This window comes from Lissotriton vulgaris, unplaced genomic scaffold (genome assembly GCF_964263255.1).
Source record: "Lissotriton vulgaris unplaced genomic scaffold, aLisVul1.2 SCAFFOLD_2094, whole genome shotgun sequence".
NCBI lineage: Eukaryota > Metazoa > Chordata > Amphibia > Caudata > Salamandridae > Lissotriton > Lissotriton vulgaris.
Window position 1 is genome coordinate 233,250 of NW_028249198.1, and position 72,089 is coordinate 305,338.

Sequence of the window (72,089 nt, forward strand, 5' to 3'; positions counted from 1 at the left end):
TAGAAACTACCTGGTCCTGAAGAGTGCTCTGATTGATGGGTTAGGCTTAACCACTGAACAGTACAGGTTAATGTTCAGAGATACCCAGAAGACACAGACTCAGGACTGGTCTGAATTTGTTGAGTGTGCCACTAAGGCTCTGGAGGGATGGTTGCTGGGAAGCAAGGTTACAGACTATGAAGGATTGTATAATTTGCTGATGAGAGAACAAATTTTAAATAATTGTCAGAACCAGCAGTTGCATCAACATTTGGTTGACTCAGATTTGACCTCTCCCCAAGAATTGGGAAAGAGGGCAGACAAATGGGTAAGAACCAGAGTTAAGCAAAAGAACCAGAACCAGAACCAGGGTGGTGACCAGAAGAAAACAGACCAGAAGGGTGGGGAGCAGAAAGCTAAAGACCAGAAGTCTTCAACAGGGCCCCAAACTGAGACAGAGGGTGGGTCCCAAACTTCCAAGAAGAAGAAGAAAGAAGGTCAGAAGAAACCCTGGTGTAAAACTTGTAAGAACACCTCTCACTGGACAAGTGAGTGTAAAAAGGGTGGAGCCCCCAGCACTGCAGCCCCTAAGGCACCTGCACCCACTAGTACAGTTAGCAGTGTTGGTCCTCAAGCCAAGGGTTTAGTGGGAATCACTTTGGGAACTGAAGGAGATTCTGACCTAGTCAGAACCCTTACACAGGCTGTTCTGGTTTGTGAAGGGGACATAGATTTGACCCCTGACATAAGTCCCAGTAACCTGGGCAAATACAGACAGACACCTTTGATTAACAACAAAGTGGCTCAAGCTTACAGGGACACATGTGCCAGTGTCACTATGGTGACACCTAACTTTGTGGACCCTGGACAATACATGCCAGGCGATGATTACCTGGTGACCAATGCCAGCAATGTCACTACTACACATAGTGTGGCACTTGTTAACTTTTCCTGGGGAGGGGTAACTGGCCTAAAGAAAGTTGTGGTTAGTGCTGATCTCCCAGTAGAATGTTTGTTGGGCAATGACCTGGAGAACTCTCTATGGTCAGAAGTTGAGTACAGGACTCATGCAGAGATGTTAGGGATATCATCACATGTCCTTGCTGTGACCAGGTCACAGGCCAAAAAGTGCCTCTCTGAACCTCAGGTCTTGGATCCTGGAACAATGGACCAAGTACCTCCCAAGAAGAAGAACAGGAGGGTTAAGGCTGTGCCTTCCCAACTGCCTACAAGTGAGGATCAGGCTTCACAGGAAACTGATCTAGAGACCCCTGAAGGAACTGTCCCTGAAGAACTTGAACCTGATCAGGTTGAGTTTCTGGGGACAGGGGGACCTTCTAGGGCAGACTTGGGGCAGGCTCAGTTAACCTGTCCTTCTCTTGAACCCCTCAGACAGCAGGCTGCTGCTGAGGCTGCTGGGAATGCTCAAGGTGCCCATAAAGTATATTGGGACGATGGACTCCTTTATTCAGAGGTTAGAGACCCCAAGCCTGGTGCTACCAGGAGGTTGGTTATACCTCTGCAATTTAGGGGCTTCCTACTCACCTTGGCCCATGATATTCCTTTAGCAGGACACCTAGGCCAGAACAAGACTTGGGACAGGCTTGTCCCTCACTTTCACTGGCCTCACATGTCTGAAGACACCAAGGAGTTTTGTCGCTCCTGTGAAACCTGCCAAGCCAGTGGTAAAGCAGGTGGAACAACAAAGGCCCCCCTGATACCACTACCTGTGGTGGGGGTTCCCTTTGAGAGAGTGGGGATTGATATTGTTGGTCCAATGGATCCCCCTACAGCATCTGGGCACAGATTCATACTGGTGGTAGTGGATCATGCCACCAGGTACCCAGAGGCAATTCCCCTTAGGACCACAACAGCTCCTGTTGTGGCCAGGGCCTTACTTGGAGTTTTCTCCAGAGTGGGGTTTCCTAAGGAGGTAATATCAGATAGAGGTACCAACTTCATGTCTGGATATTTGACAGCTATGTGGAAGGAATGTGGTGTAAACTACAAGTTCACCACTCCTTATCACCCACAATGCAATGGGCTTGTTGAGAGATTTAACAAGACCCTAAAGGGCATGATTAAAGGATTACCTGAAAAGCTCAGGCGAAGATGGGACATCCTTCTGCCCTGCCTTTTGTTCGCTTACAGAGAGGTCCCTCAAAAGGGGGTTGGCTTCAGCCCCTTTGAATTGTTGTTTGGGCACCCTGTAAGAGGACCCCTGTGTCTTGTGAAGGAAGGATGGGAGTTACCTCTCAAAAAGCCTAAACAGGACATAGTGGACTATGTACTTGGTCTCCGCTCCAGGATGGCAGAGTACATGGAAAAGGCATCCAAAAACCTTGAGGCTAGCCAAGAATTACAAAAAGCTTGGCATGACCAAAAGGCTGTCCTTGTTGAATTTCAGCCTGGACAGAAGGTATGGGTGTTGGAGCCAGTGGCCCCAGCAGCACTCCAAGACAAATGGTCTGGACCCCATACAATTCTGGAAAAGAAGGGAGAGGTTACCTACTTGGTGGACCTAGGAACTCCCAGGAGCCCCCATAGGGTGCTCCATGTGAACAGATTGAAGGCATATGTCAGCAGGGCAGACATGGGCTTGCTCATGGCTACAGATGAGGGACAGGAGGAAGAGAGTGACCCTCTCCCAGACCTGCTCACTCAGAACCCTGAGGATGGCTCAGTTGATGGTGTGGCCTTAGGTGGCAGCCTCACTGAACATCAGCAACATGACTGCAGACAAGTTCTACAGGCATACAGGCATATGTTCTCCTTGACCCCCAGTCAGACTAACTGGTGTACCCATGTGGTGGACACTGGTGACAGTCTTCCTGTAAAGAGCAAGATTTACAGGCAACCTGACCACGTCAGGGACTGTATAAAGACTGAGGTGCAAAAGATGCTGGAATTAGGTGTCATTGAGCCTTCAGAGAGCCCCTGGGCTAGCCCAGTGGTTCTGGTCCCCAAACCTCACACCAAAGATGGCAAGAGAGAGATGAGGTTCTGTGTGGATTACAGAGGACTCAATGCTGTCACCAGGACAGATGCACACCCTATTCCAAGGGCAGATGAGCTCATTGACAAGTTGGCTTCTGCCAAATATTTGAGCACATTTGACTTAACAGCTGGCTACTGGCAAATCAGGTTAGCTGAGGAGTCTAAAGCCAAGACAGCATTTTCTACCCCTAGTGGGCATTATCAGTTTGTGGTGATGCCCTTTGGGTTGAAAAATGCACCTGCCACCTTCCAAAGGTTGGTGAACCAAGTCCTCACTGGGTTGGATGACTTTTGTGCAGCTTATCTGGACGATATTGCTGTCTTTAGCTCCACCTGGGAGGATCACCTGATCCACCTGAAGGAAGTGCTTGAGGCTCTGCAGAAGGCAGGCCTCACTATCAAGGCAACAAAGTGCCAGATAGGGCAGAGCAAGGTTGTATACCTGGGCCACCTTGTAGGTGGAGGCCAAGTTCAACCACTGGAGAGTAAGATCCAGACCATCAAGGACTGGTCCCCTCCAACTACCCAGACTCAGGTCAGAGCTTTCTTGGGCCTGACTGGGTACTACAGGAAGTTTGTTAAGAACTATGGGTCCATTGTGACTCCTCTTAATGATCTGACATCCAAGAAGATGCCCAAAAAGGTTCAGTGGACAGAAATCTGTCAAAAGGCATTTGATGACCTGAAGAAGGCCATGTGCTCTGCACCTATCCTGAAGAGTCCTGACTACTCAAGAGAGTTCATTGTCCAAACAGATGCTTCTGAGTTGGGAGTGGGAGCAGTGCTTTCACAGCTTAATGTAGATGGCCAGGACCAGCCCATTGCTTTCATTAGCAGAAGGCTGACCCCCAGAGAGAAACGTTGGTCAGCTATAGAGAGGGAGGCCTTTGCTGTGGTGTGGGCCCTGAAGAAGTTGAGACCATACTTATTTGGCACTCACTTCAAGATTCAGACCGACCATAAGCCCCTCCTATGGCTTAATCAGATGAAGGGTGAAAACCCCAAACTACTCAGGTGGTCCATTTCCCTACAGGGGATGGACTTTACAGTGGAGCACCGCCCAGGGACTGACCATGGCAACGCAGATGGTCTCTCCAGGTACTTCCACTTAGAACATGAAGACACAACTGGTCAAGGTTAGTCTAATGTCCCTGCGTTTGGGGGGGGGTTATGTAGGAGAGTAGGGTCTGCTATCCTATGGTCACCCCAAATTTTTGCTTTTTGCTTCACTGGTTTCTGACTTAATGTGGCTGTGGGCCTGCTAATCAGACCCACAGCCTGCTGTTCTCTCTCTAAATTGATGCCCATGCACTCTAGGTGCATTACGAATTGGAACTGGTTCACCTTATGAGCCCCTGTAATAGTGCACCCTAGGTGCCCAGGGCATAGGTGTATCCAAGGCCTACCAGGGGCTGCAGCACGTATTGTGCCACCCCTGGCCTGGCCTCCATCTGTGACACAACTGGCTGATCACTCAGCTGGGGTAAGTCGGTGTAACCACCTCTTACTTAGGTACAGTATGTCTGTGCCTAACCCTAAACTGGACACATATGTTCCTATCAGCCACTCCTATGGAAGGCCTCATCAATCCTGGAGGCAGAGTGCTTGGAAATATGTGAGATGGTGCTCTAGCATGAGCTGAGCCTGTCTGCAGCTGTCGGGAACCACTCCCTAAGCTGTTCCGGGATATTGCCATACCATATACTCTTAAGTGCATTATAATCCTCGCGGTTAAATGCTATCTTTGGTTTGGCTTTATCAAAACATGTCGAGTAAGGTGTCATACGAATTGGAATACTATCCCCTCGCCAGTTCTGGCGACGGGGATAGCATTCCACCCTTCTAGAGGGACACGACATGTGTGTAGCCTTAACCCCGGTTAAAGTTAAACAGAGCCTCAGCATCACAAAATGGATGCTGCCACCACAGACACAAGTCTGGCCTCCTGCTGCTGACCGAAACTCGGCAGATGGTGGCCTGGACAAAGGGTTTCCTGCCTTGGGAGGTGCGAGCACCACCCCAGACAGGATTTTGTGTATTGGGTAGGACAGGGCTGAATAGAATCAGACATGCCCGGGGCACACAAGGTGTCCCCGTGCATAGGCCAGCCCAAACCGGTTCTGGGGCCTTCCAGCCCCAGTCCTGGCGCGGAGCTGGACAAAGGAAAGGGGGTGTAACCGCCCCCCTTCCTGGTTCCTCCCAGAGGAGGGACCTAGTAGGTGATCCACCCCCTAGATTGGAATAAGAGGGGGAGCAGTGCCATTGCACAGCAGATCATCCCGAAATCAACTTAAACTAAGAAGAAGACTGGACTTCGACATTCTGCTGCACAGAAGACTGAAGAAGAATCTCCCTTGTGGCCAAGGAGTGACCACCCTGTGAACACAGGTACCAACCAGCAACTCGACGTCTGCTTTGCCGCCGCCTCCCGCCGGAGCCCGAGCCCAGAGCCCGACAAGAACCAGATTCCCAGACCTCTCAGAGCCCGATCCACAGTCCCTGCAAAGAAGGGACCCGTGGAGGCACAGAGTGACGTGGGACCGGACCTCTTGAAAGACACCCGAAAAGCTGACTGCGCAGCTTCTGAGGCATCCTCGACGTTGTGCTTTGGGGATTGAGAACCCCCACCACCGAGCAGCCCTTGCACCGAAGATCAGCCCTCCAGCATCTCCACGATCTGCGTGGGGCCCTTTTGCATTGTGCCACTCGACGCGCCATCCCGGCCACTAGCCACGCGGCCAGCGGCCATCTTGGCGACGAACCCGAAGATTTAAACAGCAGGTCTGGTTGCTCCAGACCTACCCAAGCTCCTGTGAAAAGGAGCACCCGCTCTGACCTTGCTGGTCCGAGTGAACAGCATCTTTCAACTTCTGCGTGGCTTGCATTTGCCAAGGCCTGTTTGCTCCGATCAGGTCGCCGACACCGCCAACAGCGAGAAGCCTACGTGGGACAGCTCGTGACCGACTCCTGGACGTCCTCGACCCCGGGTATCCACGTGGCTGCAGAAAGAAGCTACCCGACAACGCCTGTTTGCACCCGACATCACCTGGTTCCACTCTGGTTCCACGGCAGTCACTGGCTAGTGACTTTGAACACTGTCCCCTCTGCTTTCAGGTCTTCACATCTACAGATCCACCCTTGGATCCACCGGAACTCTTCTCATCGAGCCGCCTGCAGCATCTCCTGCTCCAAGCACCATCGACCAGCGTGACGAAACCCGACACATCTTCGACCCTGTGCACCCGCTTCCTGTGGGTGAGGTAACTCAGCTCCGCCGGTGCTCCTGCACTGGTACACATCCCAAGGGCCTGTGTTTTAAGTTTCAGCTCCGTAGGTCACTCGGAAGGTTCCTAACTTTCTAACTTTGTGCTTTTTACGCACCATAGACTTTGTATTGAGAAGTGCGTGCACTTTGAACACTGCACCCGAGTCCCGTGGGCCTTTCCCGACTTAGTTATTTCCAGTCTCGAATAGCTCCAGCGATTCCCAAGGCCCTAGGCCTCTTCACTTTCCTCCTGGTATCTCTTATACCACTTATTTAGTATATGGTTTAGGTGGCCCCTAGGGCTCATCCATATTGTGCAACTTTTGTGTATTTTAAACTGTCTTGTGATTTAACGCTTGTGCTTCTGTGCTCATAAAGAGTCCAGGGGATTTTATAGTTAATAAATCAATATATATTTTCAATATATATCTGTGTGGTGTCCCTTTCATTTGGTATTCAAGGGGGTTGTGTATGGTATAACAGCTGGCTTCACATGCCTTTCAGAGTTTAGCCTAAGACTGCTTTGTCCACGTTACCACTAGGATAACTGGTCTACAAGGTTGAATTACAACCATCATCATAAGGGTTGCTTGGCATGGTACAAAGTGATCACTAGAACTAGTGAGCATTATATACCAGGCCAACTTCTCACAAACTTACTATTATCCTTGACTGTATCTATCTACATCCCTCTAAAACCAAGCGAGAGATAACTTTGAACAACATTTTTCCCATCATGAGAGATCCTTTAGAACACTTCCCAAAAGATATGTGTCTAATAATGGGAGACTTTAATGTCAATTTAATGGAGAAAAGCCTGGATCCCTCCCCTCTAACATCACTGGATAACCAAATGTGGGCAATACCAGATATAAAATGCCAGTACCAACGGAAAGATAATCAAGGGACAAAGGTGGCCACAAGTTTAAACCAACTAGGGCTCCGCATCCAAAACGGTAGATTGGAGTCAGACTCACCTGCTGCTTATACCCATGTATCTCCCTTTAGAATGGCTACCTTGGACTACATATGGATCTCAGTCGCCCACTTCCAATTCATCCAGGAACTTGTGGTAACCCTCTCATTGGAAAGTGGTCATGCCATCTTAACATGCAAAGTTCTATCAAATCAGAGTTACCAGCCAAAATTACCTGATTGGGAAAGATTCAATATTGGAGCCAATTAGAAAATTACTCTGGACACTGGACCAACAAGAGGCAATTGAAGAGAAGGTGGTCAACTTTTTGGAAAACTTGAATCAATAGCCTAGTAGCCAGCTGTCGCCATCACGGTGGGAACATGTAGTGGAGGACCTAAAAAAAAATCTATCTGTAAAGAGTGTTAAAAACTCAAACAATTATCCTTCATCTATACCCCACCTCAGCAACACACTCCATGCTGAGTATTACAAATAAATTAAATACCTTATTGCGTAAAAGCACACATACCAGCTTGGGTTACTAATCCTTACGAAAGAAGATTTCGACCACCCGCAAAGAGTATAGGAAATTAAGGTTCAAAGATAAAAGGATAAAAGAAGAACAGCGCTGGACACTTGCCCATGAAATCATAAAATCAAAACATCAAAAGAGATTTTGGAACTGGGTAAACAAGGTTGCTAGACCATGCCAACCATCCACCGTAATGAATGTCTCCCTCACTGAATGGGAGGCCCACATTGAAACTTTCTACGTTGAACTTGACAAATATAATTGGTGTAACTACCATAGCTCCATCCCTTTCAATCCCCTCCCGGGAATGTCATCAATTACTAAGATTTCTCCATGTCAAGTTGCCCTCATTATAAAATGAATGCGTCCAGGCGGGGCCCCCGGCCCAAATGGGTTACCAACAAAGATATACTAAGCCTCGACTTACAAGTGGGCAGTGCTTTTGGCACCCCTTTTCGAGACATGTAGAATGGGTGGTTCCATTCCTGATTCTTGGCGAGGTTCTCTCCTCGTCCCTATCCACAAAAAAGGTCAGCGATCTAATCCTGATAACTACAGGATGATTGCACTCCTTGATGTTGATGAAAAGGTCTACGCAAGTGTCTTATTACAAGAACTGACCAGCTGGGTGGAAGACCATAAATTAATACCTTTCACACAAACTGGCTTTCAAAAGGGCTGCCACACTGAGGACAATCTGATTTGCTTAGCCCACATGATCGAGGTTACACTTGCAACAAAAGGAAAATCGCTGTTCCTGGGATTTATCGATTTCCAAAAGGCATTTGACAACGTTGCCCGTCCCAGGCTCTGGGAGAAATTGCTCAAACATGGCATTCCGCCGACTCTATTGAACGCTCTCATCGCTCTGTACTCAGATACTTGGGTCAAAACAAAAGGCTTCACTGGTTGGTTACAACCAACAAAATCATGACCAACCAAGACTTAAAGTAGGGTTGTATTTTGGCTCCTTTACTTTTTAATTTGTACCTCACATATTTACCGAAGTGGCTTTCCCACTCTCATGCTTTCCCTCCAAAAATCGCATCTGTTAAAATCCAGTCACTGCAATACACAGATGATATGATTCTACTTGATCAAACACACGTGGGCCTTCAACGACTTTTCGATTCCTTGGCAACATACTGTGAAACCAATGCATTGAAGATTAATGTCTCCAAAACCAAGGTGATGATAGTCTCAAGAAGCCGAGTGAAACAGTGCTCCTGGTACGTTGCTGGGAGATCTATTGAGGAAGTCACCACTTATAAATATCTTGGAGTCTGGATAGACCACAGAGGGAGCTCGGGTCCGCAAATCGAGGCAATGCAAAGTGTAGCCCGTAGCCTGGAGGGAGCCTTCTTACGAACTAAGAAAGTTCTCTATTCCCCTGAATTCACCCCGCTAGCTAGAGTGAGAGATGCCAAATTACTATCTACAATAGCCTTTGGCACCACTCCTTTTAAAGATAAAATGTTCACTTGGCTGGACAGAGTGCAATCAGCCTGGATTCGTAGAGAGTTTCACCTACCCAATTCGACCTCTCATGCCAAAATCCGCATGGAGTACCGCTTGTTCTCCCAACATTGGACCATGAAAGCAAGATTCATTGCCTACTGTGCAAAAACAAAAATGGCTCAAGCCTCCACACTAAAGAGCTGCATCTGGTCACTCTTAAATAACCCCAACACTTCTTGGAATACATTTTTTACATTCTGCTTGGATGCTTTAGAAGCCCATGAACTCGGGAGAAGGAACATGGCGGATGGCTGACACCGTCCGTGGGAGCTCTGAATCGTCTGAGTGACTACTCCGCGTATTGCAGCTAACAGAGGCATTCTTATGGTGAGCTGATGCTTGAGACTTCCCACCGCAGTGTGTGACCTACTTTTTGAAAATATTTTTCTTTTTTTTCCTTTATTTTCATCGCCGCTCCTTTGCCCCTTCACCTTCTTTCTGCACTGCTGCGATGCGATGTGAGACCCGTCCGCCTGCCTGCCTTCCTGCCTGCCTGCCCACGAGAGCAGATCCGAGCGACCGGCACTAGGACCAAGTGGAGGAGAACCTTGATGTCAGTAGCTGCCGTCAAAGAACCCACGTAACCGGCTGTGAGAGCGTCGGAACGCAGCAGCAGCAACACCTTCGACAGCGGCTGCAGCAGCACTATGATCAAGGCACAAACGCAAGATCAGGAGCAGGAACAAGCAAACTGGTTGCATGATCGCGCAAAACTCTGGTATAGAGTAAGGTTGGTGCTTGCCAGGATCAGTCACCGTGCCCCTGGAGGTTATCACGCGATAAGTTCAGTTAAGGTGGGAGGAGGTGGTGTGCTTGTGACCCCTGGAGGCAGTCTATACAACAATGTTATTCCTCCAGGTTATTTTGATCTTGGGTTTTGCTTAGGTGGAGTTGTGTCAGGGGCTCCAAGCAATTACCTGATATATATTCTTAACTCTCACTTGCGCAGGAGCAGAGATGGTTTCTGGCACGGGAACTAGATGCTAATACCCAAATCCCAAGAGACGATGCCGGCAGGTCTTAATAGAACCTTCCTACATCATCCTCCGGGAAGGAGGTGTGGATAAAATAACAAACAGAGAAGAGACTGGTCCGGAAAGTTTCTTCAGACTACTTCCCTCAGGGTGTCTGCGAGTTAGAAACCTGAAATAGGAGCACACCATTAGTTCCCTACTCTCCTTATCCTGACCCTGGAATTCTAGGATTAATATTGGTAACTCACTTTACTATTTCTGGACCTTGCTTCTCTTCTTAAGGCTTATTTATTCTTTTCTCGTCTAGTCAGTTGTCACTGCATAGGAAGACATGGACGCCGCCTCTACTTTTTTAGGATCCATCAGAATGCCGGACGGTGAAAGGACAAATCCTAAGAACTCAACCTGAGAGACATCAAATGCACATTTCTCCAGTTTCACGAACAACTTGTTCTCTTGTAATCTTCTCAAACCTCCTTTCACCTGCTCATGGTGTCTTGTCACATCGCAGGAGTAAATCAAGATATCGTCGATGTATACAATGGCGCACTGATCGATGAACTCCTTCAAAATATCATTGATAAAATGCTGAAAAGCAGCTGGAGCATTACACAGCCCATAAGGCATTACTTGGTATTCAAATAGCCCGAATCTAGTCCGAAAGGCCGTCTTCCACTCATCTCCTTCACGCATTCGGACTAGATGGTAGGCTCCTCGCAGATCTAATTTTGTATAGATTTGGGCTCCTTTGACTTGATCCAGTAAGACTGATATCAAGGGTAGAGGGTATCTGTTCTCTATTAATTGCTCTGTAATCGATGCACATTCTCAATTCCCCTTCCTTTTTTGGCACAAAAAATAGGGGCGATGAGACAGGTGACTGTGATGGTCGGATGAAGCCATTCGCTAAATATTTATCCAGGTATTCCTTTAGATGTTGGTGTTCTTTTTCTGTTAGTGCGTACACACGACTGCATGGCAGGTTTGCTCCAGGTTCTAAATCTATCTTGCAGTCATAGACTCTATATGGGGGTAAGAGTTCCGCTTCCACTTCATTAAAAACGTTCTCGAACTCCCTATACACTTCTGGAACCTGGTGTGTATCCATGGCACACATAGAATGCTCCACAAGACTCAAGGCATGGGCTGGGTTTATCTCCTCTCCGGTAGTTCTTGAAAGAAAACAATTCTCACAACAGTAGTTTGAATCCATTATAACCGTTCTGGAGTTCCAGTTAATCGTAGGGTTATGCTCTGTGAGCCATGGCAATCCAAGAATTAATTGAAACTGTGGAGCGTCTATTAAATTAAACTGAATCTGTTCTTGATGCCCATCAGTGGTAATCAGTTGCATCAGCTCTGTATGGCTCACAATAGGCCTCGATGATAGATTGGTTCCATCTACTGCTCGGACAGGTTCACTCCTCTCTTTCTTTATTGCTTGGATTCCCACCTTGTCCGCAAAACGCAAGTCACAGAAATTTCCTGTCGCTCCTGAGTCTATCATAACTGAGACTTCGGTTAGGGCCGTTGATCGGAATATCACCTTCATAGACAGAATCAAATGTGGAGCAGCCGCTTGCAAGGTATTCGCCACATGGTGTTCTTTTGGAGTCTCTTCTGTAATTGCACCCACCCGTTCAACTCCAGCTACGGGTGGTGCTGCTAGTTTTCCTTCGGCCTAAAGGTTCCTTTTGGCTTCTTCGGACAATTTCGGACAAAATGCCCACTCGAACCACAATACATGCACAGGTTATTTGTCCTTCTCTTATCCTTTTCTTCTTTTGTTAGTGGTCCTCTTATGGTTCCAATTTGCATTGGTTCAATACCCGATGCCGCCTCGGAGGTTCTTGTTCCTTCAGACCGTGCTCTGTCAAACCTAGGAACGATTGCCCGAAAATCCTTCTTCTTTTCTCCTCTTCGCGCCCCCTGACGGAAATCTATTTCAAGAACTAAATCGATGAGAGCCGATATCTCAGTTGGTCTGTTCGGAATTTGAGCTAACGTGTCTTTCAATTCGTCTCTCAGTCCACGGTAGAAAACTGCTGCTCGCTTGCTTTCTGGCCAATCCGTCTCCACCACCAACTTGTTAAACTGCGCCAGATATGCTATTAGGTCTTGATTACCTTGTCGCAAATCAAGTAATTCATTGTCCACAACCTGTGAGATTCTCCTACGGTCAAATATTCGAAGAAATTCTTGTTTGAAATTTTCAAAGTTCCTTAATAGAGGGTCTTCTCTCGTGACCAGGGGCATGGACCAGGCAGCCGCATCCCCGCTCAGATATGAGAGAATGAAGGCCACTTTAGACTGCGCGTCAGGGAAAATGGATGGACGACATAGGAAATGTAAAGAACATTGTGAAAGGAATATCTGTGCCTTCTGTGGATCCCCATTAAACCTTTCAGGAGCGGCCAAGGGTATAACTGGAGACAAGGAGTGAATGACTTGTGTAGTTGACCTATTTGTAGCTTCTAACACTGGGTTCATGGCCTCTCTCTCTAAACTGCTAGTCCGGTGTAATCTCAGGGCTAACTCAGCTATCTCTTTTCTGGCACTAACTACCTCCTGTTTTAAATTTTGATTCTCCTCTCTTACCGCTCCCAGTTCCTTGTGGATTGCATCTAAGATAGTTCCTAAAGATTGGATATCTATCCCTTCTGCCATCTCTGCTCGGGTGCAAAATGAAGCTTGGGCACTTCACTCTGTCAGGGGCTCCAAGCAATTACCTGATATATATTCTTAACTCTCACTTGCGCAGGAGCAGAGATGGTTTCTGGCATGGGAACTAGATGCTAATACCCAAATCCCAAGAGACGATGCCGGCAGGTCTTAATAGAACCTTCCTACATCATCCTCCGGGAAGGGGGTGTGGATAAAATAACAAACAGAGAAGAGACTGGTCCGGAAAGTTTCTTCAGACTACTTCCCTCAGGGTGTCTGCGAGTTAGAAACCTGAAATAGGAGCACACCATTAGTTCCCTACTCTCCTTATCCTGACCCTGGAATTCTAGGATTAATATTGGTAACTCACTTTACTATTTCTGGACCTTGCTTCTCTTCTTAAGGCTTATTTATTCTTTTCTCGTCTAGTCAGTTGTCACTGCATAGGAAGACATGGACGAATGGATTAATAATCTCCTTGTGCTACGCTATTTATTTATCTTATTATTATTATTATTATCTAGAGCATACTTACTTCACTAACTAGTCGATAGCTCTGTAATTGGGTTCTGTTGAATTGCGATGATTTGGGTAGCACTCAGCCAAGTCGAGTCTTTTTCTTATTGATAGGTTTTCAACTGTCTTGGCCAAGGACTACGGGTAAATATTGCGGTCTTGTTTCCTTCTTGACGTACTTCAAGATTGTGCAATGTTCATGTAATAGTTCTTTCTTTTTCAACTCAAAAGATACTTAGGCAATAGTCTTTCTCTCGTTTGACATTCAACGTTCACTACTGTTTGTAATCTTCAGTTTGGCCAAACACTGGTAATTGTTACTTAGCTTTCAGTTCGGTGGCGGTCTCTCGCGCTGGGTCTTTCTCTCCTCAGGAAACTACGAGCGGTCAACTTCTCCTCTCGAACGATACTTCAGGGGATTCTTCACAACTAGAATTTCGAACTCGGAATTGGGGAAAGAATTGCTACGCGCTTGAATTAATGCGCCATAACAATATTTCCTCGACACTTGCGCTAAACGCAAATGGAGTACTACAACAGGAATTTTAAGAACTAGGGATTTCAAGGAATTCACCAGAGCTACGCACACAGGTTCGTCTTCGCTATCGGTTCAGGTGAAGTGCGTAGTTTCCAGTGCTCGCGCTCCATTCGTACTCACCGCATCAGAACGAGGTTAAACGACTAGAGCGTCAACCTCACAGCAACACGGCACTGTGGCGGCCATTTTGTCCCTCCAGACTCGGACCCTATCAGACCATGAAGCATATGCAGGAGTCCTAGCATCATCTTGGGCTGATGTTGAACCACATATTTGCGAGTCCAAATGTTGGGTTCTGACAAGTTGCTAACAGAGCCCCCCTCGCTGTAACAGCTCCTGCTACTCTGCAACTGGAACTACAGAGGGTAATGTGCTCTGACAGTCTCCAACTTACCAGTACATTACCGCCGGTTCCCCCAAGAGTGTTGGGTGCTCCCCCTCCTCCATCAGTGAAAAGCAGCGAGATAGCGACAACTGCGCCCTCAGTCCCCACAGCCCCGACACTAGGGACCACTAGAAATAGATACCAGCTTAGGTCCAACTCTGAGCTGCATATGTCAGGCCTCCTGGCAGCTAGCACCCTAGAGGAACCCGGGGTTGTCGCGTCTTCACCCAAGGGGCGAAGGAGGGAGAAGAAGAGGAATCCGAAGACTGGGACTGGGGAGCCTAAGCACAGATTGCAAAAGAATCTGCCCCTCCAGGGTAAACCGACCCACTGGCTGAAATCCTACTTTAAAATCTTGGAGCAGGCTATGGACTCCAAGGGAGGCAAATCGCCCACTCCCCCTCCCCCTCTATATCACCTAAGGGCCCCATATCTGACCCTAAAAACCCGGCCCCATCTTCGAAGGGTCCCTCTCCTGTCATACAAACCCTGGCTCCAGCTACAGCCTCGCGGCCAATACCCCTTAAAAATAGATACACTGTCTTGGGTCGTGATCTGGGAACAGAAGAGGTGCACCATGCAGATGAGGAGGTCCCACATGCCACATTGGACGGCTCTGCTGGGCCCGGGCTTTCCCAATTAGAGTCCCTTTTACATGCTATGAGGGAGGATTTACTATCCAAGTTACTATCCACATTTGAAATTTCTGAGGCTAACCAGAAAAGCATACATAAACAATGCGCAAACCTGGAGGCCAAACTGGACGATGTATCAAAGCGGACCGTCGCTCTGGAAGAAGAGGTGTCCTTCCTCACAGGGGCTTCCTTACGTCACGACCGAGACTTAGAGGCCCTCAGAACCCAAAACAAAAACCTCCAAATGGATATCGAGAGACTCGAGATACATTCCAGAAGGAATCATTTGAAATTCCTAAAGATTCCGGAGGGAGCTGAGAATGGTGATGTTAAATCATTTATCTGTAAACTTCTTAGCGAGGGGGTTCTAAAGGACAGACTGGACATAGATCAGGAGGCTGAAATCCAAAGAGCCTATTGGGACCCCTTCAGGCTACACAAAGAAAGGAAAGCACCCAGGAAGATCTTGGTGAACTTTCTTACTTATACAGTAAAGGAGCTAATTCTGGGCAGAGCGCACTCTGATACAACTCTTCAGGTAGATTCCACCAAATATTTAATTCGATCCGACGTAGGGAAGGCCACCGTGCAAAGACAGTGGGAGCTGGGGAACAGAATGCCCGATCTGAGAAGTCTGGGAGCTCAGGTCCAAATGAAATTTCCGGCATTTCTGAAAGTAGTATGGAGGAACAAAACCCATAATTTCCTATCACCCCATGAAGTTGACTCATTCATTACTCTAATGAAAGAGAACCCTCAGTAGAATCTCTTAACGTAATCAGATGAAAGATAATGAATGAGGAAAAGGAGTCGGGAGAGCTGGGAGACAATGAGACAATGAGAGCAAGTCTGTCATAAGCACCAGGGTAGGAGAAGGGGGAGAAGAGGGGAAGAAAAAAAACACACACACTTTTATTGAATTGAAAATCAAACTTTATTTTTATCACTTGATAGGTCATGGGAGATAGCTTCTTGGAAAAGAAGGAAGATTTTGGCTTTACACATAGCTCTACACGTAGGTGCCTGATTTTCTTTTAAACGTCGGGAGGGGTCCCAAACCGGATCAGGGGAGCACCCAATAGGCGACAAGATCGCCAATGTAGGTATGGGAGGGGTTCCTCATGGGTGGGGTGTGGCTAGGGGGGTTGTAGGGGGAAAAAGGGGAAAAATAATATTCCTCATGTACATGTTAACGAGCAGAGCGGGTATGGAAGGGAGCAGGGCAACTTACCTTAGAACCTGTTGGCATGGTTAACCTGACTAATAAAATTAAGTTTATTAGCTGGAATGTCAACGGCCTGAGAGACAGGAGGAAACTGGCCAGGGTTAACGAATATTTATATACGTCTGGGACCCACGTGTGTCTGCTAGAGGAGACTCATTTAGAGAGACAGGAGTGTGAGTCTGGTCTGGGAAAGCGAGGGTGGGTCAGAGATACTCTATGTTCAGACCAGAGTGGCAGTACAAGAGGTGTGGCAATACTGATCAGAGCCAATGCAGGGATCAGAGTTGTTAAGTTTTAAACAGATCAGTCAGGGAGGTGGTTGGTGGCGTCCCTACAATACCAGAGCACTCCATTTGTATGTGCTGTTACTATGGCCCTAACCAAGATGCGCCAGGGGCACTCCTGAAGCTTAAAACCAGTCTTCTAGATCACCCTGGGCCTGTAATCCTGGGGGACGATTTCAACTTGATCTTCGATGAAAAGTTGGATCGCACATCCAGAGTTAAATTTACACCCCCACTGAGATCTCGGATGGAGCTTAAGAACCTAATTAAAGATTATTGCCTCATGGATGTTTGGAGAGCCAAAAACAGCACAAAAAGGGATGTTTCCTTTTACAGTCGGAGGCATGGTCATCACTCCAGGATTGACTTCTTCCTCCTAGATCAGTTGTTATTTGCCTCTGTTGACACTATCTCATATATCCCTGCTATCCTTTCAGACCATTCAACAGTGGAGCTAGTAATCAGTTTTAAACAAAAAGAATTGCAGAGGAGGTGGACTCTAGATAGAGCCTTACTATTAGAAGAAGGGATGAGGCTAGAACTGGTAACTCTGACCGAGGACTTCTTTAAAAATAATAATGGCTCAACTACCCAGCAGGTGATCTGGGAAACCTTCAAAGCTTTCCTGAGAGGCTTGCTGACTACTGGGTCAATCAGAAGGAATAAGTTGAATAAAAAGAAGAAGGAAGAGGATCTTCTTAAACTTAAATCAAAAGAACAGGAACTTCAGGCTGCTTCAGTTAACCAGACAAACCAGACAAACACCAAAGCTCAGTTGCAAAAAGAGCTAGACGTCTTGCGGGCAGATTATCAAGCAGGTCTTGGTAAGGTTCTTAAAAGCAGATGGGATGCCAGCAAGCTCCAAAATTTCTCATATGGGGAGAAATGCGGCCGCCTCCTCGCATGGAAATGACGTATGGATAGAGCTAGAAACCAGATTAATGGTCTACTCCTGCGAAGCACAGGTATAATTTCACATTAGGATGAGCCAATTAGGGAGGAGGTCGAATCCTTTTTCCAAACGCTATATACTGCTAAAGCATATCTCTCACCTCAGGCTGTAGAAAGCTGGCTTAGTAAAATACAGCTTCCTTGTCTGTCCGAAGACGATAACATCTATCTCTCCTCAGACATTAGAGAAGGCGAGATAAGAACCCAGCTTATGAAAATGGCTAAAGGGAAGGCAGCTGGGCCTGACGAACTTCCTGTGGAAGTTTATAGGATAGTCCTATATCAAATAATACCTGTTCTCACAACTCTGTTCAATAAAATCTTTAAAGAGGGGGAGAGGGCCCCAGACTCATGGGCAGAGGCCATTGTGACCTTGATCCTGAAGCCAAATAGAGAGCCTTTGAAAATCAAATCCTATAGACAGATTTCATTGTTAAATATAGACTATAAAGTTTTCGCTGGAGTACTAGCAGCTAGACTGTCCAAAGTAGTTAAAACAATTATCCATCAAGATCAGAGGGGCTTCATCCCGGATAGACAACTCAATGAATTGACATTTCAAACCATTGCAGCCATAGATGTTGCAGTCAATAAGAAGCTCCCCTTAACCTTGGCGGCGGTTGACGCCGCCAAAGCGTTCGATCAATTAGATTGGCTGTATTTATGGAAGGCTCTGGCTGGTTTTGGTTTTCCAAACAACTTCATAATGGCTATAAGATCCCTATACAGCTCACTGCGTGCAAAGATCTTAATCAATGGTTCCCTAACCAACTGGGTTCCTATTGCCCGCGGGACTAGACAGGGCTGTCCATTGTCACCTTTGTTGTTTAATTTGTATATAGAGCCTTTTGTTTGTTTGCTTAGATCTGATTTCGTGTTTAAACCCTTTAAGATTTTTGATTTAGAGTTAAAATTTGCGTTATATGCAGACGACCTGCTTATGTTTTCTCCAAACCCTGGGGACGCTCTGCCCAGATTAGTAGACCTAGCCGAAGAGTTTGGAGAGGTCTCTGGGTACTCCATTAATAGGGATAAAATGGAAATCATAGAGTGGAACCAAGATCCTGGGACTGCGGGAGCAAAGTCTAAGATGAGGTAACTGGGGGTTCTTCTGGCCCATAACATTGAAGATATAACTAAAATCAACCTAGACAGGGTCTCACGGGATGTTTGTGCCCTTTTGCAAAGATGGTCATCTCTCCCTTTAAACATCTTTGGGAGAGTAAACTTGATTAAGATGATCATCCTCCCTAAGCTCACATTTCTATTTAATGCTATCCCCTTATCATTCCACACACCATCTATTTAAAAGTTACAAGGGAAGCTTGGCTCCTTTATCTGGAATTCAAAATCGCTGAGAATATCTTGGAAAAAGTTTAGGAGATCCCTAAAAACAGGAGGACTGGCTTTCCCAGACCTACTGGTCTACTGCCACACCTTCCATTTGAAAAACTTCAGGTTACTGGCGGATAAAACTGACACATCGTCCCTAGGTTTATTATTTAAAGCGCTGCTGCAGGATGTACCACAGGGTCAGGTACACTTTTTGTTTAAGTATGGAGACCCGAAGTTTAAAAAAAAAATAAGACTTAAGATTCTGGGGACAGCTCTAAGAAATTGGGTTTTTGTTAGGCAGAGGCTGGATATTCCCTATTACGCAGCGCAGGCCCCGATCTGGGAATCTCCTGGTACGCCGGCTTGCCTTGAAGACCAACTATCCTGGCCTCTCAGGACAGCGGGGATCGAATATTGGGGGGATCTCCAGGAAGACTCACAGCTGTTAAATTGGGAGGTTCTATCAAGTCTGACTGGGGGAACTCTCACCAGATTTAAATATCTCCAGCTGTCTAGATGGTGGTTATCCAGACCTTGGAATCTCAATAAACGTAATCCCAAATTCGATTTTATATTTAGGACTGGCAGGTGGAAAGACCAAATTTCTTATTGGTACGCAGCTATGTTAGAAGCTGAGAACATCGCAGAACCGGAGTTACATAAACTGTGGGATAACGTATTAAATCTTGGGAGAGAAATCTCTGTGGGCCCGTGGACCGATTCCTTCACCACCTTGCAGGCTGTGGTAAAGCCTGCAACACTGAAGCGGAGTCATCTCTTCACTATGTATAGGGCATATATAACTCCCAAAAAATGTATGACATTTTTCAACCTAGAATATCATTGCCCCAGGTGTAGACATTTGGCTGCAGATGATGTACACATGCTCGCTGACTGCCCTGAGATAAGAAACTATTGGGGTATGGTCCAGGGTTTTCTGAAAGATTTTCTCCAACTACTGTTGGAAATTACCATCAGCACCATTCTTTTGGGTTGAGCTCTGCCTACAATGTCAACGATCCCCACACAAGGTTTATTTTTTACGTCATGCTTCTTGCTAGGCGCAAAATCTATAGAGCATGGAAAGACCCAATACCCCCCACCTTTTCAAACTGTCTCAAACATGTTATTTTTACCAGCAAATCCGACATGAAATGTGACCCCTCAAGTCTTGAAAAAATCTGGGCGCCCTTAGTGGCCTGGCAGGATAGGTGAAAGGTGAGAGGTGAAAGGTAATTTGGTCTTCCTATGATTTATCCTCGGCCCTGCTGGTTCCCTTATCTTCTTAGTAATGCAGAGTGTCAGATACGGCGCGAACAGAAGTGGATTGGGAAAGCAGTGGCAGCTTGAGGGATCAGGCATTGCTTCTCCTGAGTATGGTCTTAAACATCAGGGCCAGATAAGGTTGACCAACTCATTTGAGCTGCCCAAGTTTCCCTTCAAGAATTTCACAATGGTACATGAGGAAAACCAAAAAAAAAAAAAAGAAGCCCATGAACTTGGGCGAGCTCGCTACCCATAGGGGTTGCCACCAAAGTCCTGACTAAACAAGCAAAAATACAATTAATGGAACACGATGTAATATCTGTGAAAAAGCTATCACATGGCAACTGGGCATCAAAACTCTATGATCTAAAAACCCTACCCTACTACGTGTCATCTTCCATGAACCCATTAGTGAAACACCAGTCAATGAGACTACGTTTTGGGTTCATCCCCCACCACCACCAATTATGGAAGGAGGTACAAGTCGGACATGTCCTCCCAGTGCCGCTACTGCAACAATGGGGAAGAAAATGTAATACACGTTCCGAGTATTTGCCGAACTTTACTCCCCCTTCGAACTTATTGGCTGTGCCCCATCTGGAGAATTCTTAAGGCGCGGACCTGCCTTGAAGCCTTAGAGGAGTGCATGAAGGGGGAATCAGCACAAATGGCCGCCCGCTTTGAAAAATATATGACTAAGATTAATTCAATTCTACCGGCAAATACCACCTATGTACCTTTGCTGTGTCAGATATGAACTTGCTTTTCTTTTTCTTTTAAATTGAGAGCTGAAAGTGTCTTTTTATCTCCTTTTTTGTATGAATTGCAATGATTTTAATTAATTGTGCAAATAAATCTATCTATCTATCTATCTATCTATCTATCTATCTATCTATCTATCTATCTATCTATCTATCTATCTATCTATCTATCTATCTATCTATCTATCTATCTATCTATCTATCTATCTATCTATCTATCTATCTATCTATCTATCTATCTATCTATCTATCTATCTGTCTGTCTGTCTGTCTGTCTGTCTGTCTGTCTATCTATCTATCTATCTATCTATCTATCTATCTATCTATCTATCTATCTATCTATCTATCTATCTGTCTATCCTCTTCATGTTCTGCCAGCCTGCTATACGTGTATTGCATTTCCTCTTTTTTTACTTTTTGAAGGTGTAAATAAAAAGTGATAGTTTTCCCCATAATTCCTGCCTTCAGGGTTTCCCAAACCATCCTCGTGGAGGCCGTGCCCCTATTTACATCTAAAAATTGTTGTAGCCTGACCCTCATGTGCCCTACAAATAATGGTTCTGCTAGCAATTTCCTATCAAAGGAGCATCGCATCTTTGGCCTGCTAATGCTCTTTACAAACATTGTCTATTTTCTGATATCACTGAAGGGGTATCCTCAAACTATAGCTTCAGTGGTCCCACTCGCAGTCATAAAAAGCATAATCCAAATGGTCCATTCCTGTGGATGAGAATAAAAAGTAAAGCCTGGACCCTGAGTCCTACACTTATCCCATCTATCGACTAAATGGTGATCTTCAGCCAGGAGTTCAAGGGCCCTATAAACCCTTGGTTTCTGTCATACATACACCTGCTCATTAAAATGTTTATAACACACATTTAAATTATGTTACGGTCCCCACATAATATCAATAAAGTGGCCAAGAGGCTAATTCTATATTTAATTATTCAAAGATTATTGCCTCGTCAAAATTAGCCCCATATATTAAACACAGTGTAAACCATGTCCTGCCTATTTTGCTTTCTAAAATAATCCTACATCCTGAGCCACCTACCATTCGCCGGGGTACAATGCATGTGTGGGTCTTTATAAGAATAGCTACCCTCTAGATGTCACATTCTGTTGAGTACATGCTAACACATTTTGACCCAATTCTTTTAGCAGATCTTTTTTTCTGAAAGGGGTTGTGAGTTTCCTGAATGCAGACTATGTCAGATCACATTGTTCTTAAAGCGAGGGCAGCTCTGGCCCTTTTATTTCTATCATTTAAACTGCATTTGTTTTTTTGTGTAATTGAGCCACTTGTTTTTGATGTTGCCCTCCTCTATTCATCATTACACAGAATTTTCTTTCTGAAATCTTCAAAATTCCTAAACTTAATTATTACTGCTTCCATATAACCTATTGCACCTACACAATCATTGCTTTCTTTATCCTGCTTAAAAATGCTCAAATTCTGTGTACTACCTCCACCTTCACCCATGTAAACCCCACTCACCCCCTCAACCATAGACCTCCCTCTTCCTCCCCTTCTCTGCCACACACTCAGGGCTTTAGGACCTCGTAGTCTAGCATGATGGTGTGCAGCTCTTAGAGCCCCCCCTTTGTGTAATTATGAAAAAAGCATTCCTCATTTTAAATTTATCGAATACCGAATGTCCTCCCTTTTCTATAGCACCGGGCTACTTTATTCAATTCATATTTGTCAAAAAAGTATGACCCCAGCTTCTGTAGAGAAAAAATGCAATTTATCCCTAACCACAATTTTCAGCTGCGCTGGGTTTGGCAAAAAGGCTTGTACCCTCTTAGCTTGACATTGCTGTATCAATTTGAGCAGCCGCCACAACCATTCTACCATGACATGGAAGTAATTTGCCCTGAATAAAAACTCCTGTCCTTTTGCTGACCATTTCTGATCCGGCCGAGCCAAATCATAGAGAGCATGCCATGCAACAAACTTGCCCACGAAAACCCCTATTTGGCCTGCTCGTGGTTCTAATTTAAATGGAAACTTATGTGCCCTTTGAGTTTCTTTCTCCCAGTTCCACTGTACCAATTCTAGAAAAGCCACTCTGCATAACTCAATCAAATTTATTCAAATATCTGGCCCTTATGCCCATTCAGAAATACCCAAAATCCTTAATGTATTCCTCCTTAACCTATTTTCAAATTCTTTAAATTTCCATTGGGTGTCTTCTTCCTGGGCTTTCATCATCCAATTGTTTCTTTATGAGATGAAGCGTCATCTTCAAGTTTGGATATTCTAGTTTTAGCCGCTCCCATTGAAATCAGAAAATTCCGAACATCATTTGGATATTTGCCTAATGGTCCCCTGCATTTTATCAGAGGCACGTTGTACTTGTCGGCTCTCAGTGTTAGTCTCCTCACAATGGGATATAATACTTTCATATATTATCCCCAATGATATACCTTCTGTGGGAGCTTCACCTGTGGCTTTAGCCCCCAAACACGGAGTAGCCAAATAATCCCAAAGTAGGTCTTGCCCACCTGACTTTTCAGTTTGATTTTCAGTATTTGCTGTTTCCTTAGCTTTTTTTTCCCTTAGTGTTGGACTTGGCCCTTTTTGAAGGGTCATCCCAGAACTTTTTGCCTTCCTCCTGTATTTTGTCTGACCTGTTTTTGTTGGATTTATGACTCTGGGCCCTTTACGACTGCTGATCAGTGCTAAAGTGTATATGTTCTCCCTATTGTAAATTGATGTATGAATTAGTGATTCCATGATTGGCTTAATTGTTTTACTTGTCAGACCCTTACAGTGCACCGAGGGTGCCTAGGGCCTGTAAATCCAGATGCTGCTGGTGGGCTTGCAGCACTACTTGTGCCACCCACAGAAGCAGCCTGAAAAAGTGTGTCCAAGGTCTGCCATTGCAGAGCTGTGTGCAGTCTGGTACTGTCATGCTGACACTCCATTTCTTGTATCATTATAGCAATTGCGGTTACATTCAGGGAATTGTCTTTCTAATCGTATGCATTTCACCTATTTTAACATTGATAATTTCTACTTCCACCTGTGTCAGTCTAACGTTTAAATAAGCACAACCTTGGCATGTATATCAGGATGCATTGTGGGATATGCAGTTTAGGTTTTTAATTGGGCAATCAGTTTAAGTGGGGAGGAGTTGGGCGTAGTAGATTGTGCTTATTTAAACGTTAGACTGACACAGGTGGAAGTAGAAATTATTTGCAGCGTGCACAGCGGGCTGAGAGAGATGACGAAAAATAAGCAGGTATGTGAGGCACGGTAATAGAGAAACATCATAAAGGATTATTTCTGATTTCTGATTCTGATTGATGCTTTATTTCGATATGCACATATCATAAAAGCAGTACAAAAGATAAAGATAAAAACAGCATGTCGAAAAAAGTAAGACTGTACATTTAGTAAAAAGATAAAACACATTAGGTCAGCATAAATTAGATAAAAAGAGAATTAAATTGATATGGACAGTCTTCTAATTCTAATCAACCAAGCCCATTTTAAAAACTTAGCGACAGCACAAACAATGGGAGGGGCTGTGTTAGTTAAGAGGATCCGGAGTGCAACGGAGTGCTGACGAGTACCCAGTTCTCTACAGATGGGACCGAGCCAACGTGATCTGGGGCGACCGTAGTCCGGGCATTCAAAAAGAAAATGTGGCACCGTCTCTGGCTTGTCTTGACAAAGAGCACAGTAGCCTGATGTAGACTGGGATTTATTCCACCTCGAGCAGAAGTCGGCCAAGGGTAGGGTTCCTAACCGAAATTTAATGTACAGGGACCTATCCATAGCCACTGATATAATGTCCATGTACGGCTCATACAAGGATTATTTAAGAGTGTTGCACTCGATGTTAAAATAGGTGAAATGCATACGATTAGAAAGACAACTCCCTGAATGTAACCGCAATTGCTATAATGATACAAGAAATGGAGTGTCGAATAAGCTTTTTTAATGCCCAGTAAAAGGACCTCCCAAGAGGTGCACGATTAGGTTAGGGGTCAAGTCAAGATTCATGGTTTTAGCAAGTAAAGTATAGCATAGAGTAGCGATGCTTTCTTGGTTGTATATTTAATAGCATTGATTGATTTGAAATGTTATTGCTAGTATATAAAAGTGTCCTTTTAAAATGACCTTAAATAAGATATTGATTTTATGTATGCATAATGTATTGTTTAAAATTATCCATTTACAGCTACCCCTGACGAAGGGCTAAAATGTAGCCCGAAATGCATTGGGTCGGAAAGAAATGAAATAAAAGAGTGCTGCTCTGAACTATTATGTGTATGAAGATCTTATTTTCAAAGAAGTCCAGAAGGGCACAAGGAAATATGAGAAGTTTCTGAAATACAGGACGATGTACATGTGGATTTGATGGGTGAAACGACAAAAGCATGAAAAATAAGTGTGAAAAACGCAGTAAAAATTGAGAAGAGTTTGAATGGTTTAAAATGAAGCGGGATCTGGAATCCCTACGCGCAGTGCACCTGGAAGTGGAGCGCGTAGCAACGCGTTCCCCACATACATCACTAATTATCCAAGCCTGCCTCTGCTAGGTTGTGTATTCCATGTCTGGAGTTTGAGTGACAGGGCTGGGGGATTCCAGGAGACAGAACAGAGATATCTGCATCTACATGGGAGGGAGGAGTTGCGCCTCGGACCCGAAACGGTCAGTGCCTTCCCCCCACAGTGTTGGCTCCACCTCCTGTGGTGCGTCTGATGTCTCTGCCCTGCACTGTGAAAGGAGAGAAGGAATCATGTCAACAAAGTGCTCCAGGGCTCTGCTTTCCCTCCACAATGCTGGCTCCAACTCCTGTGGGGCGTCTGATGTTTCTGCCCTGCACTGTGAAAGGAAAGAAGGAGTCATGTCAACAGAGTGCTCCAGAACTGGTTTGGACTGGGCAATGGCCCCTCTGCCCTCAGAGGACAAAGGACTTTGGGGTATAAATATTGGAACCCTGAGCCCAAGAAATTGGATCACTTTTGGACTACAAGAAAAAACCTTTGCTGAGGAGAGGAACCCAAAGAAACTGAGGAGAGACTATCCCTAAGCTGAAGTGCTGCTTGGGGTATTGGCCTGCAGTGGTTGGCTGACTGCCAAAGGAAGGAGAAAGGAACTTTTTGTACTTTATTTTCAACTTGTGAAGGATCTCCAAGGACTTGGAAAGGAGCTTGCCTCCTGCTGAAGTCTCAGGGACAACAGACTATAACCCCCAGCTCCCCAGAGTTCTTTGGAAGTGCCTGCTGCTGTTTTGGGCCTTCTGAGGAACTGCGTGTCGCAAGAAGCTGGAAGCACGACTCAACGAGGAAGGAGAGTGTCGCCGTCGCTGCTTCTGCCATTGCATCTTGAATGTTGGTGTTGTAGCTGTCGTATTGCACCGCATTGAGAGAAGTGTCTCGCAACGAAGGAGTAGCGTGTCGCCGTCACAGCTGCTGCCATCGCATTGTGAATATCGGTGCTGTAGCTGTCGTATTGCAACGCATCAAGAAAATCACCACGCATCCACGGAGATGCGCCCCGCCATCGGCGCTGCTGCCGTCGCATCTTGGATGTAGCCGCTGTAGTTGTCGCATTGTGCGGAAGCCTCTCTGTTAGACCTGGCCTCATGGCGTGGGTTCCCTGTTCCTCAGCACCCCGTTAGCGTAGCCCTGCACCCCGATTTCCCTGCGCAGCACCCCGTTAGCGTAGCCTGCACCCAGAGTTTCCTGGTCGTCCCGCTCCCTGTGCGCCCAGACCCCGTAACCAACGACCAGTCCCGCTTGTCCCTTCCCACTCCCGGCTCCGAGTGCCTAGAACCTGCATGCCCCACAAGGCCCGGCAGCCATTTTCCCTTCCCGAGATCTCTGACTCCCTGGGCCTAGCGTGACCCCGGCCCCAGCGAAACTTAGACTCCAAGGCACGCCAGTCCCGGCTGGGGGGTAAAGGGCTCCCGAGTGAGATAAGCCAGGGAGTTTCGATGACACCTTCGGCCTCCCCTGAGAGACTGGTATCTGTCACACCTTTGGCCTCCCCCTGTGGGCCAGTTTCAATTGCACCCCTGGCCTCCCCGAGTGCTGGCTCGAGAGTCCAGACCCTGCTGGGCATCTGGGAATTCCTGGGCGCATCTCCGAAGGATCAAAGAGCCAACCGCCGGACCTCGCCAATGACCAGCCCCCAAGGAATGAGTCCTCCGCCTGCGAGGGTCCAGACATCAAAGGGCCCCTGGACTATATCAAGGCCCGTCCCACAACTAGCAGGCAGTTGTATCCTGGACAAGAAAGCCCTGCTGATCCTGATCGCGGCTGACCCTAAGGAGAACTCAACCTTTGAATTGCTGAGCCCTGCTGACGCTGTCGCGGCTCCCTCTCGTAACACGGAACTGAACCATCGGAGCCCTGCTGACGCTGTCGCGGCTCGTCCTCTCAAAGACCGAACTAAGACCTCGGAGCCCTGCTGACGCTGTCGCGGCTCATCCTCTCCAAGACCTCGGAGCCCTGCTGACACTGTCGCGGCTCGAGCTTGAACTCACATCCATCTGAGCCCTGCTGACGCTGTCGCGGCTCCTCAAGAACATCTCCGGATCGAGCCCTGATGACCTCGTCACAGCTCAAGGAGTACTCTGGTCCGGCTGGACCATCGACGCTACCATCACGACCTGAGCTGGCTCGACGTGAGTGAAGCAGCTAGTACGACCATCATCTTCCGTATCCCCCGGCTCGAGAATTGAGAGCTGTGCGCAGGGTACGCTTCGTACTGGCCTAAAGACTGAGACTGTCCCGCTTCCCTCTTCCCGAATCCCTAAAGACTTTACGATCCCTCGATCGTTTGTACATAAGAGTGCTACTTCCTTTTTACTGTTCATAAAGAACTTGTTACTGAAAACCTACGGTGTGGTGTCCGTTTGAAAGTGTGGTGTGAGCTCAGTGTGTACGATCCTAGACTCGAAGTCGTCCCCGGTGGGGACCTCACGATAAAACTCGGCAAGATCTGTGGGAGAGGTGGGTCCTAGGGTGGTCGGGTGAGCACAACCTGGCCCACTGAGATCGCCCCTTCTAACATTGGTGGCAGCATCGCGATAAGAACCTACATCTAGGGATCATACAGTACTGACACACTACCCGAACGAAGAACAACCATGAGTCTCATCCTAACGAACGACAAGACCACCTTCCAGATGGAGCTTCTGGAAGACTATACGCACCGAGAGCTGAAGCAGTTTTGCAAAGACCTTCATATCGCTACAACTGGGTTAAGCACCAAGGAGGACTTTCAAAGAGCCCTGACAGCATGTCGAGACCGGAGCCCATCTTCCCCCGCCGACAGAAGACGGTGGAGAGGGAGGGCCACTGACCGAAACCCGCACCCAAGAGGGTGAGAGAGCAGAGTCCCCGACTCGGAGTCCCAGCACGGAGAGAGGTCTGTCACCAGAGGAGATGACAGACCGGGAATGCAACCTAAACCACTAGCTTGAACTAGCACGCCTGAAGATAGAAGGAGAGCTCAAGTTGGCTGAGAAGAAGCTAGCCATCGAGCAGTTATGACTGCAAGGAGAACTGGAGGAGAAGAAACTCCAGAGAGAACACGAAGGAAAAAGACTCCAGCTGGAGCACGAGCGTGGCCTGAAGGAGATTGAACTGAAGGCCCGGAGCGACAACAACAGAACATCGGGGACCCGAGAGGCAGTTCCCCCGGTGGAGCCCAAAGTCCACATCCCCAAGGACGTGGTAAAGGAATACTACAAGAACGATGACATCCAGCAGTGGTTCAAGGCCTACGAAGTCGCCATGACCTCCCACCGAGTTCCGCGGATGGATTGGGGAGCCGGGCTGTGGGGTCGATTCCTGAGCGAAGGGAGAGACACCCTGCTCGACCTACCGTCCGCCGAGCAAACATCCTACAACCACATGAAAGAGGCCCTCCTCACAAGGTACGGGCTCACCCCAGAAATGTACCGACAACGGTTTAGAGACTGCAAGAAGATCCCCGGCACCACATGGGTGGAATATGTGAATTTCTACAGCCGGGACTAGGAAGGGTGGATCATGGGCAGCAAGGTGTCCACCTTTGAGGGACTCATTGATCTCATCGCCTACGAACATTTGTCCACGAATTGCTTTGTGGAACTGAAACAGCACCTTCTGGACAGCAAGTTGGCTGACCCCCGGAAACTGGCCGTCGAGGCAGATCGCTGGGTGAGCACTAGAGTCCCCCGTGGTCCCGGGGGAGACTATGGCCGAAATGAACAAGGATCTTCCCACCAGAGGGGAGGGGGGGGTCAGAGTAGACAGAGGGGGTCGCATGTAGGGTCCCCACGAAGCCCCCCAGAAACCAGCCCGGAACCTCTCCTCCCACAGCGAGAGCAGGGTTTCCTCCAGCCAAGCCAGGGCCCGAGTCAGCCAAGCCTGCTACCATTGCCAGCAACCAGGGCATTATGCCAATGACCCCCGATGCCCGCTATTCAAGAAGCCCGCTGCTGCGGGTCCCCCAGCGCACCAGATAGCCTCTGTGGCCCTAGAAGAAGAAGAGGGGGAGGATTTCGAGGGGGGTGACCCAGAAGCCATGATTCTAGTCTCCTTGGGTGATAGGGAAATGGTCCCTGGAGCCCCCCTACCAGACAACACTGAGAAGTACAGACAGCAGGAGACCGTCAATGGCCACCGCATAGGGGCACTCCGAGACACAGGGGCCAGCATCACTGTAGTAAAGTGTCACTTAGTCACCGAAACCCAAATTGTCCCCCACATCTCCTGCAGGGTGAACGCAGCGGACAACTCCGTCTGCACCTGCCGGATAGCTCAAGTCCCGTTCGAATGGGGGGGGGCGTCTCCAGGGAGTTACAAGTAGCGGTCCGCACCGACATACCCGTGGACTGCCTGCTCGGCAATGACCTGGAGAGCTCCCCGTGGAAGCAGGTAGAACGAAAGACCCACCTGGAGATGGTGGGCCTGCCCGAATGGACCTGTGTGAGCACCCGTTCCATAACCACCCGAGTGGCCACCCCCGAGGGGGTAATCCCTGAGAACGCCCAGCCAGTCCCCGAGGACCCCGAGGTCCCCAGATCATCTGAAACCCCGAGCTATCCCCCGGGGAGAGCCTCGTCTCCAACGCAGGTCCCCTCGGCCCTGACGTCGAACCGACCCCGAGTCTCGACGACCTTCCTGAGTTGGCCCAGTGGCGCCATGAGGGAGGACCGTCCCGAGAAGAGTTTTGCCTCGAACAGACCTCCTGTCCATCCTTGGGTGGGCCGTGGCAGCAGGCCGCTGCCCAGGCCGCCGGTGACCAGTCCGGCTCCCACCTTGTCTATTGGGAAAACTGCCTTTTGTACAGCGAACAGAAGTCTGCCGAGCTGGGGTCAGCCCGAGTGCTGGTGGTACCCCTGCACTTCCGCGGCTTCCTCCTGAACCTGGCCCATGATGTGCCCCTGGCTGGACACTTGGGACAAGACAAAACGTATCACCGGCTGGTCACGCACTTTTACTGGCCCGGCATGCTCTCCGATGTGGAGGCCCACTGTAAGTCCTGCCCCACGTGTCAGTCCAGCGGGAAGAGCGGCGGAAGGCGCAAGGCCGCCCTCCAACCCTTCCCCGTGGTCAGTACCCCCTTTGAGCGGGTTGGAATAGATATCGTGGGGCCTCTCGACCCCCGGACCTTCTTAGGCCACCGATTTATCCTAGTCCTGGTGGTCCATGCCACCCGATACCCCGAAGCCATTCCCCTCCGAACGGTGACGGCCCCCATAGTGGGACAGGCCCTCATGGGGATCTTCTCCCGGGTGGGATTCCCCCGAGAAGTAGTGAGCGACCGAGGGACAAACTTCATCTCGAAGTACATGAGTCCCTCTGGCAACAATGTGGGGTGACGTACAAGTTCACCACCCCATATCACCCCCAAGGTAACGGTCTGGTTGAGCGATTCAACCGGACCCTCAAGGGAATGATCATGGGTCTCGAAGAGCCCCTGAGGCGCAAGTGGGACGTCCTCCTTCCCTGTCTCCTCTTCGCATACCGCGAAGTCCCCCAGAAATCCTTGGGGTTTAGCCCCTTCAAACTGCTCTACCGGCACCCCGTCAGGGGGCCCCTCAGCCTGGTCAAAGAAGGGTGGGAAACGACGGAGCCAGAACCCCCTCCGAATGTGTTTCGATACATCCTGGCCCTCAGGAACCAGACTCGGAAGTTCCGAGAACTGGCCGAGGCGAACCTTGAGGCCAGTCAAGAAGAAATGAAACGTTGGTATGATCAGAATGCCACTCTGGTCGAGTGTCAGCCCGGACAGCAGGTCTGGGTGATGGCCCCAGTGGAGGCCTGTGCCCTGCAGGACAAGTGGACAGGGCCCTTCAAGGTGGTGGAGCACAAGAGCCAGGTGACCTATCTCATTGATGTGCAGTCTCCCAGGAACCCCTTGAGGGTCCTCCATGTGAACCGCCTCACACCCCACTTCGCACGGTCCGAGTTGAGTTTGCTCCTCGCCACTGACGATGGAGAGGAAGAGGAAACGGAGCCTCTCCCCGATATCCTGTGTGCAAAGGAAAAAGATGGCTCCGTAGAGGGAGTGAGTCTCTCCTCCGCCCTCACCCCTGAGCAGCGTGAGGACTGTCGCCAGTTACTGGGACAATTCTCCAACCTTTTCTCCCTCATCCCCGGCGTCACCAGCTAGTGCGTCCACGACGTGGACACCGGGGACAGCCCTCGGTACGGCACAGAGCCTACCGCGTCCCTGACAGAGTCCGGGCCTGCATCAAGGCCGAAGTCTCAAAAATGCTAGCTCTAGGAGTGGTCGAAGCCTCTGACAGCCCATGGGCCAGCCCTGTGGTCCTGGTTCCAAAGGTAGCCACCCCTGGAGCTGTTCCCGAGATGAGATTCTGCGTCGACTACCGCGGGCTCTACGCAGTCACCAGAACCGACGCGCATCCCATTCCCCAAGCAGGCGAGCTTATTGACCGCCTAGGGGATGCTCGCTTTCTCAGCACGTTCGACCTGACAAGCGGATACTGGCAGATCGCCCTCACCGAGGGGGCCAGAGAGAGATCCGCCTTCTCCACCCCGGATGGTCACTACCATTTCTGGGTGATGCCCTTCGGGATGAAAAACGCCCCCGCCATCTTCCAGAGGCTGGTTAACCAGGTACTGGCTGGGTTGGAAGAGTTCAGCGCCGTGTATCTAGACGATATCGCGGTGTTCAGCTCCCACTGGTCCGAGCACCTCCAACCCCTCTGGGAGGTGCTGACGGCCCAGCAGAGGGTCAGGGTCACCATTAAGGCAAGCAAGTGCCAAATTGGACAAGGGTCCGTAGTCTACCTGGGGCACCAGGTCGGAAGTGGCCTCGTAGCCCCCCCTCCAGCCCAAAATCGATGGGATTGTGGCCTGGGAGGCCCCCACGACCCAGACGGAAGTGCGGGCGTTCCTAGGGCTCACGGGGTACTACTGCAGGTTCATAAAAGGGTACGGCAGCATCGTAGTCCCCCTCACGGAGTTAACCTCCAAAAACCAGCCGAAGAAGTCAGCTTGACCCCCGCCTGCCAAGAGGCGTTCGAAGCATTAAAAGACGTCATGTGCACTGCCCCAGTACTACAGGCTCCCGACTACTCCCGAGAGTTCGTGGTCCAGACGGACACGTCCGAGCATGGCATCGGAGCAGTCCTGTCCCAGGTAAACGACAAAGGCCTGGATCAGCCAGTGGCATTCATTAGCCGGAGGATACCCCCTCAAGAGCAAAGGTGGAGCACCATCGAGCGGGAGGCCTTCGCGGTGGTTTGGGCCCTGAAGAAGCTGAGGCCCTACCTGTTCGGTACTCACCTCCGGGTCCAGACCGACCACCGACCCCTCCGGTGGCTAATGCAAATGAGAGGAGAGAACCCCAAACTGTTGCGCTGGTCCATCTCCCTCCAGGGGATGGATTTCACTGTTGAGCACCGGCCTGGTGTTGACCATGCCAATGCAGACGGCCTGTCCCGATTCTTCCGCCTCAGTGAAGAGAACCCCCAAGAGGATGGGTAGTTCACTCCGCTTTTCAGCTTGAGGGGACCCTTGTTGGACCTGGCCTCGTGGCGTGGTTCCCCCGTTCCTTAGCACCCCGTTAACGTAGCCCTGCACCCCGAGTTCCCTGTGCAGCACCCCGTTAGCGTAGCCTGCACCCAGAGTTCCCTGGTCGTCCCGCTCCCTGTAACCGACGACCAGTCCCGCTTGTCCCTTCCCACTCCCGGCTCCGAGTGCCTAGAACCTGCATGCCCCACAAGGCCCGGCAGCCATTTTCCCTTCCCGAGATCTCTGACTCCCTGGGCCTAGCGTGACCCCGGCCCCAGCGAAACTTAGACTCCAAGGCACGCCAGTCCCGGCTGGGGGGTAAAGGGCTCCCCGAGTGAGATAAGCCAGAGAGTTTCGATGGCACCTCCGGCCTCCTCCTGAGAGACTGGTATCTGTCACACCTTTGGCCTCCCCCTGTGGGCCAGTTTCGATTGCACCCCTGGCCTCCCCGATTGTTGGCTCCAGACCCTGCTGGGCGTCTGGGAATTCCCGGGCGCATCTCCAAAGGATCAAAGAGCCAACCGCCGGACCTCGCCAATGACCAGCCCCCCAGACCTCCGCCTGCGAGGGCCCGGACATCAAAGGGCCCCTTGACTATATCAAGGCCCATCCCACAACTAGCGGGCAGTTGTATCCTGGACAAGAAAGCCCTGCTGATCTGATCACGGCTGACCCTAAGGAGAACTCAACCTTTGAATCGCTGAGCCCTGCTGACGCTGTCGCGGCTCCCTCTCGTAACACGGAACTGAACCATCAGAGCCCTGCTGGCGCTGTCGTGGCTCTTCCTCTCAAAGACCGAACTAAGACCTCGGAGCCCTGCTGACGCTGTCGCGGCTCGTCCTCTCCAAGACCTCGGAGCCCTGCTGACGCTCTCGCCGCTCGAGCTTGAACTCGAATCCATCTGAGCCCTGCTGACGCTGTCGCCGCTCCTCAAGAACATCTCCGGATCGAGCCCTGATGACCTCGTCGCGGCTCGAGGAGTACTCTGGTCCAGCTGGACCATCGACGCTACCATCACAACCTGAGCCGGCTCGACGTGAGTGAAGCAGCTAGTACGACCATCATCTTCCGTATCCCCCGGCTCGAGGATTGAGAGCTGTGCGCAGGGTACGCTTCGTACTGGCCTAAAGACTGAGACTGTCCCGCTTCCCTCTTCCCAAATCCCTAAAGACTTTATGATCCCTCGATCGTTTGTACATAAGAGTGCTACTTCCTTTTTACTGTTCATAAAGAACTTGTTACTGAAAACCTACGGTGTGGTGTACGTTCGTAAGTGTGGTGTGAGCTCAGTGTGTACGAACCTAGACTCGAAGTCCTCCCCGGTGGGGACCTCACGATAAGACTCAGCAAGATCTGTGGGAGAGGTGGGTCCTGGGGTGGTCGGGTGAGCACAACCTGGCCCTCTGAGATCGCCCCTTCTAACACTCCTGCAACATCGGAGAAGAGTGCTGCAGCCGAGTCTGTTGCCTTCGCATCGCTGAACAAGGGAGTTGCCGCTGCAGTTGGCGTATCGAACCGAGACTTCTCGCATCCTCGGAGAAGCGTGCCGCATCTGGAAGATCTTCACGTCTTTATTTCTTTGCACCAGAACTTTGTCGTATTTCCATCGCTGCAACACTTTTGTTGTGTAGGCGCAACGCATCATAAGGTACATTGCTCAAAGTGTTGCATCTTAAGAACTGAACTGAACTAAGCTAAAACTACCATCTTAAGTATTGTTTTGTGGATTTTTGTCATTTGAGGTCTTGTGTTAAGTCTATATAAAGAATACTTATTTTTAATATACAACTGTTTGGTGTCCATCTGTAGTGTTGTCACTGGTTTACTGTATATGGTCACAAATGCTTTACAAAATGCCTCTGAGATAAGCCTGTCTGCTCATGCCAAGCTACCAAGGGGTTGAGCAGGGTTTATTTTAGGAGTGTACCCCCTTACCCTGACTAGAGGCAAGGGTCCCTATTTGTCACAAGTACCTACCTGTGCCAACTAGAGACCCCCAAATCTAACACTTAGTGTGTCAAATTCCTTCCCTGATATTTTTCAGGTCTTTAATAAATGTTTCTCCCCACCCCTAGGTTACTCTCAATGTAGTGTAGTTCCTATATTCCCAATAGGCTCTGCGCATTGGAATAATATAAACAGAAGTTTAGACGTAGGACTGAGGTCATCTAGGTCACTACTGACTATATTAAACTTAATTAGTTTTGCCAGCTAGCTCAGAGGTCACTAGAAACTTTCTCGAATGTTCAGGAAAGAGTTAATTCTCCTGATTTAGACAAGAAGGGATTAGCTTCTGACAACCGCATAAACATGACAACTTTGCTCCCTCAGAATAAAGAGTGTATCTCTTGAGCCATGTGAAAACAATAGACAACTATTTCACTCAGTCAATCGTGCATACTTAGTTTCACCAGAGTGCAGAGAAATAGAGAGACGGGTGTTTTCAATAAAAGGTATTATTTATTGAGAAGTCTTCTTTCTCATGCAAGAGAAATGAATTGCCACAATTGCAATACTTGTCATAAAGTAAAGTGCGTACAGTAAAAAAAGTATTATGAAATAATACTGTAAAAGCATTGATATGGTTTCTCAGCCATATGATACTTTAAAACAGATAAAATATATACATACATAAAAACATTGACTAACATACTCAACTGGTGCTTCTAAGATACGCCTACCCAGGTGTACCTGACCTAAGCCTAATACGTGGGAAGAAGTAAGTAAGTTGCAGTTTAAGTTAAGTTGGTTTTGGCTAAGAATCTGAACCAAGAAATCTCTTAAGGAATTAGTCAGCTACGCACCTTGGTTCTAGAATATAAGAGGTCTTGTATCTCTCTCTCAGGACTCGATCTCCCAGCAACCCGCAAGGGTGACTGGAAACACCGGAGCTGGATTTCTCGACAAGAGAAAAGACAGCGTCTCTCCCAGTGCGTCAAGGGAGGGTTGGCTTCCTTCGGCTCTCGCATCAGCTGCGCGTCGGGCAAGTAGATAGCCGCTCAGCTCCAAACCACTGTGTGTTTGCTTAAGGCAACGTTGGTATATTTATACCTGACGTAAGGGTGGACATAAGACATCACTAAGAACTAACAGTTCTTTCTGGACTCCAGGAGTTCTTGTGCAAATCAAAACAAAAGCAGGGAGAATTCCCGGGCTGCTGGAGGCTTGGTTTGCTTAAAGAACACGTTGTGCTTTCTAGGAGTCTGTGGGAGTAGCCTTGACGTATTTGGACTGCATGGGCTATGACTAGTTATGGGCATGATTCCTATGCCTTTATAGGGATATGTTTTATTATACCCACATAAGGGCATGAATCAGGGATATCTAATTAGCGTCCTAGATAGATTCACAACACCCACTCCACGTATTATGTCAATCATTACTAAATACTAAGCAATAGTAAACATATAACGATGCATGTGTTTTCCAACCCACCCCAAAATACATGAATTCCATTTGAAATGGTGTATGGTATAAACACGAAAAATTAGTATTGGTACTGTACGTTTTTTAAGCAGTGTTATCATTCAGTTAAATGCATATATCTCAGCTGAATGAATTGCGAAATTACAGTTACACATGAAATGGCTCTAAATACAGAAGAGAAGGTCGAGACCATTTCATCACATATTTATACTACTGTACATGTGCTAGAGGCTGAGGTAAAACATTGTCTCTAGTATCTCTAAAAATAGAAGCTCTGTTCTCTAAGAATAGTTCTACTTTAAGCAGAGTATCATGTGCCAAAAAAAGGTAAATATTTTGGAAGTGAAAAAAAGAATTTCGCTTTCAGGGGAAAAAATAGTTCCAAATGTTTTCAGTAGTTTTGTTTATCAAAAAGCTGAAGGCCGAATTCAGAGTTCAGGGAACGCTGTGTGCTCGTTGTTTTAAAAGGTTATTCTTTTTGTTCCAGGGAGAACATCATATCAGACAGGCTTGCGAAAAATTTGTCTACAACATCAGGTGAAAGTTCGACCAAGTTCGAAAATGCAGAAATTGTGCATATGTGAGAATGATTGCTATCATGGATGTTGGGATCAGCAATGCTCACAGAAGGTTGTACCTGTTTGGTGCTGCTTTCCTCTCGTACTTCACCGCCACCTACTCGTAGTGGTGAAGTCTCAACGAATGCTGTCATCAGAATAGGTAGCCGCTGGGGACAACACGTTGCATGAGTCGTTACCGGACCTAGCAAAGAATCGATATCCATTGGTACTGCTGATGGTAGTGTAAGACAGACGTCCAACACGCATTCTTCTCCGCATATCAGACATCGAAGCACAGGTAAGATGCAATCTTGCCAGATCGGTCTGAATGAAAGAAACCAGGTTGCACTCAGATCTCTTGGCCGGGCTAATCCGAGGACTCTAGTTATCTGGTCTCGATAGCGTATTGCTAAGATCGTTTCTTCCATTGTAGCTGGAGCTCTGTCTGTGGCTTGGCTTGCCATATCGGAGGAGAAGGATCAAAAATAAAATTCCTGGTACGAGTCCCAAAAGAAGAGGCAGGCCTCTGAAAAAGGAATGGACAAAATTCGGGAAAATGCCCAGAACTGTTTCAAAGGGTGCTAACAGTCCCGAAAAAATTGTCTTAAATACATGTGCGATGCCACTGGTATCAGACATGTTTAAGATTTGACCTAATATTTCTCCGAAATGCACGGAGCAATTTGTTGATAATAGGGAATGTATCTCTGCTGCTGTCCTTGCAACTTGCGGATCATACGTCTCTTTGGACGAGGTTAAAGGCACAGTTGTCAGTAAAAGAATGGACTTTATTCTGCTTAAAGTATCAATTCGAATAGAAGAGATATTCAAAGAAGGCCATATTTCCGCCTCCATGTCTGGATTGCTGTTTGGATACAATACTTGCATACAGCAAGTGACCATGGAACTAACGCTCATGAGATAGGCTTTTCCTGGCACCATGCCACAACAGCTGTGGTCACTTATTAGAACATAACTGCCGTTGGAAAGTTGTCTAAAAATGGCTCTATTCGTGTTGCAGGAGTGCCGTGCAGGTGACATGAAAGGTTATTTGATGAACCTTCGCAGGCTCCATGCAAGTTAATACCCTGACACAGGAGTGTACCACTTAGTGATTTTTTACAATTTTTACCACTAAGGTATACCGCTTTTTTTCCTTCACTATAACATTTGTGTGTATAAGGTAAATTCCATGTTGACTTGATGTATCCTTTACCCAACCTTTCATACAGGCCTGCTGGTATATATTTTTGGCAATAATTAAACTGGAAAGTTGTTATCGGAATTGGAATTGTTCCGTGTATTATCCATTCAATGACAGGTCTCTCTGGGGAAACATCCTTTACAACACAACTTTTACCACGCAGTGCCCTTACGACGCAACTTTTACAATGCAAACCATTACAATGCATTGTGCTGGGGGGCGCTCTAGGATAGGGAATACGTTTAATTTACTATCCAACACCTTCCCTAGTGTCCCCGGGGACTGGAGTTGGAATAGTAAATTAAACTATTCACTATCCAGCACCCCAAAGCGCTATGCGTTGTAAAGGGTTTTGATGCTGTTTGCGTGGTCCCAGTATGAAATCACGCAAGTCAGCACCTTCTTTAAGTAAAGTCAAGTGTTGCTTAATTTCAGCCAGTGTGGATTTCTGTAGCCATTCGAGGCAGAGTTTCCCTACACTGTATGTTGTAACTATCCCTGGATGTTTTCTCTGGGAGTATCTAGGGTCTGGCCTGGTCAGTTTGAACCCCTGTGTTTTGTTCAGGAATCTATCTTGACAGTTATTTGTGTCTTTGGGCCAGATCAACCATTTTTTCCAATCACAATTTGTTCTGTTTTGGTGTAAAATATGGGATACGTCTATCTCCACATCTGTAGTGCTATTACTATCAGGTACGGGCTTCGGAATAGACGGTTTGTTTAAGTCTTTTATCTTGGCTAGGCCAAGACAGGTTGTCTGTTGAATGGTGTCATTCAGGAATATTATTTGTTCTGGGATCATGCAGGCTCTAAATAATGCTTCTAGACCTTGTACCTGCTAGTCTTTTGAACCCCAGATGGTTTTTGTTTCAATGTTGTTTTTCCAAAATTCAAAACCAAATGTAGTCTTTTTTTCATAAAATGTTTCTGAATATATCAATTTAGTATTTGTCAACATTGTTTTCATTCCTGTCTTGTTTAACATTTTGAAATAAAACGTTTCTGCATCACTTGTGTTAAACCCTGAGAAGTATGGGAATTTCTCATAAAATGTTTTCGAGCTGCCTTTTGGCGGTGTTGCACAATGTTCCCATTGGTTATAATTAAAAACATTTCTAGGTTGAGCAGATTTATGCAAATAGTGATGACCATAATGATTATAACAGTACATTTCTTCATAATTTGATGAACCCTGCAAGTAATCATGTTCTGTAAATTTTGCTGACATTACTAAATCTGACATCATATTATTAATATTTTCAAAGTCCTAATCATCAGAGAAAGTACTTGGTGTCACAAAGTCACTTAAGGAAACCTTAAATTGGTGTAGATATTTCAAGAGCTCAATCGGGCCATAGATTTCATAATACGTTTTGTCCCATGCTACCCCACCGGGTATTGGATTGGCTGTGATGTTCACTGGTGACAGTTCTCTTTTCTCGATGTGAGTGGATCTGGGAGGCTTTAGAACCAAGTTGATGTTCTGACTTGCTGTGTCCATTGTACTGTATTTTCCATCAATGAATTTTCCCAAAAGTAGAACCATGATGAGCCAAAGCAGGAGGAAAAGTACACCTAACACAATCCAAAATTCAATCCATGGAGAAATCAGGTCATTTTCTTTTAGTTCGTGAAAGAGTTCAGTTACTTTGTCTTTGAAAGTTTTTGTTGCTGGCGTTTCTTCATGTTCACTTGGATCATCAGAAAAGTCATCGAAATTGATGAAGTAGCCAGATGCAGTTCTGTCAATTGTTGGAATTGCTTCCGAATTTTCATTAGTCTTTGCACTTTTCTTTGTTTCATTAGCATAGTCTGAGGCTACATCATTGTAGACAGGTGTTTCTTGACGAACTGTTGCAATTTGGGTTTCAAGAGGCACAAGTTCCATGGCTTTGTTGCATAGTCCTTTTTTATTCACTGCAGGTTTATCAAATGTGATTAGTCTCTCAGTTTGAACCTTTTGGATTGTAGCAAGATTTGGTCTTCTGCTATTTCTTGGGAGTCCACTGGGCCTACTACTTATTATTGGCTACATGATTGTGGTTTTACCAGGTCGATGGATACAACTCTGTTCTTCTTTTTACCAGCAAGGGGCAGTAGCAGTAGTACTACTGATCTTGTTCCGCAGACAGCTAAGACAGGTACTGCTTTTCTGTAAGAAGGCTCAAATTCCTTCTTCACCGCGATCTTCTCTCTTACTAGATCCCCAATCTTTGGAATCCAGACAGGTCTTGCTGGGACAGGTGGTTTCTCTTCAGTGGTTGTTGGCTTTAACTTTATATTACTCAGACTTCTTCTTGGTTCATTAAGTCCTGTAAAACAGCCAAACGGTCTTTGATATCAAAGGCTTTTTCTTTTACCACTGAAGTGTGACAATCTAAGTCCTGGATGGGCATTCTAGTGCCGAACAATAGTTCGTAAGGAGGGAAACCTTTTAAGGAATTTCTTGGCAGATTGTTAAGACTACGTTGGACACTTGTTAAATGTTTGACCCACCCATCACCCGAACCTAATACCCTCGCCGTTATAGATTGCTTTATGTCCCGGTTTTTTCTTTCCACTACCGCATTTCCCTCAGGATGGAAGGGAGAAGAGTACCGCAATGCAATGCCCATGCTGGTCATGGCCTCCTTGTAAGCTCGAGAGCTAAACGCAGGACCCTGGTCAGAATGTAGCATGCCAATTGCGTATGTGCCGATAAAGACTTGCAAAACTTTTATAACAGTTCTGGCATCAGCCGAGCGCTGGTGTCTGTATTTTAAGTGAATCTAGTCTTAATATTTATGGTATCGCATTTCCCCTGCTGGATTTTTGAGTATAGATAGCCTTACGCTTTCTAATAGAGGTGTCCTGGCAGTAGTCTGGTCCGATTCACGACTGCGATCTTGGTTGCAGTCTGGACAATCCTTTGCAAATTTGTAATTTTGCAGGCTCATCCCCGGCCACCAGTATTCTGATTGTAATTCTTTCAGAGATTTCACGATCTCTTGGTGCCTTAGACGCTGTCCCATGTGTGCTTCTTGAATCAAGTAAGCCCTCTGGTTTGTGTTTGGAATTACTCTATCCCCCACTCCAGGGACTTGAGCAAAAGGAACGGAGTTTGCATCAATTATGTAAGTATTACTGAGTGGATACTTGAGAGATAATGCTGCATAGTCACCTTTTAATGAGGCTTTTACCGCCAGCATAGTTTCTCCATCTATGTGTTATTTAGAACGCTTTTTTGTGGCTACGGAAGCCGGTTGAACCGCTGCTGCTGTGGCTTTGTTAGCCAATGAATTCCCTGCAACGTGAACGCCATCACGTTGATGACTCAGTGTGTGTATCACATGAGTCTTTTTTAGTTCTTTCTGTAAAAGAACTACTTGTTCCCAAAGTTTTTTATGCTTTATTGTGGCACCTGTAGCATCTTTGTAACCGTTTTTGATCCAAGTCTGCATGTCATTATTGTAAGACTTGACGCAGTAAAGCGAATTGCACAGTATTAGTGTGGGGAATTCACGATCTGCATTTTCGAGCGCCATCTTTAAAGATCTTATTTCAGCTCGCTGAGTTGAACAGTTTCTGAGTGATTCAGTTCTGGTAATTAATGGTCTGAATTTACCCAAGCGTCAGCGACCTTTAACAATCGCGCACGCTGCATTGTAGGATTTTTCCTCTACATCGTAGTGTTGTGCAAATCTGTCCATGTAGATTACACATGTGTATTGTTCGAGAGGCAAGTCAAGTCAAGTCAAGTCATAAAATTTATATAGCGCACTACATACCCAGAGGGTTTCAAGGCGCTTGGGGAGGGGAGGGGGATTATTTGTCAAATATCCACGTTTTAAGTTGTTTTCTGAACGCTAGGTGATTCTGGGTGAGGCGAAGGTAAGCGGGGAGTGAGTTCCATGTTTTGGCAGCCAGGTATGAGAAGGATCTGCCTCCCATGGTGGTTTTGTTGATGCGAGGGACAGTGGCGAATGCTTGGCTGGAAGATCGAAGTTGGCGGGAGGGGGTGTAGAAGGACAGTCGAGAGTTGAGGCAATCTGGTCCGATGTCGTAGAGTGATTCGAGAGAGAATTTCGGTCGGCAGAGGATATTCTTCTTCATATTCTAGATCTTCTAGTTTTTTCATTTTCGGGTCAAAATAGTGCTTCACGTCCTCTGCAGCAAGAGAATTTTCCCATTGTATCCATTTTGGATCTAGTGCCACTGCATTTTGATTGCGTGGGCTTGTTAATGCCTCGAGGGCTGATTCTGCTGTCAAAACAAATATTTTTCTGCCTTTGGCCAGGGCTCTTTCTTTCGCTACAGCAGTTTGAACCGCAGTTAGAATTTTTTCAGTAGAACTGAATTTCATTTCAGCTTGTGTGTACAAATGTGATTTGTAAGCTATTGGTACCGTTTCTCCCTCGTTAGAGGTCAGGTACGTGAATCCGCATCTTCCTGGGATGACTCGGATTACAAGGTTGCGTATGTTTTCGCGTGTTTGCAATTTTGTTTTAGTTAACATGTCTGCTTGTAATGCTCTTAAAATTTCTGTGTGTTTCTGAGTCCAATTAATTGGTTTGAAATCAGGTTTTATTAATTGATATAGAGGTTTAACCCTCTCTGCATAATTTAGAATGTATGTTCTTCCGAAATTCAGGAAACCTAGTATTGTTTGTAAGTTCTTCAGCGTTTTTGGAGCTTGGAGTACAGCACGTTTCTTTAAGAAATTGTCTGCTAGGCTTTTGCCTTCACTTGATAATTCATATCCTAAAAACAGGACAGTTAGATGGGCAATTCTTGACTTTTTAAAGTTGAGTTTGTAACCCTCAGATGCGAACCCAAGTATTATGGTGTTCACTCTTTTCAAGTGTGTCTCCAGGTCATCATCTGTGAGATAGATGTCATCGACATAAGATAATGCCTCATCATCATGGAGGTCCACAAAGCAATAATGGAGTCTACTAAAAACAAGGCGCCTGGCCCCGACGGTGTGCTGGCGGACTTTTTTTAATACTCCCGACACTTTGGTCTAAAGTTTTAACTAGAGTCTTTAGGGCAATAAATGAAGGGACCTTCCCTGATACATGAGCAACATCTATCATAGTACCCATTTTTAAAAAGGGAAACCGGGAGGATCCTGGGTGTTATCGCCCTATTTCCCTCATCGATTCTGCCTTGGGCAGAGTCTTATTAGCCAAACTGAGGGAAAATCTAGAGATGTGCGGGGGGCTCTCGAATATCCAATATGGGTTTCGAGAGAAGCGGGGCACCCTGGAACAATGTTCAAACCTGCATTTGTTGGTCTCTAAATACACGGTGGCCGGGGAGGGGTCAGTATATTTGGCCTTTATGGACCTCTCCTCGGCCTTCGACCTGGTAAACAGGTCTCAGCTATGGTCCCTTTTACTTGAGATTGGGATAGAGGCACATTTAGTAGCTCTCATTGCTAGTTTACATCAGGACCTCTCAGCTAAAATAAGGGTCTCTAGGGACGGCAGGTGCACGGACAGTTTTAGGTCTGAGAAAGGGGTGCGCCAGGGCTGCATCCTGGCCCCCCTTCTCTTTACCATCTATATAAATGGGCTGGGGAAATACCTGGAAGCAGGGATGGCCAACGTGCCGCGTATAGGAGGAGAGCAGGTTCCGGCACTCCTATACGCGGACGATGCTGTGTTAATTGCCCGTACGGGCATTGGTCTACAGGCTTTTTTGGACCGATTTGGCTCCTTTATGGAGAATCTTGACTTAAAAATTAACCTAATGAAGTCACACACCATGATTGTAGGCCGCAAAGGAAATAAGTTGCATGCAAAATCTTTTATTTGTAAGGGTGAGGTTCTTTCCAGGGTCCCTGTTTTCCCATACCTGGGGGTTCTTTTTGATCAGAGAGGTTCCTGGGTCCCCCAGATTAAGGCAAAGAGCATAAGCTTAGCTCGATCAACATCAGCCCTGTTGGCTTTTACAAAAAGACTAGGGGCCAAACCAATGGAGGCAGTGATAAAGGTATACAATAGCAAGTGCACCCCAATTGCCATGTATGAGTCTGCCTTGTGGGGATATGTAAATCTGGATAAAATCCAGAGGGTGGAAAATGGGCTCATTAGACAATTTTTATCTGTCCCCAAATCCACCCCTACTTTTACGAATCATGAGGAAATGGGTTTGACCTATATTACTGATAAACTGAAATTAGCTCCACTTCTTTTTTGGGCTAAAACATGGTTGAACCCCGAGTTAACACTCAACCATGTTATCCTCAAAGATGTAACCTCCAGGGACCAGGCCATGAGAATACCGTGGTTGAAATACATCAGAGCTGCATTTGCTATGCTTGGGAGACCGGAGCTTTTTACTGTACCAACTAACATCAGAAGGGAAGACATCAGGTGGATTAAGCAGGAACTTCTGGAGAGGGCTTACCTGGATAGAGAGGAGTTGGAACTAAGGAAACCCTCTGTAAGAGCTGACATGGTTTTAACCACTACCTCATCTCTGGAACCATACTTAAAAATTGTTACCAACCCACTCCACAGATTCTTGTTAACAAAATTTAGGATGAACTTGATTCACTATTCACTTGGTAGTTTCCCCGTGTGGACAAAACCAGAAGACGGTCCGCCCTGTGATTGTGACCAGTTTTCGAAGCAGGATACACTCCATTTTAATTTTTTTGTGGTTTGTATACCACTGAGAGGGCAAAATATTTATTACCTGTCCTGAAGGCTGCTGGCTTTACTCAAGTAAGGCCAGCGCTAATTTTCCTCCAATCACTAGCGGACATCCATACCATTTTTAGTGTTGCATGCTTCCTAACAGCTGCCTTCAGACTAAGGAACAAAAGAATTCCCCGGAGTGCTTTATTTTAATCTTATTTTAAATATGGTTTTATCAGTAACCAATTTTAATTATTTGTAAACATTAGGAAACAATGAGATTAATAATTTATTGTCATAATTGGTAATCAAATTCACTGATGTGTTTTTTAAAATGTGTTTTTTATTGTATCTTGCCTTTTATGATTTTAACAAAAATCGAATAAAGTGTATTTTGACTGACTGGCCTCATCATCATACATTTGTAGTAACTCTGTTACCCTTGCTGAGAATAATCCTGGTATCAAAAACAACAGTGGTCCTAGACCTATTAATTATACAGATTGACTTAAATCAATAGTCTCAAAAATATTTATGTAGAGCAACCACAGTCCATCTGCTCTATTGTACTAGAAAAAACTTTTTTGTACCACACAAAAACCTAAACCACCAACAAGAGATTACTTTTGATTTATTAACTTATTCATCATATACTTTTTTAAATTTTTACAGTTCATATCATACACAGATATTTCATTTCCAAATTGATAAAAACATATAGAGGTTGCCCAAGAGAAGATTTGTGCAAAAGAGGTGATCAGAAGTGTGAAAGCAAGTGAACGGAAAAGAAACAAAATTAAAGAATGTAGAAACCACTATTCACATTATTTACAAAGCAATAACAAACTTTCTGCTCAGTCATATTTGGACCCTGGCCAACTGTTTTTGGAGTTTTTTTAGAGCATTTTTTGATTAGACATATGTCTGAAAATTATTTTGCACTATATACAGTTCTTAAGTTGGTCCAAGGGTAATTAGGGATACTGTCGACGTTTCGACTCGTCTTATGCCCAACAGGTGATTTGAACCTTGGGATTGCGAGTCTTCATCAGGACTGGAGAATGAACGTGGGCAACCAAGGGATAGTAATAACCCCTTCAATTGAATGAAAAACAAGAGGAAGTGGTCCTGAATTCCAGCATTCCTATCGATACTCGTTATTGTGTGGATTCCATTGTCACCACATCTTGATGAGGATTCAAAGTTTCATACAGGCACCATGGTAAAATTACCTTAGAGAATTGGGGTAATTCGCAGATTCTAGATAGCTCCAATAGTTGAGTCAGGTAGCTTGTCAGCGCATTGGCGTGCTCAAAGTGGGGGTGCCTATTCCTCGGTTCGAAATTCTGTCTGCCGGTGATTGCAGCCGGTCAAACCTCGCCTGTTCCGTGGACGCCGTTACTGTCCCGGCGCATGCGCATGTAATCAAGCCAGGCAAGATGGAGGCTTGATTACATGCGCATGCGCTGGGACAGTAACGGCGTCCACGGAACAGGCGAGGTTTGACCGGCTGCAATCACCGGCAGACAGAATTTCGAACCGAGGAATAGGCACCCCCACTTTGAGCACGCCAATGCGCGGACAAGCTACCTGACTCAACTATTGGAGCTATCTAAAATCTGCGAATTACCCCAATTCTCTAAGGTAATTTTACCATGGTGCCTGTATGAAACTTTGAATCCTCATCAAGATGTGGTGACAATGGAATCCACACAATAACGAGTATCGATAGGAATGCTGGAATTCAGGACCACTTCCTCTTGTTTTTCATTCAATTGAAGGGGTTATTACTATCCCTTGGTTGCCCACGTTCATTCTCCAGTCCTGATGAAGACTCGCAATCCCAAGGTTCAAATCACCTGTTGGGCATAAGACGAGTCGAAACGTCGACAGTATCCCTAATTACCCTTGGACCAACTTAAGAACTGTATATAGTGCAAAATAATTTTCAGACATATGTCTAATCAAAAAATGCTCTAAAAAAACTCCAAAAACAGTTGGCCAGGGTCCAAATATGACTGAGCAGAAAGTTTGTTATTGCTTTGTAAATAATGTGAATAGTGGTTTCTACATTCTTTAATTTTGTTTCTTTTCCGTTCACTTGCTTTCACACTTCTGATCACCTCTTTTGCACAAATCTTCTCTTGGGCAACCTCTATATGTTTTTATCAATTTGGAAATGAAATATCTGTGTATGATATGAACTGTAAAAATTTAAAAAAGTATATGATGAATAAGTTAATAAATCAAAAGTAATCTCTTGTTGGTGGTTTAGGTTTTTGTGTGGTACAAAAAAGTTTTTTCTAGTACAATAGAGCAGATGGACTGTGGTTGCTCTACCTAAATATTTTTGAGACTATTGATTTAAGTCAATCTGTATAATTAATAGGTCTAGGACCACTGTTGTTTTTGATACCATTAAATGCCCAGGTCCATACCTTATGGGTTACCCCATTTTCTTAATGGAGAATAAACCTGGGCTATTCTTGAATCCCTGTTGGAGTCGACAGAATTGTTTTTGCGACCCCATTGTGGATAAAGCAGTCAAATACCTGCTTTCAGGTGCAATGTTTTGACAAAAGAAACCATTTAACATATCTAATGTTGTTTTATATTTTTTGCGCCCAATGTTATTCATTATTGCTGCACTGTGTGAGTTTTGTACTGAAAATGATTTGCAGCAGGAGTTTAGGTGTCTGGCTTGGAGACAGGAAACAAAGGATTGTTCATCTGAGAGGTGCATGTTTCAAATACCCCCTGGTATTCAAGTTGATCTAAAATCTCCCTGACTTGCTTTTTAGCTTCTTGCTCAAAGGATACTGCCTTTGTGCAGTTAGTTGATTTTTTTAATGGATTTTATGGTGAGGAGAATCCTCATCCCATCCTACATGATTTTTATATAATGCAGGAGCTTGGGCCACTGCCCATTTTCTTGCAAATGTGTATTTTTTATGAATTGGAATATGATTTGAGAAGGCAGGCATGATAATTTCTTCACCATTAGGGCACTCCCTGACAAACTCTGGTGGCCAGTCTTTCTCAGCTAACAGGATGTCATAGCATTTCAAAAGGTTATCCCAAAAGAGACCCCTTACTTTCCTAGTCTTGTCCCCCTCTATACGCAATGTTATTTCATATAATTTATGGTGTTTGCTAACTCTGGTGTCAGCAGTTTCCACTTGAATGTATTCATTCGTGTCCACTGTTATCAGAAGATTCATCAAGATCTTGCGAGCTATGGTTACTTCTGCTGCGCTGTCTAGCATTGCCTGGGCCCACTCTCCATTTTTCAGTTGTGTCCTCAGAATCCTTGGCATGTTTTATTTTAATACTAGCTACCTTCTTCTTTGGAAATTGTAATTTTCTACTGTGATGAGCAGGTTCCTTGTCTTTGGACTTGACGTGTTCTTCTTTGTGTTCTGACCGTCCTCTTCTTTCCGATTTCTGTGAGGAAGTCTGAAAAGATCGAGAGGGACGTGTATCAATATCTTGATATCTGTCAGGTTTTCTTAATTCATCCCTATCTCTAAGGTTGTATCTTTTCTCAGAGGGCTCCCTCTGGGGAGACTTGCCACCTCGTTCTGGAGATCTATCTTTCCGTTGAGGAGACCTTCCTCTGGATAGGAATCGTTTTTCTCTGGGAGTGGATTGTTTATTACCCTCCCAACTCTTTTTTGGAGTGTTGAGATTATTTTTAATAAAGGTTTTTCAGGATTTTCAATTAGTTGGGGTTTTACTGGTTTGCCACCCAAACTATCTCTACCTAGTTCTTCATAGGATTTTTCTATGATTCTGGCAAGTTCAAAAGGTTGTTCTGTTATATCTGTTTCTTTCAATTTTTGGCGGATCGCCACAAATGCTGCTTCTCCTTTTATGTTGGCTAATAATATAGCCGAGACCTGCTTGAAATCTTTCAGTAATTTCATACCCAGAGTTAAAGCAGGTTCTGGACCGTATTCATTTTGAATCTGTCTTAGTACATCTGGTATAACCGCCATGAACAGAACACCATGTGTTTTTGTGTAAATCGAAGCAAAGACCGTGCCCCAAGTGTCACAGTCCTCCAAATGTGGTACGACCCCCATTGGAAGACAGATAGTCAGAATTCTGTGTTTCTCATGAGGTGTAGTATCAGGAAATACTGCCACTATTTGAGTTATTTCTGGGCTAACCAGAATGGAATCTGTTCCCGTTTTGCGGGAATTTTGCCAATGGCTGATTGTGTATTCTGTGGTGTGATTTTATTTGTGTTCCCCTGGTGAGGGTTGATCTGTGGAATTTTCATTGCTGGTTGGACTGTTGAAGTCTGCATGACATATTGGACCAATTGTCTGTGTATCTTAATTAACAATTTTAGCTGAGCTAAGAGTTCTCGGTCTGACATCTTTTCAATGTCAGGATGTGGTGTGTAGCTGGCTAGAACCGGCCATGTGGCTCCTGGTCTACCTAGTGGACCTAGCCTGGTGATGTGATTTTGATATTTTAGGGCGCCATTAAAGTAAACCAGAGCAGGTGCTCTTGGTGATAGGTTTCATTTTCCGATGCCCCGCCCACTGACATTTACATTTATGAGTTAGCATAATGTGTCTAACTAATGATGTATTCATTTATGCATTTACGTTTATACTCTCCATTTCATTATTCATTTATGCGTGTGATGTTATTCCGTTTTCTTAGCTTAGCTTGTGTGCCACCATTTTGGAGTGCTTCCCTGCGTGCGAGTCGCACTCACTTACTGCCCCTCCCGTAGGAATAGGAAAGACCCAGATTGCAGCAGTTTTTGTTTCTTGGCTAACTGTGATCGAAACTAATAACAAAACTTCTAATCAGTACTGTTCTCATGCGCTGGAGATGCTGAGGCCTGGCTCCGCGGCCTTGGGCAGAGATAACTAAATGTTGCTATTGCAGGTGCAGATGTCTCTTGTGTGAGGCCATTGTTCACCCTCTCCGGGGTCCAGTACTTTTCCAGTATGGGTGTGTTTTTACTCTGCTGTACCATGTTATAATGTATTGCTGTGATGAGATGAGTCAGTCTTCTCTGCGCACTCCTAGGGGTGAGGTCAGACAGGGCCCTCTCATATGGGAGTTTGTGGCCTAATAAAATACTTTGTTTATTCTTCTCCACTGTCTGGCTGACTTCTTACTTGGTAATTATAGGTGAGTGCAGTAAGTCACTCGGGTGGATTTGAGTCACCCTTATCATTGGTAAGTTAGTGGGATTTAAACGTCCTCGAAAGGAGCGTATTCATCCGGAGGTTCCTCTATTTTGTAATAGTGGAAATCTATGTCACAGCGTGTGCTGCTGGAAAATGCATCCATGAATAGAATACCTCTGTCTGCCGATATTCATGGGCCTCTACCACGAATATGACTGTACCACCTCTTGGTGATAGTCCATTTTCTATAAGTTTAAGAGTTATAGTTCTTCTTACGTTTACCGGAATGATTATAGCATTCGGGTCTTCTTCTCGGAGACTAGTGTCATCCGCTAGGAGTTGAGCTGCTATTCTAGCTTTCTCCCTTTCATCGTCACTTTCCGTCATTTTTACTGACTGAAAGGTTTTGTTGCAGATTAAGTTTCAAGGGAAACAAAGATTAGGTGCACAATATTTTGGAACACTGTATCCTTCAACGTTCACTAAACCAAAAACGAATACATAGGAATCTCTTCCTACTGTTCCACCGGATATTAACCTTTTACCCACTTCAGACGTCTTTTGGAGTATTTACGGGAAATAGGGTCTGTGTGAAAAAGCATGACTGAGTTACTCTAGTGTCTTGCGTTAGATTATCGCCTTACCAAACGTTGGGCGCCATGTAGTGTAGTTCCTATATTCCCAATAGGCTCTGCGCATTGGAATAATATAAACAGCAGTTTAGACGTAGGACTGAGGTCATCTAGGTCTCTACTGACTACATTAGACTTAATTAGTTTTGCCAGCTACCTCAGAGGTAACTAGAAACGTTCTCGAATGTTCAGGAAAGAGTTAACTCTCCTGATTTAGACAAGAAGGGATTAGCTTCTGACAACCGCATAAACATGACAACTTTGCTCCCTCGGAATAAAGAGTGTATCTGTAGAGTCGTGTGAAAACAATAGACAACTATTTCACTCAGTCAATCGTGCATACTTAGTTTCACCAGAGTGCAGAGAAATAGAGAGACAGGCGTTTTCAATAAAAGGTGTTATTTATTGAGCAGTCTTCTTTCTCATGCAAGAGAAATGAATTGCCACAATTGCAATACTTGTCATAAAGTAAAGTGCGTACAGTAAAAGGAGTATTATGAAATAATACTGTAAAAGCATTGATATGGTTTCTTAGCCATATGATACTTTAAAACAGATAAAATATATACATACATAAAAACATTGACTAACGTACTCAACTGGTGCTTCTAAGATACGCCTACCCCGGTGTACCTGACCTAAGCCTAATACGTGGGAAGGAGTAAGTAAGTAACAGTTTAAGTTAAGTTGGTTTTTGCCAAGAATCTGAATCAAGAAATCTCTTAAGGGTTTAGTCAGTTCCGTACCTTGGTTCTAGAATGTAGGAGTGCTTGTATCTCTCTCTCAGGACTCGATCTCCCAGCAACCCGCAAGGGTGACTGGAAACACCGGAGCTGGATTTCTCGGCAAGAGAAAAGACAGCGTCTCTCTCAGTGCATCAAGGGAGTGTCGGCTTCCTTCGGCTCTCGCATCAGCTGGGTGCGGGCAAGTAGATTGCCGCTCTGCTCCAAACCACCGTGTGTTTGCTTAAGGCAACGTTGATATATTTATACCTGAGAGGTGCCGTGTTTGACGTAAGGGTGGAAATAAGACGTCACTAAGAAATAACAGTTTATTCTGGACTCCAGGAGTTCTGGTGCAAATCAAAACAAAATCAGGGGAAATTCCCGGGCTGCTGGAGGCTTGGTTTGCTTAAAGAACACGTTCTGCTTTCTAGGAGTCTGTGGGAGTAGCCTTGCCGTATTTGGACTGCATGGGCTATGACTAGATATGGGCATGATTCCTATGCCTTTATAGGGATATGTTTTATTATAACCACATAAGGGCATGAATCGGGGATATCTAATTAGGGTCCTAGATAGATTCACAATATCATCGCTTATTATATATCCTATGGAGCTTTTCCTGCTTCAGCAATCACTCAGTTCCAGCTCCTCTTCCTCTAATCTGCTGGAATGATCCAAGAGAGAGAAAAAATTATACCCAGATTTGGTCTCTAGTGTTGCTCCCTGTGGCGCTTGAGTCCATGTTGGAGATTGTTTTGTTTTTTAATTATTGGCAGAATTAGTGATGATTTCCCTTATTGACATATCTATGCCGGTCCCGACCTCAGAAATATAATAAAGGCTAACATCGCTTAAAGATAGCCACTTCTTAACAAACAAAGAAGTAGGCAATGTAATCAGCAGTACAGTACCCCCTTGAGGCCACTGTGCCATACCTGATGACAAGCCTCCAGAAAGGGCTTCTGTGTAATCCACAGATTTTGCATCCATAGCCTTCTCCTTGCTTTCTGGGGATCTTTTCCCATCCAAATAGTCATATTCTTCTTTTGTTGAGTAGCCCGTGTGAAGTGGTTTTGGCCAGAAATGTTGACAGAGCATTTACAATAATCCAGGACGTAGTTCGCATAGTAGTGCCATGGGTAGCTACGCAAAGTGCACTTCGCACTACGCAAACTATGCATAGCTACGCAACCTGCGTAGTACACTGTGCAAAATGCTGTTTGCACTGATTACACAGTGCCGGTTGCTTGTCCGCACTGTGCAATCATTGCAAACTTCCTCTTGCAGAGTGCAAGCGGTCATTTTCTGCCGTTCGAGTAGGTTTGTACTCGAGCAGCAGCTTTCTCAACGCAGACTGGTAGTTTCTCATCGCGAGCATACGCGACCACTCGCTATGAGAAACCTAGCCCTAGCCGTTAGGCCAACTCCTCTCCCACTTACAGCACTCAATCACTCTTCTCATCCTGTCAACCTGGCACAACACCAGTATCTCACTGTCGCCTTTATATCCAGTCTTTCCATTTCTCCATTCGCTCTCTTTTGAATTTTCCGCCCTGCTTCCCTCTCCACTCATCTTTTCAGTTCTAATTCTTGATATGGTAGGTGGGAGGAGAAGATTCGCGCCCAGGTGATCACATGACCTGTTGAACACATGATGTATAAATAGCTGGGTAGAGAGTGTGAGAGGTGGGTCCTTTAGCTGGCAGAAGTTGGGTGAACAGAATCTTTAATACCAGGTAATTACAACGGCCAAGACCCTAACAGGATGGTTTAGGACACTCAATCATTTACAAAACAATTACATTATTTTTTCCTAGTATCCGTTGGAATATAAAAACATTGGATTTTAATAATTTATATATCTTACCTTCCTCATCTGCTTTGCAAAGTTTGCCTTTATTATTGGTGTCTGAAAAAAGAAAAGTGAAAATCCATTGTACAAATCAATCAATGTAATATACAACATATATCATACAACAGACCAATAGTTTAGAGGTGAATCTTGGAAACAGTAATAGGTATTTTGTCAGAATATCTTTGTCCTGAATGCTGTGACTTTATGTGTTTGTAATTGTATCTTGTATCTTTTTCTCTTGTAAGGTCCTTGTTCAGGCTTCCTTTTCTTCTTTTACTTCTACGTTTCTCTCCTATGTGGGACCGAAGACCCTCAGAAAAGAAACAGTGTCGGTAAAGTTTCTCTTCTATGCCTTTCCTATATAATTCCTTGTGCTTTACTTTCGCCTTCCTTCTATTCGTCCTGTCTTTTTCTGTTTCTCTTTCACTTATGAGGGTTCTCTGGGTATTCTCTCACCCTGTCCTCCTTTCCCTGTTAGAACTACAACCCAAACCAGAAACGTAAACAAAAGATAAACAAACATCAGAGAAGTCCCATTCTTCTCTTGCCAAGCGTCTCTCACTTTCTGAGTAAAACACAAATGTACCAGCCACTGTGTTGGGCCACATACCATGGAGTTCCTCTCACTCCTAACTAAATTAAAGAAGGGGGGGGGGTGGGTCTATCCCACCACCCAGGTCTTCAGGAGAATTCCTGCCCGCCACCCCCTTGTTAGCCAGCTTCCTCGATTCCCACAGACAGGTTCTCACCTGACTGAACCACGCTCCCTCGTGAGCACGGCTAAAGCTGAGTGCCTCTCTAGTTCCCACTCTCCTGGGAGGCACGGTGGCTTCACAGCAAGGGTTAGCCCTGTCGGCTTTAGAGTGGTCTTCACCCAAAAGTTTTGCCTACTCAGGTCCAATTTTCTTTCAGTTAATTTTATTACACATTTTAAATATATACATTAATAAACATCCACCCTACTTCCCACAACCCACCCGACCCCACACGCTAAATAAAGTCACAGATCCACGTCTCCATTTCTTGTGGCCCTGTCTATGCAATAAATGAGGTATAAAATAAATTGTCATTTCATTCTAAAACATTACAAATCATAGATTAAATCACCATTATCAGATACATAAAGTGTCTAGTTCTATGATTGCCATGGACCACTTCAAGGGTCCCAAGGGTCCCTCTGAATAAAGGATTGACCCACCCACTCAGTTAATGGCAACCAGATTTTCAGGCCCTTCTTCAATGCCTGATTACCATTTGTTGCATAAACAGATTTTTATAAGTTGTTTATTATTTATTATTATCTATTTATAAAGCACAACATTCATCCACAAAGATATCATGGCGCTAAAGGAGAGAGGGTTACAGGGAGGGGTACCTGGGTGATTAGCCAGTCTTTAGGAAGACAATGCATCTTTTGTTTTTAGTCCTTGGGAAGAAGATGCGTTTTTAGTATTTTTCTGAACGCCATATAATTGTCAGTGAGTCGAAGTTCAAGAGGAAGTTTGCTCCAAGATGAGAAAAGGAATGACCCCCCCGTCTCTACTTCTTGTACTCCCAGTAAAATCAGTGATGGAGTTAGGGACAATTTTATCTAGAGTTTTGCATTAAATAATCTAGTAATTCTATTTTTCAAAGGAAGAAGAGATCCACATGATGCAAACATATGTACTATATCTGCGCTATATAAAAAAACCAGAGAAAGCAAGTTCCTTTGCCATCCCCCCGTTTCGCAATCCTATATGGTCTTTAAGTTGACCAGAGAAAGTTCTATAAAAATTAGAAGGATTAGAATCAGTACCAGCCGCCTTCCCTAATTGCTGGTCAAGGCAAGATAAATCTCCTCCCATTGTAATGGCCTTCTAAATATTCTTCTGCTTCTATGGACAAATAATTTAAGGGCATTGCGTTTAGAAATTCATATTTCTACTTGGTATCTCCTTTAGTGCTTTCGGAGTACAAAGATTGATAATGAGTCTGAAAAGAGGCCCTGATCTCTGCGGGATCTGAGACTATCTCATGACATGGGTCTCTATTTTCTCACCCTTCATTAACCATGTTTTTCTGTCTTGTTCATGACCATATGATGCCTTACTTGTTCACCACACTCATGGGCTTTTTCCCTCCATACTGTTAATTGATCAGCTGCCCTCTGTGGCCTGGAGTGAGCTCGATTGTGCCGACGAGGATGTAAAACTCTGGAGTATAGCAAAGATCTTGTTGGAGTTGTTATGTGCTTGCTCAATGTGGGCTGCATGATAATGCTTCTTAGCCTGTGTTATAGCAGCAAAGTAGCTTTTTTGCCTGCACCTGAGATTTCCCTTAGCCAAGGGGCAGTACTCACTAAGGCGCCAGGCACGTTCAAGTTTCTTGCATTCAAGCTTAAGAGCGGACAAATCCGGGGTAAACCAGGGCTTGGAAGGCGATTCCCTAGAGAACCTGGACGAAGTTGGTATGGCTAGCATATTCATAGAGTTGGATAAACATTTTGAGAATTCCGCAAGGCTCCCGTCAAGATCCGGAGGGATTTCGGGTCTAGAAGCCAACAAGGCGAGGAAAGTTTGGAGTGTTCTATTTTTTTGAAAGCAGGTTTGCAGTAGAAGAGGCCAGAAGGTCAGGCCAGGGCCACCTCCCAGGAGAAAAAGGTGAGGCAGTGGTCTGACCAGGAGACTGGTAGAGGGGCTTCAACCGTGATTGAGAAGTTGGAGTAAATTGGGTCAAGAATATGGCCCCCTTGGTGTGTAGGGAGATTGACCCATTAAGAAAGTTGGGCAAGCTGAAGGATGTCGCAGAAAGCAAGGGAGTTGTTAGAGTCAGACTGGTCAAGATGAATATTCAGATCCCCCGGAACCATATACTGGGAGAATCGAAGCGACCGCAAAGTCACTGCATCACCCCATGATTGCAGAAAGGACCTGGCAGGGCCAGAGGGTCTATAAATCTGAGAGCCTCCCAACATAAAATGGGCAGAAAACCTGATACTAAAGTCCAAAGCTTAACAATCATCCCATTAGTTAGTGTCTCCCCTGATATAAGTATACCTCCTGGAGATACCGGTTCCCCTCAGGTGACTCGAAGTAAGCTAGAGGACAGATAGCAAGAAATGATGTTCTCGCCAGAAAAAATGGGCTAGGTTTTTTCTCTTTAACGGATGAATCTGATTCTTCAAATGCTGACAATCTATTTTCAAGTATAGCTGCCCTTTCAGCCTTGAGAGTCAGAGGTTTGTTGGAGGAATCAGTGATATTAACACAGCAAACACCAAATCCTCATAAAAAAAGGAAAAATAAGGGAACAGCCGACATGGAGAACAGAGCAAAATAGACACAGTGAATTTGAGATGGGATTACTCCACCATGCAGCTTGTTTATCTGGATGGGGAGAAATCTGAGAAGGAACCGGCTGTGGAAAAAGATACCATGACGGTTGCTGGGGCAGGGGGGAAGAGATGGCTAATTCTGCATAACTCTTGCTTCAATCTATTCCTCTATCAAACAAATGCAGGAGGAAGCCTGAAGTGACAGCCGTTGTGCCAGGCAAGCATCAAAAAAATTGCATAGCGCGGTAAGGAAAATGAGCAAGATATGCTCCGATACTGCTGAGCCGATAACAATGGCAGAAGTTGGTGCCCTGAAAACTCTAAATGCATCCCAGGAATCCATTATGACTACGTCATGTGGAAATTGGAAGACCAGGAAAATAGGCAACGAAGAAACAACCTGAGACTCCTGGAGATACCCAAAGGTGCTAAGCGGGGTAATGTCAGATTATTTATAGTAAACTTTCCAAGGGGCGCGTTTCCAGATATGCCAAAATGGGATTAGGACTCAGAAATTCAAAGAGTGCATTGTTTTTCCCCTATGCTAAAGAAATGAGACCCTGGCACCTAGGAAAGGTATAGAGAAATGCTTGTTTATTTTGGTAACTTTTTATTAACATAGCTTTTCTATGACCAGGATCAACCAAATGCAAAACAAAAATTCAAGGGGGTGTCATTTTTTGCTAAATCTGATTCTGCTCATACTACAGTTGAGCAAAGAAGGCTCTTATATTATGTTATTTATAGTTGTATTGCGCTCGGCGACCCCAGCAAAGGGGCATCCCGGCGCTTACGCTAATATAGAGATAGGGTGAATTGCCACTATATAACATAGACATTTATTGGCAGAAGAGGTGGGTTTTTAATGCTTTCCTAAAAGGCAGAAGGTCATTTAGGCCACGGATCTGGGGAGGTAGGGCATTCCAGAGCTTGGCTGCCAAGTATGCCAAGTATCGGAAGGAGCGGCCACCCATCCGTGATAGCTTGACACGAGGGACAACTGCAAGATTTTGTCCTTCCGAGCATAGTGTACGCCGAGGAGTATACGGTGTTAGTAGCGGACTCAGCATGGGAGGAGCAGCGGTTTTCAGTATTTTAAATGCAAGGCATAAAGTCTTGAAGTATATCCTCTTCTCCACTGGAAGCCAGTGGAGTTTAGATAACGCACTTGCCACTGATTGATGCCGAGGAAGGCCTGTCAAAGCTCTAACTGCTGCATTTTGAACACGTTGCAGTCTTGCTTTCTCTGCTGTGTTTACCCCTAGCAGGAGTGAGCTTGCGTAGTCCAGCCGAGAGAGAATAGTTGCCTGCACTACGAGTTGACGCGTCAGTGGGTCGAAGAACTTAAGGATTGGCTTAAGGTTCCGTAGGATCCCGAAGTATGTGGCAGCAACCTTTTTTGTGTGATGAGTGAAGTTAAGGGCGGAATCCACCCATACTCCGAGATTTTTCACAAGAGATTTTGGGTCAGGCAGTTTGCCTAGTGACTCCGGCCACCAGGTGTCGCCCCAGGCTGCTGCCTTTTTCCCCACAACCAGTACCTCGGTCTTCCCAGCGTTAAGCTGGAGGAGGTAGATGTTTGCTCTGTTTCAGAAACTGGGAGCTGAAGTGTATTTGCAAAATTCTGCAAGACTGAAGATTATTTTAAATGTGCCATCCCGCAGTTTTGTGTCTGAAATCCAGCCACAAGAATATCTAGAGGAACTAGTGGGTGGGCTTACTAAATGAGCTTGATAGACATAAAGTATATTGAGGGGCAGACAAAGGCTAGAAAGAGTCAAGACTAATAATAAAGATGAGAAAATGTAGCTGAAAATGTATCACGTTGGAAATGGGGGGGGTCATCACTCAGGCTAAATCTGATTGCTCCCATTTAAGGGGTTTCAGGGAAGGGTGGAGTCAGGGGGATGGAAGGGGCAGGTTTTTCAAGAGGTGTGATGGGGGAGAGCACAGACGCTGAAGTGGTAATAAGATGGAGAATAGCATTTCACAGGGTGAAAAACTGAGAAATGTGTGTCTCATCCTGTTTTAAAAGATTTAGCAACATTATGCAGGGTCTGCCTCAGGATGACCTGATGGTGGGGAAAGGGAAGCTATGAATTGCCACCATTAATCTCTGTAGATTGAGCGATGCCATGAAAAGGCAGAGAGTTTCAACAGGACTTCAAACACAAAATGCAGACATTATTTGCCTACAAGAAACCCATATAGAAGGAGCTCAGAGGGATGTGTTAAACTCTCTTGGGTATAGAATAATTGGGGACACCTCTCAAGGTGCGCGTACGGGAGGGGTCATAATCTTTGCACGAAATGCCGGTACACAGCTTAGACATGTGCGGGCCGATAAGCAAGGCAGATGGATAATGGCGGAATGCCAGTCTTCAAATAGGTCTAAATTCACTCTATGATCAGCATATGGACCATATTAGATGATCCATGTGTTTTTGATTGGCTAGCCAAAGAGGTGGCACTGTAGCCTGTGACAATTATTCTTTGTGGGGATAAGAACATTATTCTACTCTGTAATAGGTTTAAGGGAGGACACCAAATTTGAACAGGACAGAAGCCTAAAGTATTTCACTCAGTTGAAGGTATGTCAGTATAATGGCTTAGCTGATATATATGGTATAAGTAGAGACCCTCAGAACATGGGTATGCATACTATTCAGCACTGCATCAATCACATGCCCGTTTAGATTATTTTTTGTGTCGCATGTTCACACAAGACTGCAGAATTAAGCTATATCCCTGGTTCTTATCAAATCATAATAATCCCTTAGTACTAGAGGTCCAGGGAGGAGGGTAAAAAACCATGGGGCATATTATCAAGGGGGTTTAACTCCGCTTTTTTGGCTTTGAAAGCCAAGAAAGCGGAGATAAAATTATCTCCCTATTACCTAGCTGCCGCTAACACCAGTTATCGACAGCTAGTAGGAGATAGCGACCATCTTGGGCCCCACTTTGCATATCAGTGATATTTATCACTAATGAGATGCAAAGTGGGCGTGCCAAGATGTTAGAGACTGAAAACAGTCGCTAACATCGCTATCTCCTATTACCAACTTTTGGAGATATTCACGCTAAGCGGGAATATCGCCAAAAACTAACACCTGCCCTGAGCAGTTCTTAGCCATGTTATCCAATGGGAGGTGGATAACATGGCTAAGAGCATTAGCTCGCTAATGCATGAATATCGCTGACTTTTCAGCGATGTTCATGCTTTGCGGCGATTTTTACCGCATTTGCGTTAAACCTTGGTAATACCAAGGTTTATTTGCGGTAAAAATCGCCGCAGCGCTGCGGTAAATTTTTGTCTCTAACCAAGCAATAGCGATAATTATCGCTATTGCTTGGTAATATGCCCCTAAGTTCTCTTGGAGTTTTGAGCGTGCTCTGCTGGTAAATGAGGACTATTGCAGACATATGAGAAATTGGATTCCCACGTTATTCAAGGAGAACTTAGGGAGCACACCAATTGGTGTGGTCTGAGATATGCTAAAGGCATGTAGTCGAGGGAAAACATTACAGTTTTCTCTGAGTCATGTGAAGGAAGAAAAACAGATAGCTTAAGATCGGCAGAATACTTTAGATGTGGCAGAAGAAAAACTTAGGGCCCGATTCACAGAACTAACTTAAGACAAAATCCTAAACTTACTACTTTTGGTATTTACAGAAGGCATTTAATAGTAGTAAAGTTAGGATTTTGTCTTAAGTTTGACTTAAGACAGACTTTAGGTAGACTTAAGACAGACTTAAGACAGACTTAAGACAAAATCCTAACTTTACTGGTACTAAATGGCTTCTGTGAATACCAAAAGCAGTAAGTTTAGGATTTTGTCTTAAGTTAGGTCTGTGAATTGGGCCCTTAGCTCTCAATTTTGCTGGATTTTTGCCTCTGTTTCCCTTAGGGTTCTGTGTACTTTGCCACTGCTAATAAGTGCTGAAGTGCTTGCACTCACTCCCCTAACCATTGTTTGATTGGCATACACCCAGCTGTCTGATTTCATTTATTTATAAGTCACTTGTAGAATGGTATACCATTTACCCAGGGCCTGTGAATTAAATGCTACAATTGGGCCTCCAACACTTCTTGTGCCACCCACTTAGTACCACCCTAAAACATGTCAGACAGAATTCAGTTTTGCACTGCCATGTCGCTGTGGCAGCAATTCCCCTTGCCAAGCCTTAAACTCCCCTTTTCTTACATTTAAGACACGTTTAAGGTAGGCCCTACATCGCCTATAGGGCAGTGAACTGTCTAATGTAAAGGTTGGATATGCAATTTAAAGTTTTACAAGGGGGAGGAGCTTCGCGCGTTTCCAAGATGGACGCGTGAGCCAAGGGCTCCCGAGACCCTTTCCGCCTCCCGCGACTATCCTGTGAATGATCCTGCTTATGACGACGGGTACCTTTTATTGATGCCCTGCTGATGCCAGCGTTCTTTTCAAAAATCAATTTGGCCGTCGGATACTGGGCTTACTGCGCCCTGAGATTTGAGGCCTACATCGTATGCCAGCCGGGGACTTGAGTCCCTGAGGTACCCAGGTGGCAATCGAACAACAACGGCCGATAAGCCACACCTTCTGCCTCTGGTGTACTTTCGGTTTCGTTTTTGGTCCTTGTTGTGAACGCCCAATTCCCGATTGGAGTTCCGATTCTGCTATCCCTGCCAGCCTTTTGCTAGCGCTGTGTCCCTATCCACTCGCAGTTCCGAGCCGGCCACGACGAAGATCGTTTTGACTGGATTCTATAATCCCCGTTGGAGTTCCTTCCCGTCATGACGGGCAGACCAGTCGTCGAGAGGCGCAACGCTAGAGGTTCGTCCCGAGGGGGGTCACCCAATCCCAGACCATTGATCGATTTACTCGACCAAGGGGCTCCCCGGGCGGATCGAGTGGTGTCCTAGAGGAAGCTGGAGATGGTACTCCTGATAACGAGGAGCCGACATTGAAAGACGTTATGGGCGCTATTGCGAGTGTCCAATCCACCATGGGCCAGCAATATGAAACCCTGGCGGCTAAGATAGATACGGTGGCGATTGATGTCACCCTCATCAGAGCGGACCCGGGGAAAACCAACGAGCGTGTCAAATCTCTCGACATCAAGACTGCTAGTTTGACCACGGATGTCTCGGAACTCCAGACCACGGTCCGCCATCTTCGGACTACTTGTGATCTGTTTGCCAATCGGTTGGAAGATTTTGAGGGCCGGGCCAGACGCAATATCGTCCGCATTGTGGGTGTCCCGGAGAATTCTGCCGACTTGCCTGTTGATATCCTGGTGGAGGACCTCGTGCTGAAGCATTTGGTACCGAAAGGCCTAAGTAAATTCTTTGCTGTGGAACGAGCCCATCGTGTCCCGGGTGGCAAGCCAAAGTTGGGAGCCGCTCCGCGGCCCATAATTGCTAGACTTTTCAATTTTCGTGATAGAGACGCTATCCTGCAAGCTTCACGAACCAATGGACCCACTAAATTTGAGAATGTATTCGTTAGTTTTTACCCGGACTTCACTCAGGCAGTACAGAAACAAAGGATGGGCTTTACGGGTGTGAAAAGGCGCCTCAGAGACCTGGGACTGAAATATGCTATTCTTTTCCCGGCCCGCCTGAGAATCGAGCACGCTGATCGTGCGTTCTTCTTTGACTGCCCTGAGGTGGTTAGTGACTGGTTGGACACTTTCTCGATGCGACATGAGGGCCCGGAGGACTCGAGAGGTGCTGAGGGAGGCATGGAGGATCAGGAGCAGTGAGTCTACGTCGGCGAGCCAGAATCCGTTGCAGTGGCTTAGAGACTATGTTTTCAATCATGGCGTGAATGCCCGGGGACGGGAGGGGTTTAGGGGATCTTCCTCCTCTGGGGACTTTTCTCTCTTTTTGTAGGTTAGTTCAATGGGGCGACAGGCACACTGCAAGTTGGGGTGGCTCTTAGGTCTACCGCAGGGGTGCAGGGAGGGGGGTTTGAGTTTGATGGGTTCATTGGGGGTGGTGGGGGGGATCTTTTCTCTTTGTTTGTTTCGAAGCTGTGCTCTGTTTTACATTTGCTGTCGTGTGACTGTTTCAAGATGGGGCGGGCGGTCAGTCTCCTTCTGGGACGGGGGTAGGGGACTTAGGGTGTTGAGCTGGAATGTTAATGGTCTTGGGGACAGGATAAAACGTGGGAATGTCCTACAATACTTGAAGAGATGTTCCCCGGATGTGGTCTTGCTCCAGGAGACCCATTTGGTGGGCAATACATGTCATGCACTGAACAGAAGAGGCTACCGTTTGGTGGCACATTCCGGCTTCACCTCGGGATCGAGAGGGGCTGGTATCCTGGTCAGGAATTCCCTTCCCCTGGAGATAGATAGCACAGTGTTGGATGACAGAGGCCGCTATGCGGCTATTACGGGGAGATGGGAAGGGAAATTGATTTCCATATTGTCTATTTATGTTCCGCCTGGGCTGCAATCCACCACATTCACCGACTTGGGTGAGGTAATTCTGGGTTTGCCCGATGGCTTGCTGGTTTTGGGTGGAGACTTTAACTCTGTGGCGAATGGAGAGAGTGATCATAGCCCCCCCAGGCTCCTCCCTAAGTCGCAGCTATGGTTGGGGAAATTTTTGGATGCCTTTGGGCTGGCCGACTGTTGGAGACAACTGCACCCTGGCCGGCTTCAATACACTTTCCACTCGGGAGCCCATGGAAGTCTCTCGAGACTTGATTATATCCTTGTGCCGATGGTGCAGTTGATCTCTGTGCATGAAATTAAACATTTGGCCAGAGGGATTTCAGACCACTCCCCGATATGGCTCCACTTTGATATCTGTTTGGGGACTGGGGGCCGAATTGCCCCAATCAATCCGTGGTACTTTCAAAATCCCAAACTCAGATCTGAGGTGGTCAAATGCATGGATTTTTATTTTGCCGAAAATGAGGGGTCGGTGTCTTCCCCAGTCTCCCTATGGGAGGCTTATAAAACTGTGATCCGTGGTCAGACTCTCTCCTTGGTTGCTGATGAGAAGCGGCGCAAACAAGAAGAGGTGGTGAGCTTGGAGTCTGAGATTACTGGGTTGGAGGAACAGTTGGAGGCTGGGGTTACGCCTGAGAAACTGCATGTTTTGGCTCTTAAGCAATCTGATTACAGGGCTTTGGTGACTGACTCGGCTGAGGCGATGAATCGTGTGCAGCAGGGGCGTCTGTATGATGTGGGTGATAAAGCCGGGAAGTTGATTGCTTGGCTGGATAGGCGAGATAGATTGAATCGTGTGGTGCCTGTGGTTGAGAAAGTTGATGGAACGCGAGTCGTGGACCCGGGTGAGATAGTTGAGGTGTTTGCCCAGCACTTTCGGGTCGTATATGCGCCGGTTTCGGGCTTGCCGGAGGAGGACTCGCGCTTGCTACTTCGGGATCTTGAGTTGCCCAGTCTCTCGGAATCGGACGGGGTGTTGATGGAGGCTGATTTCTCCATTGATGAGGTGGCGCTCGCTATTCGCTCCCTTCGTTCAGGGAAGGCCTCGGGCCCTAACGGTATCCAGGTTGAGCTGTACAAGCTATGCCAAGATAAAATGGCGCCGTATTTACTGCGTATGTCTGCTCATCGTATCGTATTGTATGCCGATGACATTTTGTTGTATCTGACGTCCCCCCGTAAGTCACTGGGTGTTCTCTTTGATGTTCTGCACTCCTTTGGACATAACTTCGGGTTGGTTATCAATTGGTCCAAATCCTGTATCTTCCCGCTCACCGGTGACCCTCTTTCTTTGCCCCGAGTATGCCCGATCCCGGTTCTTACTGATGGTTTTAAGTATTTGGGGATTTATATTTCACTTGACCCTGTGTTGCGCTATGACCGGAACCTGTTGCCTCCACTCGCCCGGCTTCGGTCGGACGTCGCTGCTTGGTGTAATCTGCCCTTGTCCCCCTTGGGACGGGCAGCCTTGTTTAAAATGATGTCTCTTCCCCGGTTCTTATATGCCGTGCAAAACACACTTGATCTAGTGCCGGCTAGCTACTTTCGCGAAATTGAGTGCCTCCAGAGGAAGCTAGTGTGGGCTGGCCGACACCGTATTGCGTTGGCTAAGCTCACGCTACCCTGGTACGATGGGGGCATAGCGTTACCTGATATAAGAAGGTATTACTGGGCATCTCAATTGAGTGCTGTAAACCATGCTATGTACGGTCCAGTTCCGAATCCTGCTTTCGAAATGGACCGGTGGCTCTTGCCCGGGGGAGATTACTACAGGGCACTTTATTCTCGAGGCGCTAGGAAGAATTTGACGGGACCCACTGGAGTGGCGGTGCGGGTGTGGGGCAGCACGGCCGCGGCTACTGGATGGACAGATAAGCTGACCAGAGCGACCCCTCTGTTTGCCGCGGAGAGGCTGGGTGAACTGTGGACTTCAAAAGGGTTTGATAGATGGGACCTCATCGGGATCAGTAAGTTGGGTGACCTCTGGGTTAAGGATAGAATTAAGACCTTTGCTGAATTACAGCAGGAATATGGTTTGAATGATTCGGAATTTTTTCGATACCTACAGGTTCGTCATGCCATTGGGTCGGTGTTTCCGGCCGGCTCTGACATCCCGGAGTGCTCCCCTCTGGAAGAAAGGGTGCTGGACGGACATGTTCCGGACAGCACTATCTCCCTTATTTATAAGAAACTTATTAATACTCGATCGGACTTGCTTGTTCACCTACGTAGTGCCTGGACTAACAATGGGCTGGAACTGGATGATGAGGATTGGCAGGCCGCGATATCCTCTCCTAAAGAGGTTGCGATTCCGGCGCGTCTGCGACTCGTTCAGCTGAAGATTCTGCACCGGGTCTATGTCACGGGTCCGCGATTGATGCGTATGGGTTTCTCTGAGGATGGACTGTGTTGGCGGGGTTGTGGTATGCTTGCTACCTTCCTCCACATAGTATGGGAGTGTCGGGAGGTTGTGTCTTTTTGGAATGGAGTACATGCGGTGATGAGTGAGGTTACGAATATTCAGCTGCTACCTGAAGCCAGGCGCTGTCTGTTGAACGTATGGGAACCGACCGATTGCAATGTCGCTCAGACTCAATGGGTGACACTGGGTAACATGGTTGCGAAGAGGGACATTGCACAATTTTGGGGATCTCAGAGGGCTCCGTCGGTTTCCGGGTGGGAAGACAATATGGACTGGTGCATGTTCAGGGAGAAGATTGTTTATATCTCCCGTGGCAGGCCCAAAAAGTGGGGTAGGGTATGGGACCAATGGAACTCATTCCGTGGGGATATATGCGACCCCCCTTTCATTGATCCCCCTGACGCTCCTTGTTCCCCTTGACTGTACGTTTCGGTTCCCTCCTGTACTATGTTATCGATAGGCTATTGGCTCTGGGTCCCCCCTTCCCCTCCCTTTTTTATTCTCCTGAGGGTTCTCCTGTTTTTCCATATTGTCTTTGGACTGTCTCTCCCCGTTTCATATGGAACAGGCATGATAACTAGGGCACAGCCTTGTTTTTCTTCTTCATTTTTGTTTGGTTGTTTAAAAAATGAAACCTTTCCATATCCTTTCGTTCTGGAATTGATTGATATCGTGCACCATGGCTGCCGGACCCCTGGTTGTCGGCTGATGAGCTGTGTCACTTCCTGTTGTTTTACAATATTGCACTGGCCGGCCCGGTGGGTTGTAGGCCAATATTTGTATTTTATCTCTTGCCAATAAAGGTTTAAAAAAAAAAAAAACGTTTTACATGTCCTGGTTGTGAAAAACTCCCAAATTAGTTTTTCAAGACTCGGAGGTCTTCCCCTCCCATAGGATAACATCAGGGATTCCTTATTACATTTAATAATGTAAATAAGAGGAGGTGGACATGTCATGTTTGGTATCTATGAAATTGTAATGATAAACCCTCTTTTATGGTAAAGGGAAATTTGTCATTATAATTTTGAAAATGCCACTTTTAGAAAATTTGCATTTTCCTGCCCTTGGCTCTTTGTGCCTGCAGCCTGTCTTGAGTTACTTGACTTGATGTAGCTGACAGACTTTGTGAATTACACCCAGACAGAGACAATAGAGGGATTAGGTGTGCCTGGATGGGCCCTCTGCTGGGAGGATGGTGGTAGAGCTGAGGACAGCCCCAGTTACAACTGAATAGCCTTTGCTCTGCCTTCACACAAAGGGCCTTATAACCCTGTATTGTCATTGCAACCTGCATGGAACTAGGGGTGGGGGGAATTTACTTAGTCGCGCTACGCAAAGCTCTGCAAAACGGTAAAAGTTTCCGCGAGACCGCAAAAGTTCCACGAACACACGGAATTGCTTATTCCACCCATTCACAATGTTTTTTTCCTGTTCTCGAACGCTGTTTGCGTGCTCGGGGGAAATATCTTGCGAACACGCATTTTGAAAGCGCGAACGAGCAAATAATTCCAGTAAGTCGCAAATAGCAGAATTCTTTGGCAATTCTGCATTCTCCAAGGAACACAAAATTACCCAAATTTCACAAATTCCTCGAGCGGAACGGAATTTACTGCCCAGGCCTACTTGGAACTAGGATAGGGGTGTCAGGAAATTCTGTGCACTTCAAGATACCTGTCCAGAAGCGTTTCCTACCTTCCAGGAGAAGGGCACCAGGGTATATAGGCATGGCCTTTACCCCACCTCTACAGTACACATCTGGAACTGTGGATACTCTTCAAAGAAGGAATGCTGTGTTGCTACAAGGACTGTCACTCATCAGGACTGCTGCTCTGGAAGAACTGGTGCCTTGCTGTGCTGACCTGCTGCCTCCTGCTCTCCTGCCCACCTTGTCTGAGGAAGAGGAACTGGACCTGAGACTCTAGCTTGAACTGAGGACCCAGAGTGAATCAAAGGGCTTGTCTGCTGGCCTCCTAATCAGAGCCGTGTGGAAATTAAAGGCTCACCAACAGCTCCTAGACCTGTCTTCAAGGAGCTCCTGCCCCCAAGAGGTGCATCTCATGTCCTGGACCCTTGGTGTGGCTCTTGAGCTCTTAAATTCAAGCTTTTGGGTCTTCGCGACCCTGAACAGACTTGTTTGCACTAGAACCCCATGGCTCGATCAGCAGAGCTGCCACCAGCCCTTCTATTTGCACAGCATCATCGACCACTCAAGGAGGACCGCCAGCACAAAGCACAAGCCCGTCCATCCATGAGGCCTGGCATACTCCACGCACCATGCTAATCATTGCCCGCAACGCTCTCCTTGCTCCTCGCTATCCCCTCCAACATGAACAGGACTCTTGGCACAAAACTTGAGAGGGTAAAAATTTGCTTGGAATAATCAGGGACTGTAACAAACCCGCACTCCCTCACGGTTAGCTTGAACTTATACTTTGACCCGGTCCAAATCAACCTGATAGCCACGGTTGGCACTTTATGCTTTCAAGCACTAACTTGAAGTTTATTCTTTAAAACTTCATAACTCTGGTTCTACTGATTGGATTTTTGTCATTTGATCTTTTTTATTTCTTAAATTAGGATGTATCTGGCAGAACGTACTTTTTGTTTGGTATTTTCACAGTTTAAATATTTGTAGTATGGTACAGATATTTTACACATTGCCTCTAAGTTAACCCTGCCTGCTCTATGTCATGCTACTAGGGGGTTTAGCACAGGTTAATCTGGGATTTGCTTGTGCGGTGCCCTGACTAGGATGGTGGTCGCAAGTTGAACGGGGATCTCACCCCAGTCAACCAGTAGCACAATTGTAGCATGGTGATTAGCGTTGAGAGCAGGACTTGTGTTTGTACAGTGCCAGTGATTTGATGTACACTACTATCTCATGTCTAAGGCCAATTCAAGCCTTTTTAAATTATCTTAAGTCTCCACTGGCTGTTTTTATTTGCTAAAGATTGTGTAACCCTACCTTCCTTTACAACCACGGAGATGCAGCTGATTGATGTTAACAACCTCACAAGGTCTGAGCTGCAAAGGCTCTGAAAGGAAAGTGGGAGGAATGTGGGCAAGAACGCTTCTAAGGCTGATCCACAGATAACCCTCCGAGCCAGTCAGGAAATAAAATATTAATAAAACAAAATACTTTTTAAAGTTCAAAATTATTCACTTGCATATCTTTAAAATTATTACTTTAATATATACATTTAAAAGAATGTTTTTAAAACTCCCGATCCTTATCCTTTAAAAACCCAATATCTTTTTACTAAAAAAAGTGTTCAGCAATTAATTATAGAAATTAGCACAACTAAATATACAAATTTCAACAATGTCCCTAAAAACACAATTAAAAGAATGCTAAACATATACAATCAAACACCCTACAATAAATGACATACTAATTCACACTTACAAATGTCATTCCATACAACAATATTTTCTCCATCGATATTTTTGACAACGATATTAAACACAACACTAAAAAAGATATTCTTACCTTCAATATCCGTGTCCAGGATATATGTGATGTTCCAATATTATTGACACAATATTTTTGCATCAGGATATTTTTTGCTGATATTTTGTCCAAATATCTCAATTTTGAAAATATCCAAGTTCTTACTATTGGCACTAGTACCAGGGGAGGCTCTACTATTTCTGGACGTAATGTAGATGGCGATGCGTCAAGGGTTTGACTAGGCCTAAGATCTCTGTTTTTCAGCCTGTGAGCTTCAGACGATTCAAACCTATCTAGCATTGCTCTTTCTCTAGACAGACTCACTGGCGCATCAGGATCACCCTTTCTGAAGCCAGCTATTATTTGCATGTCACCCACACTTTACAGTTTCATCTTCAATGTGACTTCCCTTCATCTTTCATGTGACCCTCGTCAAAAAAATCTCATCCTACAATTTGAAGAAACTCGCCAAAGTCCTTGGAATTACTGCTAGGAGATAAAGATTACAAGAATAAATAAATTATTGATTCTCGAAAGTGGAATGGAAGAATTTGAAATTAAATTGATTTTTGCTGAGCTTTCCCCAGAAATGCTATTGGGAACCAGTGTCTCACATCCATGTGCTGAATGCCTAATTTCACAAACCCTGGGGTGGGGAACCGTGATGAGAATTGCGCTACACGGGGTGTGGCCGCCTTGAGCCCCAAAGCTGCTCAAGCGACCAAGATGTGGCCTAATACATTTAGAGACACGTGTGGTCCTCTTAGACATAATATGCTCTGGGCAGCACGGGTTGTGGGGCTTGTGCTGAGCTCTCTACCGCCATCTTGAATCCCATCAATTCCTGCGAGATGTTGCTAAGTCTCTTGAGATTTGGTGTCGGCCTGGGCATGGACCTGGTGTAAATAGGAGACATGTTCAGGAATAACTGCTTCTCCACAAGGTTTCAAAGAGGAAGCAGCAGTGTGGAAAGGAGGGGCCCTGCACCTCAGAAGAAGACTTTGTCTATTCTATGTTTGACGCAAGGAAAGACTGAAGGCTCCCTGGGTAAGACTTTATCGTTATCTTTGCACTTAGAGCACGCTTCCCCGATCGTTCAGTTGAATTCTCTTAAATTGACCTTTAAACCATGGTGTTCGCATCATTAACTGTAAGGAAATGTAGGAGAGTAGGATCTGTTTCCTATGGTTACCCCCACTTTTTGCTGTGTTTCACTGGTATATCGACTTTAGTCTGGCTGTGGCCCCTGCTAATCAGGACCCCAGCCTAGCTGTTCTCTCTCTAAATTGATTACCTGTACATTAGGTACACTCCAGATTGGTTACTGGGTTACCCTTGTGAGTCCCTAGTATATGGTACCTTAGGTACCAAGGGCATAGGTACACCAGAGGCCTATCAGGGGATGTAGCATGTATTATGCCAACCCTGGGAAGCCTTCCAAAATGTATTTATTTATTTATAAAACTTATAAAGCGCACTGTCGCCATTGCAGGCATCCTGGCGCTGGTACTCCAAAGACAAGAACCGAGGGACAGAGGTAAAAATGGCACCAGAGGTCTGCTACAGCAGCCTGTGTAAGGTGGTGTATGCACTCCTTACTTAGATATAGGTTCCCTATATCTACCTAATATCACTGGGGAAGGGCGTGGCCTGGAGCCTAAGATGGTGGACGGATAGTTCCCGAGCTCCGTCCGTAGCCCACGATACTTGCTAGTTATCCTGAAACCCCCACCTGCAGCCCACCTGATTTCTGTGCCGGAGGCCCCCGGGGGAGTGCTGCTTGAAGCGGAGCGGTATTTACCCACTCAGCCCGCCTCACGGGCGCGTTACAACATCGACCCTGGCTGCGGCCTACTGGACTCTGAGAAGCCCCGGGCTCGAGTGGTTGGCTTACCCGGCCTACCCATAGTGGCTGGTGCGGTCCGATCGGGACCCAGCGCCGAGTGCAGTGACGGACAGCGGCCGAGGTCGCGGGGCACGACGAGGCGCCCTGCTCCAACGGCGACCCTGCTGCCTCCCTATCTGCTGCTGAGCACTGTCCGGCCGCCCTGCTGGGGGGCCTGCGGATCGCGCGAGGGCGCCCCCTGACCGGCTTGCCAGCTCGCCGCCCGCCTGCAAAGTCTCCGGTACGCCTGTTCCCTACGGCGCTGGCCGGGACTGCGGGGCGTGCGGCACCGGTCACCTAACTTCGGCGCTGTGGGCCCGGCTCCCCCCGGGCCTCCCCGGACACTGCGGACCTGAGGCACATTTCTGCCGGCGCCATCTTGTTTCCGCGGCCGGGACGGACGGTGTCACCGGGCCTGTGCTGTGGCATCTTACTGGACCCTACACTTGCCAGCCGGCGGGTCCGGTGCGGAGACCCCGCACGAGGTGGCGCACGGCTGGAGTTGGCACACCTCGCGGCGGACGACGGGCAGCAGACACCGGACACCAGATTACCAACCCCGATCAACGGTGAGGAAGAGTGGCGCGTACGTTGCAGCCCTGCCACCGCACACCGGTCCGGTCACATGTCACGCTCCTGCTGGGGGTTAGCGACTCGCTTGGCAATTGCTGTGGTCCGGCTACCTCCCTCCGTCTGTCCTCTGGGAAACCGGGGGTGCACCTGCCCGCGGGACCCCCCAGTGGGACGCCGTCCCTCCTGATACCAACGCCACGTTCAGGGACCCCACGCAATCACTGCCAGCCCTGGGATCTACACAACTGCCACCTTGTACCGCCACTCCTTGAACCCTCGGTGGACGCGGTCCGGCGTCCTGAGTTGACACGTGAGTGGGCAACGGCAGTCTGCTGTGCCCTTCACAGCGCCACCCTGCTAACGAGAGCCATGGGCAAACACAGGGGCAGGACTCATGACCAGGGCGCTGCGGCGGACTTGCAGTCCACGGGCTCCGAGGACCCACTGGCCTCCTCCAATATGGACATTATTCCACCGACTGGAAAAGGATCTCAGGACGCAAAGTTGGACCTTATCCTCAATGAAATACGCGCGACGCGCGAAGCCCTGGAATCGCGCATAGACAATATGGCGACTGGTCTGTCCCTATTGAAGGCTGACCATAACAAGTTGGCGGAACGGGTGGCGGAGCAGAAGTTGGCGCTGGATGACCTAGTGCCACAACAGACGGAACACTCTGTGAAGCTGGAGGGCGTGGAAAAACAGCTTAAACAACTTTGGGACAGGGTGGACGATGCCGAAGGACGAGCGCGCCGCAACAACGTCCGCATACTGGGCATTCCGGAGAGAAGCGAGGGGAGGAACCCCACCCAATTTGTGGAGGACTGGTTGCGGAAGCTGGTGGGCCAAGAGGACCTCACGGCCCTGTACAGCGTGGAACGGGCGCATAGGATGCCGCCACGGCCCCCCAAACCAGGGGCACCTCCTCGTCCGCTGATCGCGCGCCTCCTCCACTATAGAGACCGCGACACTGTCCTGCGTGCGGCCAGAGAGAAAGCACCAATACGTTTTGAAGATAAGAACATTTCGGTCAACCCTGATTTCACGCCCACTGTACAGCGCGCCAGGT